This window comes from Chenopodium album, chromosome 19 (genome assembly GCF_948465745.1).
Source record: "Chenopodium album chromosome 19, dcCheAlbu1.1, whole genome shotgun sequence".
NCBI classification, from domain to species: Eukaryota; Viridiplantae; Streptophyta; class Magnoliopsida; order Caryophyllales; family Amaranthaceae; genus Chenopodium; species Chenopodium album.
The window spans coordinates 20,318,946-20,384,693 of NC_137852.1; the positions used below are offsets into that span (position 1 = coordinate 20,318,946).

The 65,748-nt window shown below is 36.6% G+C and overlaps 3 protein-coding genes, 2 long non-coding RNA genes and 1 other non-coding gene across 10 annotated transcripts; 3 read left to right on the forward strand and 3 right to left on the reverse strand.

Moving 5' to 3' along the window:
- Window positions 1-3,295: 3,295 nt before the first annotated feature.
- LOC145593518 (heat shock 70 kDa protein 4) lies at window positions 3,296-6,300 on the reverse strand. Its single transcript, XM_081649771.1, has 2 exons — window positions 5,986-6,300; window positions 3,296-5,212 (listed from the first exon to the last, which is right to left on the reverse strand). Exons 1-2 carry the CDS (start codon window positions 6,197-6,199, stop codon window positions 3,474-3,476), a joined length of 1,953 nt encoding a protein of 650 aa, XP_081505897.1. The 5' UTR covers window positions 6,200-6,300; the 3' UTR covers window positions 3,296-3,473.
- Window positions 6,301-6,578: 278 nt separating this feature from the next.
- Window positions 6,579-6,650, forward strand: TRNAP-AGG (transfer RNA proline (anticodon AGG)). The gene has a single exon. It is a non-coding gene; the product is annotated as a tRNA-Pro (tRNA).
- Window positions 6,651-9,032: 2,382 nt separating this feature from the next.
- On the forward strand, window positions 9,033-11,747 carry LOC145595470 (uncharacterized). Its single transcript, XR_014102959.1, has 4 exons — window positions 9,033-9,986; window positions 10,067-10,256; window positions 10,335-10,714; window positions 10,793-11,747. It is a non-coding gene; the product is annotated as an uncharacterized LOC145595470 (long non-coding RNA).
- Window positions 11,748-38,200: 26,453 nt separating this feature from the next.
- On the forward strand, window positions 38,201-48,515 carry LOC145593519 (uncharacterized). Of its 5 annotated transcripts, none has more exons than XM_081649772.1 (7): window positions 38,201-39,812; window positions 40,807-43,809; window positions 45,897-46,006; window positions 46,120-46,229; window positions 47,541-47,585; window positions 47,746-47,820; window positions 48,292-48,515. In XM_081649772.1, the coding sequence occupies exons 3-7, from the start codon at window positions 45,898-45,900 to the stop codon at window positions 48,409-48,411; spliced, it is 459 nt and encodes a 152-aa protein (XP_081505898.1). In that variant the 5' UTR covers window positions 38,201-39,812; window positions 40,807-43,809; window position 45,897; the 3' UTR covers window positions 48,412-48,515. The 5 variants fall into 5 exon arrangements, 3 of the variants coding, with proteins under 3 accessions (XP_081505898.1, XP_081505899.1, XP_081505900.1); XM_081649773.1 differs by having other exon boundaries at window positions 43,741-43,809; XM_081649774.1 differs by having other exon boundaries at window positions 38,201-38,611; window positions 43,741-43,809.
- A 26-nt stretch (window positions 48,516-48,541) lies between these two features.
- LOC145593521 (uncharacterized) lies at window positions 48,542-49,071 on the reverse strand. Its single transcript, XR_014102756.1, has 2 exons — window positions 48,924-49,071; window positions 48,542-48,805 (listed from the first exon to the last, which is right to left on the reverse strand). It is a non-coding gene; the product is annotated as an uncharacterized LOC145593521 (long non-coding RNA).
- A 568-nt stretch (window positions 49,072-49,639) lies between these two features.
- On the reverse strand, window positions 49,640-52,315 carry LOC145594902 (major strawberry allergen Fra a 1-3-like). The gene is made up of 2 exons (XM_081651251.1): window positions 52,037-52,315; window positions 49,640-50,304 (listed from the first exon to the last, which is right to left on the reverse strand). Exons 1-2 carry the CDS (start codon window positions 52,224-52,226, stop codon window positions 50,006-50,008), a joined length of 489 nt encoding a protein of 162 aa, XP_081507377.1. The 5' UTR covers window positions 52,227-52,315; the 3' UTR covers window positions 49,640-50,005.
- Window positions 52,316-65,748: the final 13,433 nt, after the last annotated feature.

Below are 65,748 nucleotides of genomic sequence, written 5' to 3' on the forward strand. Positions count from 1 at the left end.
TATTAGGATTTAATTTATTTAAAAAACTAAAAATTATCTTTTAAAAAAATCATCTTTAGATATAGGATTTATATATCTAAGATAATCTTTATAGTGTTTATGATAAGAAATAAAAATTATTCCTTAATTATAATTAAATTAAAATTTGTGATGCCTACCGCTATAAATTGACGCATCCTACAACACCAATAAAATTTCATATCAGTACAAAACTAAATCAAGCGAATTTTGTGTCAGTTGTGTCAATTTAAGGTCATCAATGGTTGCGTAATTCTAATCTTAATTTTTAAAATCCATGTTTAAATTTATATTTGTGATAATTGCTTACATTATGTTTTTTTGGAATATTTAATGATTTTATGTTTATGTTTTACGGAGTACTGAATTTTGTTTTTACATACATGTAGATCTAATTTAATCAAATTAAATTCGAGCAAATATGATTGGAAAATAATCAAATTACGAAGAGGTATTATATTTTTATAAATCGTTTACATTTATTAATTTTTTATAAATTTTTTTAGTTTTTATTAATTAATTTCATGATCAAAACAATTTTTATGTGATTTAGGTAGCAAAATCAAGTCATCAAATTAACTCAATTTTTATATTTAATTACAGGGTGATTGCGTTCATGCCTCAATTATAGTCAACTTTGTACATATTCGTCCAAAATTAATTGAAAGAAAAGTTTACGTCACTAGATATTTTTCAATCGTTACAAATAAGAAGCAATATCGCACGCATTGTTAGTGACAACAAAACAATGATTTAATTTTCAAAATACTATTGTTCGGATGGTTGGAGACCATGAATTAATTCCAATGCATAGATGTGATTTTTTACAATTAAAATTTTTAGATTAATTTCACAACAATTTTTCAGTTCCCGGTATATATATATATATGGATTTATTTTGTGTCATAATTTTGTGTTAGTTTTAGGTCCTCATTGGTTGCGTTATTCTTTTGACTTTGTACTCCAATTTTTAGATTTATTTCACAAAAATAATTCACATCATGGTAAATATATTGATTTATTTTAAAAGACTATTAAGATTAATTTTACAAATTTTATTTTTGCTAACATGTTTAATTTATCCAGTTTTATTATATGGAAGAGATATGACCGTGAACGAAGGAATAGAAGATAAATAGTATACATGTTTTTATTATTTTTTTATAATTCTATTTTTCAAAAACAAACAATTAAAGATTTAGGATTTAAATATGTAAAAAATAAAAAAAAATCCTTTCACATTAAAGATTTTATCCTAATATGTAACCGATAAATTATCATATAATTTTATTTTTTTTTGGGTGAAAGATATCTTATATACAATTTATTCATATTTCTAAATACAATTGTCTTATAACTAACAACCACAAATAATATACAAAACAACACTAAATAAAGTCCAATTATAAATTACATTAAAAAAAAAAATTATACTTTTGTAATAGGCAATAACACTTTAATTAAATTATTATGTGTTTTTTTTTGTCTGAAATTATTAAATAGTAAAATCAAATACAAAAAATATATTTTCTTGAGGTTTATATATGAAAAACCGTGCATCGTACGGGCTTTCATCTAGTAACCACCTAAAATGAACTCTATATTGAATAAACCATCCTTTTTTAAAAAAAATTAAAAAATACCACCTATTAATAGCAAAACTAATAAACTTCACCACCCTTCTCCAATTTCGACCAGTTTTCTGATTTAAGGTACACGTGTCACCATGTAATTGCTCAAAAAAATTTAAAAATTAAAAAAGAAATTAAAAAATTAAAATTAAAAAAATTCCATTAACCCCAGTCCCTGGCAGCTCCCCCATCTCCTGCCACCCCACTCACATCAACCACCTACCGGACCACCATCACTACCCCAACCAGCCACTATTACTGCCAACAAACCTCACCAAGCCCCAACCCTTGCTTGCGAAACCCACCTAGCCCCCACGTCGCCGCTTCCACACGAAACCCCACCCACTTCGCCGCTTCCTCACATTACCAAATTAGTAAATAAAAAAATTCCCTAGCGACAATTTGGTAAAAATACTTAATCCGGCGACAAATTGGTAAAAAAACCTAACCATACGCAACAAATTGGTAAAAACAATAAACTCTGGCGACATTTAGACCGAAAAATCTATTTTTTTTTTCCGACAAAACTCTTTAAAAATCATAATTTAATTTGATTTTGTGTTTTTAAATTTATTTTTCCTTTTAAAAATGTTGAATAACTATGTCATCTCCTTTTTATTTTGCTAAATCTTAATGCCGAATTTATTTCCTACCCCATTTTAAAAACATTTCGTTAATAGAAGATATGGAACTTAAGTGAAAATTGATACTTAACATGTTTTTTTTTTCTTGAAATTGTTATTTCCATAAAAAAAGGATTGGTAAAAAACCACAAAAGATGTACTAAGGGTCTGTTCACATTTACTTAATTTCAGTTCAGTTCAGTTCAGCTCCAATCAGTTCAGTTCCAATCAGTTCAGTTCAGTTCAACTTTTAATTTTCCTCTCACATAAAATATTCATTTCAGCTCAGTTCAGTTCAGTTCAGTTCCAATCAGTTCAGTTCAGCTCCAATCAGTTCAGTTCAGTTCAGTTCAGCTCAATTCAGTAAATATGAACAGGCCCTAAATTAAGTATTCACGAGTAATTTATTTGAAATTTTTGTATTTTTTGGGGTTAAATGTCGCGTAAGATAATTTTATTTACCAAATTGTCGCTTAGGGCTAACTTCTTTTACCAAATTGTCACCGGAGTTATTTTTTTTACCAAATTGTCGCTTAGGGTTTTTTTTATTTACCAATTTGGTCAATGGGCTAAATTAAAAGTATAAGGTTTAGTTTTCGGAATCAAGGAAATAATTTAATACTTTGGATAAAAATATTGATACTTAACCATTACGACATGACTTATTATATTCATATTGAGACAGCAAAGTGTGAGCCTCAACAGAAAAATTTCCATTGTATTCCATCTACCTGCTTATTGAGTTATTGTGTATTTGTGTAATGTGTATGTACCAAGAATGTTGATTTATGTATCACACTATGACATAAATAGCGTAAGAACATCCGTTTACTGAGGGACGCAGGGATACAATCAGTTTGTTTTAGATGTTAGCCTTAAGAGAAACATTAGCAGGTATTTACAGCTTAGATTCACTCTGTAGATCTGTGACGCGATATATGACTTCAAATCTATAGTCAAGATTAGAAGATGAATTCCCTTGTAAAAATGACAGTTATCTAGTGATTTACTTGCCCAAAAATATAAAGAAAACAACAGTGCAATGAAACCGAAGCTGCTAACTGCAGCAAATTACCATTAAACGCAAAAGGAAATTACAAAAGATTCACAAAAACATTTTAGCAGGTCTTAATTTTTCATCATCTGAAAGACATCAAAACACTAAAACAAACAGAACTCCAAACTAAACAAATCAAGATGCTTAGTCAACTTCTTCAATCTTAGGGCCAGCGCCAGTTGCACCAACTGAAGGACCATCGTCGTCCATAGCACCGCCCATATCAGGACCAGCACCTGCACCCTGGTACATCTTCGCAATGATGGGGTTGCAGATACCCTCGACCTCTTTCATCTTATCTTCAAATTCATCAGCTTCAGCCAGCTGATTACCATCCAACCATTGGATAGTCTGCTCAATTGAATCCTCAATCTTCTTCTTATCAGCCTCTGACAACTTGGATCCGATCTTCTCATCCTTCACTGTGTTCCTCATGTTGTAGACATAATTCTCCAAGGCATTCTTGGCCTCGACCTTCTTCTTGTGCTCCTCATCATCAGCTTTGTACTTCTCCGCCTCTTGAACCATCTTCTCGATTTCCTCCTTGGACAATCTACCCTTGTCATTGGTGATTGTAATCTTGTTCTTCTGTCCGGTGGTCTTGTCCTCAGCGGAAACATTCAAGATACCGTTGGCATCAATGTCGAAGCAGACATTGATCTGAGGAACACCTCTGGGTGCTGGAGGAATGCCAGAAAGCTCAAATTTACCCAACAGGTTGTTGTCCCTGGTCCTAGTTCTCTCTCCTTCATAGACCTGGATCAACACACCAGGCTGGTTGTCAGAGTACGTGGAGAATACCTGCTCCTTCTTGGTAGGGATGGTGGTGTTCCTTGGGATAAGAACAGTCATAACACCACCAGCAGTCTCAAGACCGAGAGACAGAGGAGTCACATCCAAGAGCAGAAGATCCTGGACCTTCTCATTGCCTTCACCACTCAAAATCGCGGCTTGGACAGCAGCACCATAAGCGACAGCCTCATCCGGGTTGATGCTCTTGCAGAGCTCCTTCCCATTAAAGAAATCCTGCAATAGCTGCTGCACTTTGGGAATCCTAGTAGACCCACCAACAAGAACAACATCATGGACATTGCTCTTGTCCATCTTAGCATCCCTCAGACACTTCTCAACAGGTTCCATACATTTCCTGAACAAATCCATGTTCAACTCCTCGAAACGAGCACGAGTAATGGTTGAGTAGAAATCAATTCCCTCAAAGAGAGAATCGATCTCAATGGTAGTTTGAGCAGTAGATGACAAAGTCCTCTTTGCCCTCTCACAAGCAGTTCTCAACCTCCTCAGAGCCCTCGGGTTTCCACTAATATCCTTCTTGTTCTTCCTCTTAAATTCCTGAACAAAGTGATTCACCATCCTGTTATCGAAATCCTCACCACCAAGATGGGTGTCTCCGGCAGTTGCTTTGACTTCAAAAATACCCTCCTCAATAGTAAGAAGTGACACATCAAAAGTACCACCACCAAGATCGAAAATAAGCACATTCTTCTCACCGACACTGCTAGCCTTCTTGTCAAGACCATAGGCAATAGCAGCCGCAGTCGGCTCATTGATAATACGCATAACATTCAACCCGGAAATAACACCAGCATCCTTAGTGGCCTGACGCTGAGAGTCATTGAAGTAAGCAGGGACCGTAACAACGGCATTCTTCACAGTCGAACCAAGGAAAGCCTCTGCAATTTCCTTCATCTTAACAAGAACCATCGACGAAATCTCTTCAGCAGAAAACTGCTTCTCTTCGCCCTTGTAAGAAACCACGATCATAGGCTTGTCGGCCGGGCCGGCAACTACCTTGAATGGCCAATGCTTCATGTCACTCTGTACCGAAGGATCGCTGAATCTCCTACCAATCAACCTCTTTGCATCTGCAGGCAACAATACAGCATTTACATCAGAAACTGTTTAACTTCAACTCATCATAAACAAATCACATCCAAATTCACAGTATAAATCAATGCATCATACAAGACATAATCAGATATTTCATAGGCTTCAAACAAAGTATATACTAATAATTTATTTTAGAAAAACAGAGCATAAGATTTAATTTCATCCCATATGACGATATTGCATAAATCATCTCTACATTATATTTCTGCAAAACCAGTTCAATTGAAAATTAACTCCCTTAATTATTACAGTATAATCAATACAGGTTGTAGCAATTCAGAATTACAAGAAAATAAAAAATCCCAGATCAATTATAAAAAAAAAAAAAAAAAATATTACAATGCTGTATAGTTAAAAATCCCATATCATCAAAATTACAAATAATTATCAACTACTCGTATAATTTAGATTATTGATTGTTTATGCAATGAATCAAACACGATACAATCCTACCGATAATTAACAATTAACACACATAGATCAATTTCCAATTATTTAACGGAATTTGATAAAAAAAAAACCAGCAAATTTAACTCAACCTAGTAATTTCACAATAATAACTTATTAAATAAATAAATCACATGCAATGCAAATTCAAATTCCATAAAAACCAAAACAAAGATAACAGATAAACAACAATGAAAAAAAGTACTCCAAAAATTAAATTGATCCAACAATAATTAATTGATTAATCAAATTAAGCAATGCAAACTCAGAAAAACCAAACAACAAGAAGAAAAAAACGTACCAAAGACGGTGTTGGTGGGATTCATGGCAACTTGATTCTTAGCAGCATCACCAATCAAACGCTCAGAATCAGTGAAAGCGACATAAGATGGCGTGGTTCTGTTACCCTGATCATTAGCAATGATCTCAACACGGTCGTGTTGCCATACTCCGACGCACGAGTAGGTCGTGCCGAGATCAATTCCGATTGCAGGACCTTCTCCTTTACCCGCCATTAAAATCAAATTCTAAGAGCTCGAAAATTAACACAGAGAAAATTAAGAATTGAGATTTGAGAGTGTTTGAATTGAGAGTTTTTCGAAAGTTTTTGAACAGACAATTGATTGATGGAGGCAGGAGGAGAGTGAATATATAGGAAGGGTTTTTTTTTTTTTAAGTTTTCTAGAATTTTCGTTGGAGTGAAGGTTGTAGAAATAAGTAGAACGTTCTCGTTAAATAAAAAAAAAAAAAAAAAAGAAAAAGTAGAATGTTTTTTCTGGATTCTTCGGTAACTCGTCGACATTATTTTATTCTTTTTTCTTCAAATTTAAAAAAAAAGAGATTATTGATTAAAAATTAGTTTAAACATTTAAAATTTGAAAAAGATGATATGAAGGGCATTTGGTCTAGTGGTATGATTCTCGCTTAGGGTGCGAGAGGTCCCGAGTTCAATTCTCGGAATGCCCCGCTGAAGTCATTTTTTTTTTTATTAATTTGAGGTCCTGGTTTCAATTCGTAATGCCCTTGTTTAAATAATGCGAAGGCAGAGCTGGTTACTTGGGTTAAAAATTCTGTTGACAGAGGGCTGGGCCATAACAAGTTTTTGTGGACTGGGTTAAAATATTGATCGTTTTTTTTTTCTTTTTTTTTTAGAGGAAATTCTATATGGTGGCCCTCACGTTACACACTTACACATTTTCTATTTGTTGACAAGTCAAAAAAGCTATAATTTCTAGTGGCACCAAAGATTTGCAAAACTCTATGTAGTGTCCTTATTTCATTAATTTGGGCTTAACCATCAAATCGACTAACCTTTTAACTCAATATAGTTAATTTACTAACTTCCCCTTTATTTGAATTTTTTTCTTTTCCCCTTTCTTCTTCTTCTCTTTCCCCCCTCCATAACTTCAGGCCACCCTCTCCTACCCCTAATACTTTTCCGACCACCTTCCCTCCTGCCCCACATCCTTTTTCGGCTGCCTCCAACTCCCCTCCCAGCCACACCACCAACAACTAATTCACACGACCCCTAGGAACCCACGACACCCTAACCAACCCACAACACCCTACTCGTTACGCCGCTCCTTCCTTTCGATTTCCGGATACCCCAAACCTTTCGATTTTCGGACACCCCCATGAAACCCCGACCAAACCACCCACGCAAGCCTCTTCTTTGAAAGCAGAAACCCTGATTAACAAAACCCTCACCCTAAAATCTCACCGTCGTCGGATTTGGGGTAGCTTTGGGTTGGTTTTAGGCATAATAAATGGCTAAGGAAGGGTGGCAAGAGAAGGTGTTTAGGGGTTGCAGTTGCAAATAGATTGATGCGGGGAGCAGGGAGTTCAGGTGCTTGATTGGTGGTAGCGTGAGGTGAGCTATGGTGAGCTGGGTTACTGCTTGTGCAATGGGTAGTAGCGCTGGTTGCAAAATTTTCTGGCAAGGAGGATGTGCGGTTTGTGTGGTAAAGGATTAAAAAATGGGATGGTGGTTGCGGCGATGATGGTGGCAGCTGGGTAGTGGACAGCTGGTGGTGAGTAAATAAGGGATTGGGTTAATTATTAAAGGGTAGGTTAGTAATAATTAAGGTTAAAAAAATGAGCCCAATAGCAAAAATGGCTAACCATTTAATTAAAAAAGGTCACTAAATAGAATTACACTAATCTTTGGTGCCACTAGAAATTATGGCTTTTTTTTTTCTTTCCACCAAATAGAAAATGTAGAACTTGAGGGCCACAATGTAGAGTTTCCCTTTTTGTTTTGAAAGATATTAATTAATTGGAAAGCTTAGAAATCTATCAATCTATCTATCTATAACTATACTAAAATAGAGGGCACTCAAGCAGAAGCTCCACGTGTCACCTTGATATTAAAAAATTTCCCGCTCTTTTATAAAACAATTATTCACTAAATTGTTAAGAGTTAAGACATTCTATTTCCCGTAAGTATTATGCATAATATAGTTTTTATATGCTATAATAGTATTAATTGATCTTATAAATTTTTTGCCGAAAAATATTTATTTTATAACTTATCATCAATCATCAATAAACCTATACTAAAGGCGAATCTCAAATGACACATGTCATTTTATGATAAAATATTTTCCCGCCTAATTTTAATTTCCAAAATTCTCTTTTACTTTTTATTTTGGTGCACAAGTTTCTCTTTTAATATAATTGATACTAATCATTAATAGTATATAATATTTTCATGGATGAATCTAATAATATCTTTTTATTTAACCTATAAGTCAAGATATGTACATGATATATGTTTATGCTAATTTTCGTTAGGCGGGATTGACTATCAAAATCTAGACTACGGATCAACTAAATAAAATCAAGAACAAAGCTAGAACAAAAATAAGTAAATGACACAAGGGATTGGTGACGCGGAAAACCCGATGAAGGTAAAAATCGCGGGTAGAATGAGGATCTACCAAACTTTCACTATGCAAAAATATCAAAGAGAACGGTTTACAATGTATGTTTAGAGTATGAATGTAGCTTGGTTGCGATGTCCTTCGTCTGAAGGTGCCCCCTCCTTATATAGATGATTCCTATGTTTAATCTTTAGCCGTTGCAAGATGATAGGTTTGACTTCTTGATTTCCGGGATTTAGTTGCACCAAGATCTTTTCTGTTTTGCCACAAACGGTCATGCGCAGATGAGCTATAGACTTAGTCTTCTGTTCTTATCTTCTCCTGGAAAATAGGGGGCAGTTGATGATTCCTTCGTCCTTTGAGGTCGGTTCGTCTTCGTCAAATCCCAGCCTCCGTCAAAGCTTGTCTTCGTCGCTGACTTTAGTTGACCGTCGTTGGCTATAACTTACAGATTTTTACCCATAACAATTTGCCCCTAATTGCTAAATATGGATAGCTATATACATTTTTGGAAAATACATAAAAATAAAAAAGTGAACATGGATAAAAAATTCAAAAAATTCAAATATTAATTACTTGGGGGCGTTCTCGTCTTTTCGTCTGGGAGGCACGTACTTCTGGAGAAGTTACTCCACTTCCTCCACTCTCTTTCTAACAGTCACTTCTCCTCTTTAATTACTGCTACGCACTTCCCGCTTCCCAAAATTACCACACAATTCTCGCACTCTCTCTTCTTTTTCTTTCTTGTGCTGAAAAACTCCGGCGATCTCAAGGCGGTGTGCGATGGTGATCTTGAGCTCTCGATTTTTCCTTTACTTAGTTAATTTGGGCGAAATGTCAAGCAAAACACCTAAAATTAGAACTAGGTTTTCTCCTCGCGTTGTTGAAAAAAGGAGAACAATTGTTTCACAGAGGGAAACTATGTCCAGGTCGACATCGTTGATGGCGCCAGATATGATGGCTGGCTTTGCCAAGATGGCGGGTTTTCTTGACACTACTTTTGCTCATATTCCGGGACCGGGGAAGACGGTGGAGGACTGTCCTGAGGGTTTCATTGTATTTTTTAGATACCCTTTCTTGGAAATCGAGATTAAATTTCCATTTTCGCCCCTAGTTCGCTCTTTCTTTGAAGTATTGGATCTGAGTCCTGGGCAACTGATGCCTTTTGGTTGGAGGATTTTATCGGTGATAGAGGAAGTCACCAAGAATTGGGACGACCCTTTTACTTTGGCGGATTTGGCGGCGGGTTACGAGATTAAGATGGCGGAAAATGGGTTCGTTAGCTTGTGTAAGAAAGGGAATCGGTTGGTATTGAATACTAATGTAAATGATAGGGGTTGGAGGAATTGGTTTGCTTTCGTAAAAAGGGTATCCCTGGGTGTCGAAGGAGAGTGGTTGACAGAGGGATGGCCGACGAAGAGTAAGTGTTTTTCTTTTAGTGTTGGCTTCTTAGGGTTAAATTCAGCTAAATTGTTTGATCTTGGTTTTATTTATGTATAGTTGGACTTGGGTTTTCTTGAGGCGTCGGATGCGTCGTCGTCAAAGGTGAAACAATTTCTCGCGGTCAGCCCTTTATTGAGGACATTCTCAAGGAAGAAGCAAACGGTTGGCAAATCATCGGGGCAGAGACAGGGGACGTCGACGAGTACATCTCAACGGGTCGAAGATTTCGAAGAAACAATGTCAACTCGTAAGCTTGGCGTTGTCTTTTGTCGTTGTTCTTTCATTTATACGTTTGCTTATTGTGTTTGCATTTTGTCAAATTCAGCAGCGTAGGGGGTTCGTCGTGGACGAAGCTTGTCTCAGCAGGAGCAGGATTTGTGGATGAGGAGAAAGCGAGGTCTGGCACCTCGGAAGCAACAGTAATTAGGGGCGATTAACAGGACAGAGCATCTTCATGCTCTGTCGCCCCAGAAAACCGTCGACGAGTCTGACCCTGTTACACTATCGTCGTCCCCTCCGCGTAAGCAGCAGAAGATTGACGATGAACCAACACTTCCTAACGTCATAGCACGCTTCCCTGCAGATTTTCTGAGTCTTCAAAAGGACAATCGCCATTCTCTTTTTCCTGGTTTGAATCAACTGTTATTTCCGGGCTGGAACTTTGTACTGGACATTGCTTCTGAGGCTACTACAGCTCACCTTTATGTAAGTGTTTGTTTGGTTTTAATTTTTTGCTTGTTGTACTATGTTTCTGGGTTTATAAAGTAAGGTGTGTTTGGTCAGTGTCTGCAAAATTCTCTGGTGTTGAGGGAGAGGGTGATTGGCCTGGCAAAGGAGATAAAGAGGTTAGATAGTGCTACCAAAAACAGTGAGGCCCAGCGCAAGACTGCAGTGAATGTCTTCCAGATGACTAAAAAGGAGTTGGACGAGACGAAGAAGAGGGTAGATGATCTGGAGGGTCAGTTGAAGGCTTAATCGAAGAAGATGGAGGAAGATGCTCAAAAGCTGTAAGATCAACTGAAGGAGCAAGCTATGCATTTAGAGGACAAAGCTACAGTCATAATTATTAAGGAAGAGGCTTTGAAAAAGGTGTAGGAGGAGTTGGCGTCAGTCCACAAGGAATTGGAAGACGCCTTGGACGATTATGCTGAGTTGGATATCGAGGTAAGGGCTAAGCTTGGGAAGGCTTCAGAATTGCGTCCCTAAGATGAGATCAACCATTTTCTAGCCAACGGCAGAACTCTCGACGAGCTGGGGGAGGATGCTGCGGTGGCTTCGACTACAGATTCGGGGCCTACTCCGTCGATCGTTGTTCCTTCTCTGTCGCCATTGTCAAGACACAACTTCCTGTCGTCAGGGATCAGCTTGCAGAAGGTGCTGAGGTACTGTCTTTGTCAGATGAGGGTGTAGATGACAATTCTTGTGCTGACGAGATCGTCAAGGACGTCGTCGACGGGCTGAACGTCGACAAAGCTGGCGTAGTTGACGAAGCTGGTACCGATGTTTGAAGGCCATCGTCTGTGATGGTTTAGACTTTTGCTTATGTATTTTTATCAACTTTGCTTTATTTTGTCTTTCGTTTCTGTACTTTGTTCGACTTGAGGGCAAGTGGTTCTTTGACTATCTTTTGTATTTTTGATGTTGCTTTTTATGCTAAAGTACTTTTGCTTTTTGTTACTGCTTGGTATCGTCACTGTGTATTCTGTGAATTCAAAGTAAAACATAACTCAAAGTTTAGTTCAAAAATACGACTAAGTAAAAATTTTAGAAAAAAGATGACATGTCAGGAATTTCTCGAAACAATTTTAGAAAGACTCGGGAATAGCAATTTTTATTGATTCTTGAAATATAATTAGACAAAAGAAACTCTTATGTACGAAAATATTTTTTATAGCTATACAGTACGTTCGTCAAAGACTTTGTATTTAGGCATTTTGTTGCGTTGTTTGCCAATGCCCCTTTGAGTCCAAACGTCGACGCTGAACACCGAAGTCTAGTTCGTTGTTCAGGTATCAGGTGGTTGGCGTCAAACGTTAAGGTCAGGTTTTGCCCTGGGCTTCGTCATGCGATTCGTTTGAACGGCAGCTTTCCTCACCCTTTTTAAGGATGTCAGTGTAGCTGACGTCTGTTGTTTCTTTCATCATCTACTTCTGTATACTTGGATTGACCGAATCTTTCTTCTTGTTTGTGGTTGTGTGCTCCGTCGATTAATGTTCTACAACATGGTTAAAGTACGTTGGTCGTTGATGTTTAAGTTAGAACACTTAATGAAGTAAATAAATTAAACGAAGGAAATCAATTCACAGTTGCTAAGATATTACCTTTTCGTCGACGAATACTTTTGACGTTTTATTAGAAGTAATACTTTCTAAGATGAGTTGCGTTCCAACTTCTTGGAACGGGGTTACCTTGCTGGTCAGTGAATCGGCAGGCTTCATTACCGATGACTTGGGTGATCTCGTATGGGCCTTCCCATGGAGGAGGGAGCTTTCTATCGGCGGGGTTTTTTGTATTCTGGAATGCTTTCCTTAGTACCCAGTCGCCTAGTTGGTACATCTTGGCCTTGACATTTTTGTTGAAACTTCTTGCGATGATCTATTGTTGCGCTGCCATCCTTATTAGTGTTGTTTCCCTCAGTTCTTCAGTTGCGTCGAGGCTATCTTCCATTTCTTCCTGGTTTCTTTCTTCCTTTTTTTTTCTTCTCTCGATTTAATCATCTCACTGATATATTATCATTTCCTTCATTGAATTCCTTCTATAAATTTCTGAAAAATCATCAATCTTCTCCCTCTTTCTCAACACCCATTACTTGAATCTCCTTCAACATCTAATTTTCTCGTGTTGGTGTACCCTCCTTATACTTCACCACTCCACACCATATCCTTCATCACATCTTCCCTACTCCACTCACAAATAATTCACAACACTTATCACCCTTGTTCTTACCGCATCTCCCACCATTACAACAACAATTCAACACACCAACAACTATGCAGCACCAAACCACTCAACCTAGCCAATTTCCACCTTCGACTCTACTTCATCCGCAGCCCCCTCTCCAACCGTAACAACAGCCCACAAAAATGAGCTAATTGCAGCAACTAAGCGCCGGGAAGAGTGAATCGCAGCCGCTAAGCGCTGGCAAGATGAATTGAAGGAATTGTGTCTTCGACAAGTGCAATTACTAGATATATCAAGGATCACTATTATGGAGATAATAAGTTCATTCTATTGGGGCGTCATCCTCTGTTGCTAGACTATGAGAGATGATCTTTGGGCTAGTCAAATAGTCCAATGCCCTTTAGAATGGATCCTATAAGGTCACACACAAGGGTAATGGGTTAAGCAAGTTAGAGGCCCGTTAATGGGCCTCATGAGCATTTAATTAGTCATAAGTATGATTGGGCTAAGTGTAGTTTGAGTGGGATTAGGAATTGGGCTTTGACTTGGACTATTATTTAGAGATATGATCTATAAATAATAGTCATGCCTAGGGTTGATAAATTAAGTCACAATTAACATACAGTGAATTGTGAATCTAAGCAACCAACATCCAAAGCCCTCACCCCTCTCAAACTCACGGCCCTCTCTCTCCCTTCTCACCCATGGCCGGCCACCCTAGTGGTCCTCGTGGTGTTGCGCGGTGGTTCTTGGCTAGTTCGTTGTTCGTTCATCTCCGTAGAAGGTTGATTGAAGGGTTCTTTCGCGACTAACTAGCATTAGTGGAGGTCTTAATCTGTGCCCGTGGACCAAGTAGAGGAATCACACTTGAGGTTCTTTATCTCCCTTGTTCTTGCTCGATCACCGGTGGAATCACGCTTCAAAGGTATAATTCTTACTTCTTTATGTGTTATGCATGAGATCCTTGGTTTGGTGTTATATGAATATGATTCATGTTAATTCCGCAATTAGTACCTATAATCTCCTACAGTGGTATCAGTTAGCCTCTTGCAATTACATATATTGTGTAATAATTCTTTGATAATCCACAATTTTAATTCGATTAGGAGGGAGAATAATTTAATTATGGGTCAATTGTTATTTTAAATGCGATTTAACAATATAGAATCATTAAAGGTGTTTAATTTGCTCCATATTAGCCTTGAATTGATCCGAATTTTGCCCTAATAGCTTCGAAAATTTCGAACCCCAAGAACCCTAATTTTCGAAAATTTCGAAAATTTAAACCCTAATTTGTGAAATTTTGTGTTTAATTTTTGATTTATTTCGATGGTAATATGTTTAAAGAATTTAATCTATTTGATTACATGTTAAAATTATAAATTTTCATGATCAAATTATTTAATTTAAGTGTTAAATTAAATTGGGGATTAATTTCATCAAGAACCCTAATTTCAAAATTGAATATGATTTAGTTTTGGAATTACTTTGACCACATAAAGTTTAATTTAATTTTACAAAATCTGTTTTGTTTTATTTAATTAAAATCATAAATTCAAAAAAAAAGGGGGATTAAGGTGCGGTAGCCGCGGCTGGGTGGCGCAGCCACGGAGACTGCCGCACCGGTGGTGGTCCAGGAGGGAGGGGTGGGCTGGGCTCGGATCGGACAGGGGCAGCGCAGCAGTGCACCACCCCGTTGCGTGTGCTGCTGCTGTCCTTACGTCGCTGCAGGGGCAGCGTACACCGCATGGTGTACGGCCACCGTGGCCGGCTTCGGCTGGCCACACCACGGTGGCTGGCGACAGTTTTTCAAAAAAAAAAAAAATTATTTTATTTTATTTTGGATAAAATCTGTTTTTCAAATTTTAAAAGGATAAGTTTTAATTTTGAAAAGATAATTAACAAGATTAAAGTTGTTAATTTTGTTAAGTTTGGATAATTGTGGAGCAAAATATTCTATTTGGATAATGATTGATTAAATAATGTGATTATCCCATAATTATTTATGGATAATAATTGATTTAAAATATGTGATTGGTTAGTAATTAGGATAGAATTTCCTAAATTAATTAGGATAATCATGGAAAATAAATATGATTTATCTTCCATAATTAAAATAAGATTTGATTCTATCTCATACCTAAATTAAAATATATGATATTTTATGATTGGTCATGAATAATATATGATATTATCTAATTACAGTAATTAATTAAAATATGAGATATTTAGGAGCCATGTTTCCTTTATTGTGAACATTCGATGTTGTAGTTTAGGAAAGCATGATGAGTGATTTATTATATGGCACTTTATAATATATGATATTATTTATTGTTATATATAAACTAGTATGGCCCATAGATTCTAAATACGATCTGCGCATCGTGATGTATTTTTGTAATCTAAATACGGTCTGCGTGCCGTTAAGTATTTTTGTAATTTATTTTATTTTATTTAAGTTGTTTTGATACGTCCATTTTATATACTACCTCCGCTTCTTATTACTCGCAACAAAGTACAAGTTTGCGGAGGCCGAGGCAAAAGATTGAAAGCTTGATTATGGAAATATAAGGGTATATGTTTAACTATTAATCCAACCCAAAAAAAGGGAAAACAAATTCAACCTTAATTAAATTAAATACCCCACCACCACCCACACCACCAAGCAGCAACCCAAGCCACCCGCCACCACCCCAGCATCACCGAAACCACCCACCACCACCCCAGCATCACCGAAACCACCACCACCACTACTCAGCATCACCGAAACCACCCACCACCACCACCCAGCACTGAAATCGACGAACCTAACACCACAAGCACCACCGACGCACCCCAGTACCACCACGCCACGAACTGAGCAAAACCCAGCCGCCACAACCCACCATACCATCCTTGAAAACCCACACAACCACGAAAACCGTAGAATCCACCACCACCACCACCAACCAAGCGAAACCACACACCAACACGAAAATCCTAAAACCCAACACCACCGATCCACAAACCATGAAAATTAAATACCCCACCACCACCACCACCAATCCACAAACCACGATTATCCTAAAACCCACCACCACCACCAACCCAACGAAACCACTCAACCTTGAACCCACCACCAACCCACGAACCCATGACGCCACCGTAACCACGAACTAACTTACCACAAACCCAAAAACCCTTCTCTATCATCGATTACAACATTAATTGGTCAAATTTAAACATCAAAACTCTAGATCTAGAGTTTTGATGCTTAAATTTGACAAAAAAACCTTCGAATTTGGGTTTCATAGCCAAATGAGGAAACAAAAGGCAAAGGAAGAGAGAGAAAACAAACGCGGCGATGTAGGTGGTGGTTTCCATTGAAGATGTTGGTGGTGGTGGTCGGTGGTAGTGGCGGTGGTGATGGTGGTGGTTTCCATTGAAGGTGGTGATTATGAAGGAAGAGAGAGAAAACTTATGAAAGAAGATGTTGGATGTAGATGGAGGGGAATGAATTAGGAAGGATATGGTGATAAGGTGAAATTAATTAACCTTAGAGATAAAGGTAATAAGAACAAATTTATAATCTAATTAGGATGTTTATAAAAAAAAAAGTAAGGGTAAAATTGTCATTTTATGGTCAAAAACTTACTAAAAAAGGAAAGAAAGTAAGTTGTTGTGAGTAATGTGAACCTTCCAAAAAAGGAATTTGTTGCGAGTAATAAGAAGCGGAGGTAGTATATATTTACCCCCGTTCCTTGGTCGTAATTAGTAGTGTTTTTGGCTCTTTCGAGCCACTTTTATTACTAATTGGTGTTTTCTAGTGTTTTCGTAGTCTTTGTTGAGTTTTGTAGGAAATTGCCTCTTTGGAGCTATTTCCCGGGTTTTAATGGAGCAACTACGACAATGAGAGAGAGCACGACCATCGTTGAAGCCCAAGGCCGGCTAGAGCCATCAAGCCGGTGATTAAGGGCCCGGTATTTGGAATACCGAAGTTTGGACCGAGTATTCAAGACCCGAAGAGGAAATCCGGATTGGGCCGAGGAGTCGAGCCCAATCGAAGTTCCGAAACCTCAAGAGGAGGCCGGGCCCGATCGGGCAAGCATAGACCCGATCGGGCAAGGCAACAGCAAGGTGGCTGGTGCGTGCAAGGCGCGCCCGATCGTGCGAGGCTTAGCACGATCGGGCGGAGTGTGCTGCGAGGGAACGCGAGCAAAAGGTTAGCCCGATCGGGCGCGTGTTTCTGGGGAGCTGAGTTTGACGAAGCACTTAGCTTCTAATTAGGAGTTGTTAGATTTTTGTTTAAGTACGTTTTTAGGATAATTATTTTGGGGACTCTTTCCCTTTTACTTTCTCTCTCTACTTAATATTTTCTCTCTCTAGACTTTTCTCTCTACTTTCCCTTGTTCTTGACTACTTTGTAATTCCACCGTCTTGGTACGATTTCTATTTTAATTAATTTCAGTAATTTCTTCCTTTCAATTCCTTATGACTTATTTTATTACTTTGCATGCTTTAGATTTAATTATGTCCGAGTAGTTTAATTCTAGGGTTTATGGGGATCCATAATTAATATGAAGGGATAATTTGTTATTATTGATTATTGATATTGCATGATAATTTCTTATTGAATTGTTTTAATTCTTTGCAATTAGATTATGAATCGAGCAGATGTAATTTGATTGTGAATGTTTAGCAATATCGAATTGATGAATCGAGCAGATGTTAATTTAATATTAAAGGCTATTTTCAATAGGAACTTAGATGTAGTAAATTGCGAGAGCCTGTTAGATCTATGTTGGTTAATAAATTGCGAGAGCCTGTTAATCATGTTATCTGTGCAATGTTGATTAATTGATTGCTATGTTTTATCCCGGAATATTAATTATTGGTGAACCTGTGACCCTAGGCCTTCTTATTATTGATTTTCTCCCTAAACTTAATCTCCGTAGTATATTTTCATATTAAAAACAACAAATTGGTTACCTTAATAATTTAGATTATAATTAATTAATTAATTAGGAATAAAAAGACTTGTTTCCCTGTGGATTCGACCCTACTTCCCTATCTATTTTAGTTAGAGGACTTAGGTAATTACTTTTGATTAGGTGATACGACTTTAGCCTATCAAGTAGATAGAATAGAATAGTGTTACAGGTTGCAGTTGATCCAAAAGCCAATGAAGTGAAGGCCCAAAGGAGCAAGATGGATGAGATCCATGAAGGTTCAAGTGGGACCATTTTTGCTTTATTAGTTTTCTTAGGATTAAGGGGCCATACTATGTCATGTTTTATTTATGCATTAGTAGATTATGCATGTTTAGGTTTATTTATGTTGCTTGATGATGCGCTAGAGTTCACTAAATAATCACAACATAATAAATCTAGATCCCAATAATATTGATGCAGCTTTTCCAATTAAAAACTCGACGAAACCTTCGATCGTTTATGATAGGTCGGCCCTTAGCAGAGTGTCATAATATATCTTGGGGAAGTGGGGGTAGGACCTATTCTACACTTTTAATTGGTTATATTCAACAAGGTTACCTAAAGCGTTTAGAACCTTAAAGCTAAGGGTAATAATTAAACATGTGATGGTTAATTATTCAACCAAGAATTACAAGAGTTGTAATCAGTAAAGAGTTTACTCACCTTGAAAATGTAATGATTGATGGCAGGGCCTCAGTCCGGTTAATTATTGCACAAATAAAGGATCTTGGAATCATTTTATTCAATGGGGATCATTTAAAATTGAATAAAATGCTTTAAAGATACTAATAAATTTTGAAATTGCTTATGGTACTTTAAATTTATTGAACATAATTATTGAATTTTTCCTCGTTTTGTTTTTGTTTGTAGATGAATAACTTATATGACAACACAGATTTACCAATGAAACTCAATTTAAGGCTAAATCTCAGAAACTACAGGGAATGGGAGGACGAATTGAGAAATGTTCTCACAAGCCACAAGCTTGAAGCTCGTCTGTATGTACCCATTGGGAACAAGTGTGCTCTAGGTAAAGATCCTGAAAGGCATGCGAAATTAGTTTCGGATGCACATAGGGTCAGGAACCTAATACTGGAATCTATTCCAAACTGTTGGTATAATAGATTCAATCGGTATGAGGTGACCTACTTGTATCAATGTCTTCGTGCTATCTGTAGAGGTGGCATGGGGGCATTGGGTAGTGGAGGTGTCAACGATCCTAATGTAAGAGAGATCGTTAACTCGATCCCTCAGATTTACTATTCATGGGCTGACAGTTTAAGGTATGAGACTTACAAGATACATGGTAAGATAATGGCAAAGAAACTCTTACCTCGTCAGTCAGTGAGGAACCATGTCAATGAATTGATTGATTTAATCAATCAAATGGATATCCTTGGGAAACCGATCGATGATGACTCCGCGCGTGACATTATCTTGTTCTCGCTCCATGATGGTTTTGATATAGTAAGACTTTCTCATAATGATGAGGGATCATCAGCAAATTTGATCAACATCTTACTTAACCATGCTGAAGAGTTCCTGATAAGGAGAGAATACCAATGCTTCTTTTGTGGTGGATGGCAAGTCCATACACCAGGGTGTCCCCATTACACACCGGTGAAAACAGAAGGTAAGGAGTTACTTGATGTTTTTGTTGTAGAGATTAATCTTACTTCATCTTCCACTTGGGTATTCGATACCGGTTGTGGTGCTCATATCGTTAATGACGTGCAGGGCTTGAAAGGAAGTAGGAAGCTAGATCCAGGGGAAATAACACTTCGAGTAGGAAATGGAGCAAAAGTTGCTGCACTTGCTATTGGGAGTTACCATTTGAGACTTCCTTCTGGACTTATTTTAGTACTTAATAACTGTTATTATGTACCTAGCATATTATTTCAGTACCAGTTTTAGATACTGAAGGTTTTTCATTTGAAATAAAAGACAAGCGTTGCTTTATTTCGAAAGAAAATATGTTATATGCTAATGTTAAGTTAATCAATGGCTTATATGTCTTAGAATATGCAACTCATGTCTACAACATAGATCATAAAAAACAGAAAACAGATGGTTCAAACCCAACTTACCTATGGCATTGTAGGCTTGGTCATATTAACCAAAAGCGCGTCCAGAAATTAAATAAGGATGGACTTCTCTCTTCTTTTGATTATGAATCATTTGAAAATTGTGAGTCATGCTTGCTTGGAAAAATGACTAAGTCACCCTTTACGGGTATAGGTGAAAGAGCTAGTGACCTTTTGGGACTCATACATACAGATGTGTGTCGACCAATGAGTTCAAAAGCTAGGGGTGGGTTTAACTACTTCATTACTTTCACTGATGATTTAAGTAGATTTGGTTACATTTACTTAATGAAGAACAAGTCGGAAGCCTTTGAAAAGTTCAAAGAATTCCAGAATGAAGTACAAAACCAACTTGAGAAAACATATAAGGCATTGCGATCTGATCGTAGTGGCGAATATTTGACCCAAGAGTTTGATGAACATCTGATTAATTGTGGAATACTTTCACAATTAACCCCTCCAGGGACACCAATGGTGTGTCAGAAAGGAGAAATAGGACTCTACTAGATATGGTTCGGTCCATGATGAGCTTTACTGATCTTCACATATCATTTTGAGGATATGCATTAGAGGCAGCTGCTAGAGTACTAAACAGAAGCCCGTCCAAAGCAGTTGAGAAGACACCATATGAGTTATGGAATGGAAAAGTTCCAAATTTGTCTTATCACAAGATTTGGGGATGTGAAGCCTATGTAAAACGTTTGCAAGGCGATAAACTACACCCTAAATCAGACAAATGTTTCTTCGTGGGTTATCCTAAAGAAACAAGAGGGTATTACTTCTACAATCGCGAAGATAACAAAGTGTTTGTTGCTCGCGATGGTGTCTTTCTAGAAAAGGAATTCCTCTCTAGAAAGCCAAGTGGGAGTAAATTGGTTCTCGAAGAAATTCGAGACGAGCAACAAATGGATATGGATAACACCACGTCAGAGGCGAGGGCGCATGAGACGATTAATCATGCGTCGGAGCAAGCTAATTCCACTAGCGAGACTCCTATCATCCCACTTGAATCTAATTCATGCGAAAATCTTCAAAGAGTTGGAGAGAAAATTTCTACTGTTGCTCCTACCCCACGTAGGTCTGCCAGAATCAGAAACAAACAGTTTGTTGAGGTTCTGTTAACTGAGGATTCTGAAATCTTCCTATTGAAAAATGAGGAACCCACAACCTACAAGCATGCTTTGGTGAGCCCCAACTCAGATAAATGGCTTGAGGCCATGAAATCCAAAATGAAATCGATGTCTGAAAATAAAGTGTGGACCCTAGTAGACTTGCCTAATGGGGTAAAACCCATTGGTTGCAAATGGGTCTACAAGATTAAAACAGACAAGGATGGAAATGCCTACATCCATAAAGCAAGACTGATTGCAAAAGGGTACAGACAGATTCATGGTATTGACTATGATGAAACCTTTTTCCCCAGTAGCAATGCTTAAGTCCATTCGGATTCTTCTAGCGATTGCTGCATTTTTCGATTACGAAATTTGGCAGATGGATGTCAAAACCTCCTTCTTGAATGGGTTCTTGACGGAGGAAGTGTACATGACACAACCTGAGGGTTTTGAAGATCCAGAAAATCCTAGAAAGGTATGCAAGCTTGAGAAATCCATTTATGGATTAAAGCAGGCATCCAGGAGTTGGAATCTTCGTTTTGATGAAGCAATCAAAAGGTTTGATTTTATCAAAAGTGAAGAGGAACCTTGTGTATACAAGAAGTCTAGTGGGAGCAGCGTAGTTTTCTTAGTCTTGTATGTAGATGACATACTACTCATGGGAAATGACATACCAATGCTTGAGTCAGTCAAGGAATGGTTAAAGGGTTGTTTTTCCATGAAAGACTTGGGTGACGCCGAGTACATTTTGGGAATCAAGATCGATAGAGACAGGTCTCGAAGGATGATTGGACTAAGTCAAGAGACTTATATTGATAAGGTTCTTGACAGGTTTGAGATGACAAACTCCAAGAGAGGTTTTCTCCCCATGTCCCATGGCATTACGCTCAGTAAATCTCAATGCCCGGTTATGCCAGATGAGATGAGACGTATGGCTATCATTCCTTATGCTTCTGCAATAGGATCGATTATGTATGCCATGATTTGTACAAGGCCAGATGTTGCATATGCTCTAAGCATGTGCAGCAGGTTTCAAGCAAATCCAGGTGAAGCACACTGGACAGCTGCCAAGAACATCCTTAAGTACTTGAGAAGAACAAAAGGAATATTTTTAGTGTATGGTGGTGAAGATGAGTTGGTAATCAAAGGTTATACGGATGCGAGTTTCCAAACAGACAGGGATGACATCAGATCTCAATCTGGATACATTTTCTGTCTGAATGGAGGAGTAGTGAGCTGGAAGAGTTCAAAGCAAAGCACTGTCGCAGACTCTACAACAGAATCAGAGTATTTGGCTGCTGTTGAAGCAGCTAAGGAAGCAGTTTGGATAAAGAAGTTCCTAACTGAGCTGGAGATCGTACCAAGTGCTCAAAAGGGAATCGAGGTGTACTGTGACAATAATGGAGCCATTGCTCAGTCAAAGGAAGCTAGGTCACACTTAAAATCCAAACATATAGAGAGGAAATTTCACCTCATTCGAGAGATCGTTGATAGAGGAGATGTTAAGATGAGCAAAATTCATACAGATAAGAACATTGCTGATCCGCTTACTAAACCCCTTCCATTGCCTAAGCATGAGAAGCGTACTAGTGCAACTGGATTGAAGCAATGATGTAATTAAAAGTTGTTATTTATTTTTGAGAAAAATAAATTACATATGTAATACATTCATTTGCAGAATTAAAAATTATCATTTCTCTTATTTAATTGTGGTTTCAATATTAAATAAAATGTCCAAAATAATTATGAATTGATGGGCTCACTAGGTTGATGACCTTTTGAATGAAACCCCACAGGTGAACAAAATTCATACATTATTTAAGTTCCTAGTTTGAAGTCATTAAACTGGACATAAATGATTTCGATTTGGACTAGCATGTTAAGATTGATTGGATAGCGCAGTTTCATGGGCTATAGGAGCGTAGTGATGCTCGGTCAATCACATGGATATGCATAAATGATGCACGATCGAACTATAGACCTACTTTGAAGTTCAAGTATAGAGCTTCCGGATATATTAGTGGATTCCTTTGACATGAGTGGAACATTGATCTCATTCAATGGATGATATAACTGTGGTACATTCAAACGTCTGCCCGTAACTAGAGATTATAAAGGGTGTTTCCTGGTTATTTCAGAAGTTGAGTGGGAGCTTTGGTTGCCACAAGATTGGATAGAGTCTTCCTATTTAATTAGGAATGTGTCTTATTTTGGCCTCTTGAAGAAGGAGAATTCAAAAAATGCATGGCCGTGCTCAAGTGTGTTACATAATAACCATTTGTTTTGTAATTCTAACTCAGATTTCAGGAAATGATTTGTAGATTAATAATGATTACATAAGAAAATGGGTTAAGGAAATGATCAAATCGACACAAAATGACTTAAGGAATTTGAATATTGCGCACTTGTCTCAGACAAGTGGGAGATTGAAGGAATTGTGTCTTCGATAAGTGCAATTACTAGATATATCAAGGATCACTATTATGGAGATAATAAGTTCATTCTATTGGGGCGTCATCCTCTGTTGCTAGACTATGAGAGATGATCTTTGGGCTAGTCAAATAGTCCAAAGCCCTTTAGAATGGATCCTATAATTAAGGTCACACACAAGGGTAATGGGTTAAGCAAGTTAGAGGCCCACTAATGGGCCTCATGAGCATTTAATTAGTCATAAGTATGATTGGGCTAAGTGTAGTTTGAGTGGGATTAGGAATTGGGCTTTGACTTGGACTATTATTTAAAGATATGATCTATAAATAATAGTCATGCCTAGGTGTAGACACCTAAAAATGTCTCCCCAAAACCAAACCCGATGATGAACAACCTTTCACCGCAATTATTGGTCGGGTTGAGTATTTAATCTTGGAGTGCTTAAATCCATATTTTCATTTCATAAACCAACCCCACTTCTAGCCCATTTCACCAAACCATAACTTATTTTCCTCATTTCGTGCCTTTAAACCCAAAATAATTCATTTCGTGTCCATTAAAATCATTCATTTCGTGTCCTTTTTATAAAAACGTTTAGACCAGTTTATTTTAGTCCATAATCTGGGTTTAATTGTTATATGGTTGGATGGGGCTTGAAAAGAGCTTTCCAACGATATATTATAAGCCCAAATCCGAGTTATAACGAATAAGTTACGGCCAAAATACTAAACTGAGTCTAAATCGAACCTAAGCCCATCTTACCTACGACCCAATGATCATGTGGAGGGTCCAAAGGATTTAATCCTACTCCTAATCCAATTAGGATTAATTGGAAGCTTCTATAAGCTTCTAAAAGATCTTAATTATCCTTTTTGAAAAGATAAGATTAAAGAGTTTGAAATTGAATAAAACTCCTCTAGTAATTCGATTCGAATTGAAAGACGTTCAAAGATTGACAGATAATATTTTCGTTCCTCACTGTTTTTATCTGATTCTTAAATGGTTGGATATCTCTTGAAATTATCTTTCCAATGATATATTATAATATTAATTCCGAGCTATAACGAAAAAGATATAAAAGAAATACGAAGCTCTATCCAAAACTGACACCGTCCCACTATTTCGGCCATATCTTTTATTCTAAAAAATATTTTAGTCTGATTCTAATTGGGTTAGAAAGTAGACTTCAAGAGCTTTCCAACGACATCTTATTCATCTTATTCCGATTTCTGGATCAAAAGATATGATAAAAACAAAAACCGCAAAAACTGCTGTCTATCGCAAGAGTTTTATCCGATTCGAATTCTTATCTTTTCTTGATTCGACCCCCTCTTTTTTCCCTATAAATAGAGGTTATATCTCCCCTTTTTCAATCATCAACAAGCTTGATCACCAAATCATTCTCTCTTCCTCTCTTCTACACCAAAAATCATTCTCTCTCCCTACACCAAAAATATTCTCTCCTCTTGCTCTTGCCTAAATTCTAGCCACCCTATTCTCTCATTTTATATCCCTTAAGCACTCTAAGGAGTCCATATAATACCCGAAGTTCTATACTTAAATCAAGGCGTGAAAGGTATAATTAACTGAGGGTTTGGACCAAATCAACTCAACCTTTTATTTAATTTAATTTCCATTTGGTTTATTTTTATTGAAGTTACTAACAATTTATTCATGATGTAGCAATTTAAAGGAACGCGCGGAATGTGATTAATTAATTTAATTACTTATTTTATTTTCTTATTGCTAGTATCATGACTAGGATTATTATTTGATTGGACTAACGTTATTATTGTTATATTGCTTCCAACATTAATGTTTGTTCTATTATATATATTGATCACCATATTGCATGTTAAAGGGAATATGTAATTGAATATCACGCCTAATAAGATAATTTGGACAACCGGTTTAGGTTCCTTTAATCTTGTTATTTAATCAAGTGATCACGATAGTTTAGAATAATGTGTTGCATTAATATTCAACCAATTTAGCATAATAATAGTTTGGAGCAAATTGAATATTTTGTTTGTATGCCTTTGAGATCACAGGAATACTTTTCATAATAAGAATCGAGTAGAGGCCAATACGGGCGAATGTGACTCCATGACTCACTTCGTACCATCATCCCCGATCCTCCTTTCGTGGTTCCGAGCCATAAGGAGTTAGTAATCTCATGGATTATGAATGGGGTGTAACCTTCACGGGTCAATCGTTGTTGCCTTTCGTTGTCCCTTTTCGTGGTTGCCTTAAATGATCCGTGAACGGTTTATAAGTTCCTTAAAAACTTGTTGGCGGCTCCCCACTTTCCTTGTCCCTAATCGTTGTGTCAATTCCCACTTCCTATGAGTGCCAAGCATATTCACCACTATGCTTTAACGTAGGCGCACTTCAAACGACGCCTACACTAGGGTTGATAAATTAAGTCACAATTAACATACAGTCAATTGTGAATCTAAGCAACCAACATCCAAAGCCCTCACCCCTCTCAAACTCACGGCCCTCTCTCTCCCCTCTCACCCACGGTCAGCCACCCTAGTGGTCCTCGTGGTGTTGCGCGGTGGTTCTTGGCTAGTTTGTTGTTCGTTCATCTCCGTAGAAGGTCGATTGAAGGGTTCTTTCGCGACTAACTAGCATTAGTGGAGGTCTTAATCTGTGCCCATGGACCAAGTAGAGGAATCACACTTGAGGTTCTTTATCTCCCTTGTTCTTGCTCGATCACCGGTGGAATCACGCTTCAAAGGTATAATTCTTACTTCTTTATGTGTTATGCATGAGATCCTTGGTTTGGTGCTATATGAATATGATTCATGTTAATTCCGCAATTAGTACCTATAATCTCCTACATTAATCACATCCGTCACAACTTTTAATTTCAGCCCCAATTCAGTTTGAATTCAAAGCCCCTGTTCGATTTGATTCCATGAACCCTAATTCCCAAATCTACTTATTTACCCCAATTATAGTGAAATTTGGTAGAATTTGGTGAAGGAAAAGTGAATTGAAGTTAGGTGAGCGTGTTTATAGAAAAAAATCGGGGAAAAATCAGTCAAAAAGGCCAAAATAAGCTTTAGGTGGGCCCACGGACAGAAAATCCACCGGATTTTTGAAATGGGTGGTAATATGAGCATTTATTTAATTTAAGAGGTCCGAAATGGCTGGGGAGAGGAAAGGTTCCTTTTTTTTAGGTTACTGGTAATTTAAAATAAAAAATTAAACGGGTGGTTAGTTCGAAATTGGTTACATTTTTGAGTGGTAATTTAAAATTTTTCCTATATAATACTACGTATTAATAATAAATTACGTACGTATGTGTAGATATTGAGGATATATTTAGGGAAATAATCTAATCTAATCTAATATATCTAAATAAAGTAGGTATTTTTCGGGAGCATCAGGCGCGCCACATAAGAAAAGATATTATTTTGACCAATGAAATTTTAGATTAATAATTTATTTTAGAATTAAAAAATTCACTCGCCACCTAAGAAAAAGTGACGAATAAGATTTAAGAATTTTGCCACCTAGGTAAAATTAACGAATAGTGAACAATTAAAATTTAAATTATTTAAAAAACTAATAATTATCCTTTTTACATATATGGATGTAAATCTTTGATCGTAAATATCTTTAATCTCTTGCTAGCAAATATTATAAAAATTAGATATTAATAATTTACTCATCGAAACGAATAAAACTAAATCTCATATCACTATGTTTTTCCTTATATATAGAGAGAAATTTAGAAGATTTTCCCTAATTTTTTTTAATAGTTACAAGATTCTGGATGAGACTAACATTTTGAAACAGAACGAGAATATTAAAAAGCGCATTTGCAAAGGACTTATTTTAACCAACAAATAATATGATTGGTCATTTATTTTTTATTAAAAAATTAAATTGTCATCTAAGCAAAATTAAAGAATAAGGTTTGGGGTTTTTAATTCAAGCACCACGTAAAATAATTAAACCTACGAAAGATAACTTTAGAGTTGAATTTTTTTAAAAATCTAATCTAATCTAATATATATATAAAGGGGAGTTTTTTCCCGAGATTTTAGAGCGCCACGTAGTATCTAATTTTCTTAGCGCGCCATGTAGGATCATAAATCTTATTAGTAGCCAATTAAATAAGAGATTATTAATTTCTTTTAGAATTAAATAATTCAAATGCCACATAAGCAAAATTGGCGAATGAGATTTTTAAGTTTAAATTAATTAAATATTATCTTTTAATATTAGGGATTTTATCTTAATATATAACAAATTTTATCTCATAAATACAAATAAATAAATAAATAAATCAATAAATCAAAAAACCGTGCATCGCACGAGCTTCATCTAGTATATATATAAAGGGGAGTTTTTTCCCGAGTTTTTAGAGAGCCACATAGGATCTAATTTTCTGAGTGCGTCACGTAGGATTATAAATCTTAGTAGTAGCCAATTAAATAAGAGATTATTATAATTAAATAATTCAATTGCCATGTAAGCAAAATTGACGAATGAGATTTTTAAATTTAAATTAATTAATATAAAATATTATCTTTAAATATTAGGAATTTTATCTAAATAAATAACCAATTTTAACACATAAATCTAAAACTATTAAAAGTGAGAAGTTGGCAAGTTGGAAACTCCTTAGTAATAGTGTGGTGACTCTTTTGCCCCTCAAAATATTCAATTACGGTTTTACCCCTTCCCCTCTTTTTCACCTTTTGCTTTGCCCCATTATTCACTTTTCCTCTCAGCCATATGTTTCTCTGACCTTCATTATTCACCTTTCAGTTTTCCTCCTCCTCTCTCTTCACGTTCACAAGTTTTAACCATTTGGGGAAATCCAAAGCTAGGGTTTCGACACCTTCAGCAACGATGGCGGTGAGTTCGAAACCACCGATCATCGTTAGCGCCTTCTTCCTCTGCTTCTTCGCTCTCTCTCTTTCCTCGCAGTGTGAAGTAGTTTCCTCCTGTTTCTCTATTTTCTCTCTGAAATAGGCGGAAGGAGGAAGATGGAGCAAGGTTTGCTCGATTCGAGTTTGAGGTGAATAAACTCAGGTATTATTAGATGTTCAACCTGTTTTTTGTATTTAATTTCTAGATTTTTTTTTTCTGTTGTTGATGTTTGTGTTTTGTGAAATTGATGGAATTTCACTTTGATTTATTGAGAAACAAGATCAGTTGAAGTTATGCAAATTTTTTTGTGACATTCGAACAGATTTGTAGGAAGTATTATTGGCGTTTTTTTTTTGGTTTGCAGCAAGATGACGAGACTTCTTTAATGGAAGCAAGAGGGTTTTATTTGTGCAAATCAAATTGGTTAGTGAAGTTTTCTTAATCTAGGGTTTTAAAAGGGAATTATGGGTTTTTATTTTGGATTTATTTTGCCGTTTATAGAGTCAGCCCCTAATTTTTGTCAATTTTTTTTTTCAGGTATCAAGTTTCAGGAATTATGGCTCGAGTATAAGTCGGTAATCTGGATCTTCAAGTCACTGGACGCAAGCTTGAGTTAATGGTGTCCTTGGCAGGTCCTGATTTTTGAAAAATTGTCTTCTAGGATTTTTTTAATAGTTTTTGAATGAATTTTGATCAAAGTCAGGGTTTATTTGGATGTGATTCTAGAATTGAGATTTTAAGTTCTGGTTGCTACTGAATTAAACATATGTTTTTTTTTTTGGAATTGTTGGGATCTGAGTCATCTAGATATTGTTTTGTGTACTAAAACGTGTTTTGACTTTGGTTGTGTGTTGATTTCTTGCTGAATTAGTGTAGATTTTATGCGTTTTCTATGAATTATTGATTATGATTTGGGTGGGAATTTTGGAGAATGTAGAATGGGACTTTTGATTTTAGTCTTTCATTCTTTTCATCGTTTTATTTTTCAGGACGATGCGCGTCGGAAACAGTTTGAGGCTACAGAAAATGACTGGTAGATATTCATCTTTTTTGAATTGTACTACAATTTTCTGTGTGCTATTGGTGTGCTTATGTTGCTTATTCTTCAAGAACTGAAAATTGATGTCACATGCTAAGAGTTCAGACTCCCCACATAAAACGTTCTAACTTTTATGTGTGTTGATTACTCTATTTCTATTTGAGTATATTTTGTGCGATTGCACCTATAGCTTAAGTGCTTATTTTATTTAAAAACTTCTATAAATCAGAATTTTCATATAACTAACGAGGAACATTTTGTTATTTCTACCAAGCATATAATCTAGGGTTGTGAAATTTTGGTGCCATATTTGTTTTACCTTACTCCAAACCCCCAAGAAACTGAAATGAGACGACACTTCAGCTACTCTTGATTGCTTTTTTCAGAATCTCAAATCTTGCTTCAAGAACCCAACAATGGCGGCCATGTTTGGCTGCTGAAGTTGCTGACCTTCTAATGATTCTGAACAAAACCCAGATGAAGAAACTGCTTCTACTGCTGCTGTTGCTGCTGAAGAGAAGAAAGATCGAAGAAAGGCAGACAGAATTGCGGGGAGAAGCTTGTTCGTTGGTCTCGTTCTTTGCGTTCTAAGTTTAAACCTGATGTTCTTCAACGCACTAAAAAGGTCTCTTTCTTTTCTTTTTATAATTTTTTTAGGGTTAATTTGTTGTATTTTTTAATTGATATATTATATTTGCATTGGTAATGTTCAGTTTTTGAATTAGGGTTGAAGGTTTATAGTAGGGATAGCAATTTGTGGGTTTGATTGGATAATGATATTAACGCAAAGAGTGTCCTGTTTCTCAATCTTCATTGAGTTTATGGTGATTTTGATTATGGGTGTATGAGGGGTCGCAAAGGGCAATTGTCTCTCTTTAGTTTCAATTGTCGAAAAGCAACTGCATACGCAAAATTGCCTCTTATTTTGTATATGACAGGGCAATAATGATAGGTCTTATGTTGCATATATACAGAAGGAAAGCAGCTAATAAGAACACAACAATACAAAGTAGTATTAGAGATTTTGAGGTGCTTGAAATGGGAGAGGTTAGTGGCAGCACGTCAATGCAGGGAGTTTATTGTAAATAAGAAATTATTTTGTGTATAACTCTTTTCTGAATATCAAGTTCTTAACACGAGATCCATTGTGTTTTTTCAGAAGGATTTTTCTCTCTGTGACTCAAAACTCATAAAGGTATTGTGTTCATTACTACTGGTGTTTTCTTTGACGAACAAAACTAAGTATCAATTCGTGAAAGTTGCTTAGGTATTTCCATATAATGTGATGCTTTGATAGGTTTGATTTTGTGGGATCTTTTTCTGGGATGGCCACGATTTTCTGGTTACTATGGATAATACACAGCATTATTGAGCAAGATCAGAATCCAGATTTGGTTCTACTTCTCTCTTCCCAGTTCTTCTAATTTTTTATATGGATGAAGATTTATTCCTTGCGGGTGTGAATTGTGGTTGATTCATATGTCTTCAAATATATGGCCTAATGCTAAATTTATTAGCTAACATAATCTAAAACATGGGATTGGTTTTCTGTTTTACCAGAGTATGTTTTAGTATGATGTTGTGGTCAATTATATGTTTATTGATGAAAGAATTAGTTAAAAAGGCTGTTTTTTTAGATGAAAAAAAATTATTTTAGTTGATTATTTTAGTTAAAAACTCATTCACTGAAACAAGAGGTCAGAACTCAGAAGTGAATTATGCTTAAACTTTCTGCATTGAGGTCCCTTTTCTTCAAAAATCCCTCTATCAGATTGTCAATTACTTATTTCCTGTCTTGACATTGTTTCTAGATTCTACAACTCGAGAAAAGGTTGCAGGACCAATTCGCTGTTCGGCGTGCTTTAGAAAATGCATTAGGTTCTGGAGTGTCCTTCTACGAGAAAAATAAACCTTCTACAGTCCCAAAGGTATGTACTATGAAGCATATGATAATCACTTATCAAAAGAAAACTCTCTTTTAAGTTTGGTGCTTCTGTGTGATTAGAACCTCTCTTGGATTGTACTATTAGTTTGTTGTTTTTTCTAGTTTTTCTTCACTCTATGCCTATTGCTTGGTTTCAGCTTGCAACAAATTTGATAAAGGAAATTGCAGTGCTAGAGTTGGAAGTTGGGTATCTGGAGCAGTATCTTCTGTCACTATACACCAAACGTTATCAATTTCTCCAACTATAAAGAATCAGAATTATCCTCTACATCTACAACTGTCAAGGATCAAAGACTCAAGTCTCCTCCAGTTATTCCACATCGGCTTTTTTTAGATGAAGATGCAGCTGAAACTGCAACAAAGGTTGAACAATAAACATTTTAACCACGTCGACTATTATTAGTTTACTAGGGTAATTAGTTTGTTAAACAAGGGTGATGTAGCCCTTTGTTGTTCGGTTTTGTAGAATTGTATTTATAACCATTTGTGGTAATATGTTCTATTTTTACCTACTCATCTTAAGACCAATGTTCTAAATGAAAATGTACATTAAAAAAAAAAATCAATAGTCAATAACTTTTCCTAATTTTTTTGGTAAGGGAATAATAAATTTACTTAATTTTCAAAGAGTTATATTTTCATTAATGTAATCAATTAGTAAGAAGTATAATGCTTTGCAATGAGTTTAATATTTTTAGCATAAGTAATAAGGTGTTTGCAATTAGTTAAGTTTTTAAAGTTTTAAACAATTAGTATTGGATGCTTTAAAAATCTGATTTAAACTCCTTGTCACATACTCCATGTCTATATTCATATTGTAATCTTCATTTAAATGTTACAGCTTGTCACATACTCCACACCTGTCAAACGATCATAGAGAAAGACAATATCACTCACAGCCACATTAACCCAACCTCTTAATCGTGATTTCACTAATGTCAGATGCAATAATGATTTAACAGATATATAATGCACTAATGTCAGGGATTACTCGAGTTACTAGGTAAGGGGTTATTTAAGGAGTTTGGTCAGGGGTTACTTGAGTACTTCGGTCAGGGTTACTTTAAGAGTTCGGTTAGGGGTTATTCGGTCAGCGGTTAATTGAGGGTTCATTAAGGGGTTACTTGAAGAATTACTCAGTTCGGGGTTAGTCGGTCAGGGGTTAAAAGATAGAGGAGGAGAGGAAGGGGAGAAGGAGAGAAAGGGAAAGAAAGGTAGAGAAACAAAGGCCAAATTAGAGAGAATCATCGAGAGAGAGAAAGAGAGAGAGAGAGGGGGGGGGGGGAACTAGGAAAGTGAAGGGTTTGAAGAGAGAGACAAAGAGGGACTAAGAGATAGGGCAGGCCGAAAGATAGAGATACCAGTTCAAAAGAGATAATGGGTAGGCTAGAAAAAGGACGGGAGAAAAAATGTTAGAAAAAATGGGAGAGATAGAAATATGGGTTATGAAGGAAAGAGGATGAGATAGAAAGAGGCTAAAAAAAGATATAAGGACAGGAGAAATGCAAGGGGGTTGCAAGAGAAATAAAGAGAGTGATTAATAGGGAATATGACTGAGTGAAAAGGGTAGAGAAAGAGTTTATGATATAATAATAAAGAACAAAGGAGGAGGCTCGAGGGAGAGGAAGAGAGGGAGTAAGTGCGACCTATAATTTTCGATTATTGTTTTATCTTTTTTCACTTGTTTGAACTAGATTTTGTCACAACATATATAATCAAACAACAACTTTTAGGTATAGCAAGTCACACCGTGTGGCAAGGGTTACCCGAGTTATTTTGTTAGGGGTTATCCGAGTTATACAGTCAGAGGTTACTCAAGTTACTCGATCAAGGATTACTTTGGGGGTTCAGATAGGGGTTGTTCGAGAGGTTCACTCAGTTAAGGTTACCTGAGGGATTACTCGATCAGTGGTTACTCGAATTACTCAGTCAAGGGTTACTCGAGGAGTTAATCGGTCATGGGTTACTTGAGTTACTTGGTCAGGGGTTACTCGAGTTACTAGGTAAGGGGCTATTTAAAGAGTTCGATCAGGGGTTACTTGAGTAATTCGGCCAGGGTTACCTAAAGATTTCGGTCAGGGTACTCGATCAGCGGTTACTTGAGGGATCATTCAGGGTTTACTTGAAGAAGTACTCAGTCCGGGATTAGTCGGTCAGTGTAATCCCCCGTATTTTTAAATATATTATTAATGAAATTATATTTTATTCATAATATTTATTTGTATTTTTTTCGGATTTAATTTCAAAAGTTTCAAATTATTTTTGGGTTTGATGAACGATTTTATTACAAAAAACTTTTTATGAACCTTTCTTCAATAATTTATGTCCAACAAACAAACCAAACCCACTTTACTTTCTTAATTGGCCCATTAATTTTATGAGGCCCAATCTTAAAACTAACCCTACACCACTCTCTCTCCTATAAATACCCCATATATCCCCAAAATTTCCCCACACAAAAGGTTAGTCTTATTTTCTTCTCTTTTGTTTTATTTATTTGTGTAATTATAAATATTGATTATGGGTTTTGATTTTATTGTTTGAAATTAATTTAATTAGTATCAAATTGTATTTTGATGATTAAACTTTATAATTTCAGATTTTATATGTTATAATTTTTCAGATTTTGTAAATTTAATAACCTAGGGTTTTTAATTATCGAAAATCATGATTTTAGGGTTTTTATGAACAATTGATTTAGGGCTTTTATAGTAATGATATTTTGAAATTTTGGTGATTATAACTACTAATTAGTTTAACTTAATTCCAGATTATTTTGAACACGTAAATTCGTGTTTTAATGTTTAGATTTCGGTTCGTTAATATTAATCCCGTTTTAATCCCGATCAGGTTCTGAACTCATCCGATTTTGACAAAAAAAGTAGTGTTTTCCATGTGGAAACAATGTTTTAAGAAAGTGCTCACTACCTTTGGTAGTGAGCTCCACCCTCTCGTGGCCAAATTCTGCCTCTAAATATGATTTTCGGGCAGTTTTTCATTTTTAATGAAGTTTTTTTATGCTTAAAATTTTATCCTTGAGTTTGATTAATAAAATTAATTATGTTTAAAGTTAATTAAGCATATAAATATGTTTTTTTTTTATTTTAATAAGTTTTTCATCATATTATTTTGTTGGAAATTACTTAGGTTAGTAATATTAATTGTTGGTTGTTTTCTAGGAATTGATTATTCCCTAGGAGAATTTTAAGTGATTAAAAGTGGCTCAAAGGATTGTTGTGCGAGGTACGTACATGTCTACTTCGTTATAAGTAGTATCATGTTAGGTACCAAAAGGAAAGAACTTAGTTTCATGATTAGGGAACACTTGGATGAAAATTGTTTGGTTACACATTGATTTAATTCATGTGCTTATATGTTTATGAGACATGTTTTGGTGAATTGATTATGTTTGTATGGAATTATCGATGCAAACATGTTGAATTATATTGGATTAATTGTTTGTATGGAATGTCGATACAAGCATATTTTTATTGGATTGGTTTATTAACCACGTTTGGATTATTAAAGGGTTGGAATTGAATTGGTTTAAGTGGAATGAATTTATTAATTATTCCACAAGGTTATTATTTATTTATTACTCAATCATGACTTATAAGTATGTTGAGTAAAGGTGGATTAAGCCGAAATAGCTAGGTGAGTTGACTATGTTCAACAATTTTGGATAATTTGGAAGTTTAATGGAATTAAAGGTCAATTTGTGATGTGATCACCATTGTCCTAAATAAGATTAAAAGTGAATTGATGTATGATTTTTATGTATGGTCTACTTGAATGAGTCGGATATTAACTAAAATTGTAATCACGTAAAGTGAAACATGGATGAGCAATAAAACTCTGGAAAGCGTGCACTTCTAGAGTATTGACAATTATGGGTTGGGGTACACGGTGGTAGCCCGTGGCTTTTCGAGGCTTGTTTGATCAACATGTCCTCTTATCTTTTGGTATTTACATTTTATTTTATAATGAAAGTTAGATGGGATCCTATACTAACTTTGTGAGAATGGAGTCGCGCCCATTCTTGCATCGCGCTAAACTTTATTTTAAATGGTCATTTGGGACCAAAATGATTTGGTGGATTTGACAACCTCGTCTATTGCTTACTCCAAATTAAATTAATTAATTAAATATAAAGAGTCAAGTGTTTGGAATTAGTTAGTAAGTATGTTGAGTCAGTTGAATTGTTTAAGTGTGGAGTCTTGATTAATGAATTCGAGTTGTATGTTTATTTACTTTAATTAGTTGAGCATGCTGGTTTTGGTACGTTGTAGCTTGTATGTACTCAGCTTTGCTGATTGCGTGCTTTTGTGTGTGTTTTCTTTTGGTCATGGCCTTCGCCTTTCAATGACCCTGTCATGATCCAATTATTACACTTGTATTATTGGGGAGCAGTATTGCACAGGTTAGCTTGATGATGTGAAGTTCGGAGATTTGACATACGCATTGTCAAGGGATTGGTGTGATTGAGAGTATTCGTTCTTTGTGTTGAACTTATTTATGTTTTACTAATTTAATTATGTTTTGGGATTTTGAATATTGGTTTGGTTTTAAATAAGGGCCTTATATGGTTCCAATTTGTAAGCTTTGGCTTATTCGCTTTCTAAACTATGTTATTTTAAAGACTTAAGTTTGATTTCCGCTGCGATACTTTGATAAAGCCTTAACGTTTTAACACGTGGCGGTAGCACGTCAATGGTTCTCCACTATTTTATTTAAAGCAAGTGGTTTGGAAAAGGGAGAATTATTGGGGTGTTATAGTCAGGGGTTACTTAAGATAGAGGAGGGAAGAAGGGGAGAAGGAGAAAAAGGGAAAAGTAGATAGAAAAACAAGGGCCAAAATAGAGATAATCATCGAGAAAGAGAAAGGGAACTAGGAAAGCGAAGGGTTTGAAGAGAGAGACAAAGAGGGGCTAAGAGATAGGGCAAGCTATCACGCTGAAAGATAGAGATACCAGTTCAAAGGAGATAGGGGGGTAGAAGAAGGGATAAAGGTCGAGAGAAAAAAAAGTTAGATTAAATAGGAGAGATAGAAATATGGGTTATGAAGGAAAGAGGATAAGATAGAGAAAGGAAGAGAAAGAGAAAAATTGGAGCATCGACCATGCGAAAAACATAATTTAACCCAAATCTAAATGCACAGTGAACAGATCCGGCTAAAACAATTCATAAATTGCAAATATAAATCATCTTTAATTAATTTGGTACGACAAAAAAAAAAAACCAATCCATTCACATAAAATAGAATGACCCATAATTAAAATTCACGTTATAGTTTCTTACTACATAAACTACAACGACATTACTAATCCATATATAACAATAACATTATATTTGTAGATACAACAAATACTATATTAAAATACAACAAATTAATTAGCTGATTTGCTTCATCTTCTGATAATTGAACAGCGTTTGCTCCGAATACTCTCTCTTTTGGTAGCTTTTTTCGCGGTGCCGGTAGTTTTCCACCATTGATGCTTTGACGGGAAGACACGGAGGACTATTTGAAGGAGTTTCAGCCTAGGCCAAGGTGTTTTGGGCAAGCCAAAGGTTTTTAACCGAAGGTAATTCAGCCCAGGCTGATGGTGTTCCGGGTGAGCCGAAGGTGTTTCAGCAGGAACCAAAGATGGTTCATCCGAACCAAAGCTCACCCAAGCACGTACCATGTTTGAGAGCCAAAGCTCATCCCTTTACAAGCTTTGCCGAGGTTCAAGCTCCTTACCATTGCCGAGGTTCAAATTCCTGACCATTGCCGACTGTAACTCGAGCCGAAGGTGGTTCATCCGAGCTGAACCTCGTTCGAGTCGAAGGTGGTTCATCCGAGCTGAACCTCGTTCGAGACGAAGGTGGTTCATCCGAGCCGAAGGTGATTCATCCGAGTTGAAGGTGATTCATTCGAGCCGAAAATGGTTCATCCGAACTGAGGCTCATCCAAGCCAAAGAATGTTCCCTGACCAAAGCTCACTTGAGCCGGAGATGGTTTTGATGCGGTGTTTTTCAAAACGTCGAGAAATTTTAGCCGATTTGACCGATACAAACTAAATTTCGCTCGCATTGAACCGATATTATCTCACGGCTGGCTAATTTACAGCGAAGTACTTGCTTAAGAACATGCAAATACATCAACATATTTAAATTTAAAATAAAGCAAGACTAAGCCCAAATCAACTTACAATTCAAGAGTATACAATCATCTTTCCTTAATTTGATACAACAATGCAACAACATCACTATTTACATAATTAACATACACATTATAAATTATTGCTACATTATAAATTGACAAGAATACACAATAATTATACTACACGTTATAAATTATTGCTACATAAACAACTACAACTTTATTAATCTATATATAATGATAACATTGTATTTATAAAAAGCAACAAACACTATGTCAAAATACAACAAATTAATTATATATTAACGTTAAGCGCCAAACTAAACTTTTCCGATTCACCATATGAAGCGCGCGCATCGCGCGCGTGGGTGCTCGATAACTAGTTTTTTAAAAAAAAACAAAACAAAAAAACCGTGCATTGCACGGGCTTCATCTAGTTAACATATAATACTACCTCCGTTACATATTATTTGCAACGATTTGACATAAAGTAGAGAGGAAAAATGTTTAATCGTTGCAAATAATATGTAACGGAGGTAGTATTAGGATTTTTATCCAAATATCGGTTATTATTTGTGTCTTTGTGACTATATAATATCTTTTGGTTAGTTTCTTAATTCTATCTAAGGTTAAATTTGTACTCGTATTATATCCATGAATGAAAAATTGAAAACCAAGCATTTGTGTGTTCATTGAATTTTAGCAATAGATCAGACAATCAAAGTATTGGACCAAGCAAGAGATTGACAATGGAAGACGAAAAAGATGAATTGAGCTCACTTCCAGACGCCATCCTCATCGAAATTCTCTCACTCCTTCCGATAAAATCCGCCGCCACCACCTCCGTCTTATCCCACCGTTGGCGCCACCTCTGGACCGGAGTCACCCGCGTTGTGATTGATGCTCGATTAGAATCCACCGCCATAATTCACCACATTCTACATAAGCTTACATCTCGGAAACTCCACAACTTTGTTCTCAATTTCAACAATTTCTCCGATAATCCCAACCCCAGATTATCAGTGTCTTGGTTTCGAGAAGTTCACAGCCGAAATGTGGAAAATATCACATTCACTGTACCACGAGGTAGTAAATGTTTCTACTTTATACCCTCATTTCTGTTCAATTCTCAATCTCTGGTAACTTTGAATTTACATGGTTTGTTTCAGTGGCCCAAATTTGAGGATTTGCGTTTTCATCTTCCTAATTTGAAAAAATTTGTCATAGATTACCTTGATGATATCCCTCTTTGGTTAGAGATTCTAATTAAGTTTTCCTCACTTTTGGAATACTTGGATTTAGTCTTCCATTTAGATTCATATTCGGATTTGTCTACTTCTGTTGTGAAAATAATCGCTCCCAATTTGAAGTCATTGTCCATAAGTATGGAGTTTTATACACCAAGTTTGATGCTGCGCACTAGAGTATCAATTGATGCACCCAAATTGGCAAACCTTCGAATTGATGATTGCATTTCAATCTATTGCTTTCTCCAGAATCCCACTAAATTAGTCAAAACTTGTATTGACTTGAAGAATAATGGAGATTGGTCGTATTGTGAAGAGGACGAGGACGAGGACGAGGACATGGTGGATGAGGAGAATCTTGGCTTGTTACAAAAAGAATATACTCACCAGATGACCAAGTTTGTTGGAGGATTGTCTAGTGTTAGCAATTTGAAGCTGAAGCAAGAGTTTCATACCAATATCTTCAGACATTGTAGTTCTGCAAATCTGCCAATCTTTTCCGATTTAACCCGCCTTGAAATAGAGTGCCCTATGGATTTGCTGTTTTCTTTACATTGTTTTCCCAACTTAGAGCATCTTGTCGTGTGTCTATGGCCACAAACTTTACCAACACTTGATTTTTCAATCGAGCAAAGCGAGTGGTTGCCACCGGATTCTATTCCAGATTGTTTAGCAAGTAAGCTCAAGACTATACAATTAAGTGGAGTACAGGGGACCGGCGATTCCCTGAGGGTACTAGCGTATATTCTGAGTCACGCAAATGTTTTGGAAAAGCTTTGCATAGATTTTAGAAGGCCTAATTTCATATATGAACATAAAGAAGCGTATGTAGTGTGGAAGGAATGTCAGTTCTGTAGGTCACTGTTTAAACTTCCAAGGAGGTCCTCAACTTGTGAGGTTGTGGTTTCTGGCTGTTATGTCACAGCATAAGGTAATGCCTTACAAGACAGATACTTTACCTGTCGAATGTATGTGGGCAAATAGACCTAATATGTGCAACTTGTTTCCCAAATGCAAGCATTCAAGCTTAAGAGTTGCAGGTACTTATTACTAAGTTCCTATTAATTGTTGTTTTATGCATTGCATATAGTTTGGTTTAGGCTTAACAATGTTTCTAGAGATGATAAATATGTAATTATGTATGTATTTTAGCCTTGCAATGTACTGGTCTTTGCCTCTTTTTGCTATTAAGTTTATATGTTTTCAAGTTATTTTACTTCTCTTTATGGTTATGGCAATCTTTCATAGTTTCATTTATTGAAGTTGTCTGTAGTATGAACTCTGGAGGTTGTCTTAAGAAAATAATCCAAAAGCTCACTAGTAATTAATCGGTAGAGATTATTAAAAAAGCCTTGCATATTGCATCGATATCGTGTCTTTTGCTTACGAAAATTATTGATATACATAATTTTCTTACAATGAAGCTAATAGAGTTTGTGTTCCTATTCATTCTTAACGTTGCTCTTTGTTATATGTTTTGGTCTGAAGTATGAGGTTTTTTTTAATAAAAAAAAAAAAATTGGAAAAAAAAAGAGCATGTTGAGTGCAAACTCTTTTCGAGAAAGCACATGATGGTTTTCCTACAATGTACTAATTCTTTTGAGCGTAAGAATTAAGAGTAGGAATGATGTTGAATGTGGATCTTGATTGTTCAATATGAGATATTTTAGTTGAATAAATTCTTACTCGTACTCTAATAAATAGAAGAGAAGTAGTAATAATGAAGAACTTTGAATATTTAGTGAATATGATCCTTAAACGGTTATAATTTTATTATAATAATTTAAGAAATTGCTTGATTTTCAACTTTGTATATGTTTGTACTCGGTATTTAATTAGAAATGTGTGTAATTTTTTTGTATGTTTGTACATAATTGCTGCTTTGGAATATTGATGTTGAGGGGTTTTTGTATGTATGATCAATAACGGGTAAATAATTAATCAATCAAGGTTAATCACTAGCTATCATTGTATTATTATTTGTTTGATTCTCTTTTGAAATGTTGACCTATGAGTCATTTTTTGCACATGTAGTTAGCACATCCAGTTCAAAAAATATACAAAGTATACAGTTAGTAAACCAAGCACCTCAATCCCATTGTTCCATTACGTACGTATTTAATGATGGACAAACAAGTCTTCAGGTAAGTGGTTAGCTGGTTACTAATTTAAACAACTCAAGGTCTCTGTTTTCGAATCTAGAACTGCTTATTAAAGTGAAGAAGTATTAAAATAAATAGTATGGTGTAATATTTATTTTAATATTTCATCTTTTTTTTTTTTTTTTTTTTTTTTTTTTTTTTTTTTTTTCTGTAACTGAAAAATATTGGGGGAGTAGATGAACTCCTTGTAGCATCAAAGAACTTAGGAAACCATGTAGACCCATGTCTAACCGATGATGGGAGGGAGGCCTTTTATCTTTTTCTTTCTTACTTCTATAAGTAGGTGGGATAGCTTCTCCTTGCCTTTCAGAGAACAGCTAGGAATTAAAAAGAGGTAGGTTCCTTTTTATTACATTGTATTACTCTAGAGTTTATGGAAGAATGTGGAAGCTTTCAAGTATAAGAATTAAGGTGTTGTTTGGTTGATGTGGAAATTTAATTCCCATAGGAATTTATACTTCATGGGAAGTTAATTCCTTAATGAATTTCTTACATGTGTTTGGTTGGCAATAAGGGAAATTGAAATTCCCATGAATTTTGGTTTACCTAGGGGGGGCTAGGTAATTTACTTCCCATGTTTTGTGGGAAGTTGAAATTCCAAGAATTTCCACTTCCCCCATTTTTGCTTTTTTATGTCACCCTAATAACTACTCATTTTCACAATTCTCATGAATTTCCAATTCCCCCACTTTACAATGTCAACCAAACAAGGTCTAAGATTATCTTTGTTGGTGGGGAATATATAGAGTTCAATCATGTAGAAATATCAATTTTATGTTATAATGTCTTTTAATACAAACTAAAATGACTGAATGTTATGCTAAAGATGTTCTTCCTCCATCAGTCCATCCTTTTGTGTTTGCCCCATTCCCAGTTTTCTGTAAAGTTGTATTGGGCAGGTAGATATTTTATTCCTTCACTATGTGAGGTAAAGAAATGTAGTAGAGAGGAATGTTAGGGTCCTTGTTAATAATAATGAAGTGGGGCAATCTTTTGGTGACAAACTAGAAAAGAAAATAGGGTAATCTTTGGGGGACACAGAGAGTATAGCTTAGACTCAAGGAAGGCTTATTGAGTTTAGTAGAGTTGTTCAATCATAAACGATGGTAAACCATCACTTGCATAAAGAATGGCTATTGTCAAGTCTTTTTTATTTTTGTTTGATACACACTTATACATTTGAATTTTAGTTACCTGCACTTTATTTCTAGAGTATTATTGGAGAAATATGCATGATGTTATTTGGAATTTGAAGGTATATCATACATGTTTTACCGTTTTACCATACTGTTATTTTAATATGTCATCACTTACAGGCTATGTAAATAGCTCATTAGTTCTAAATCAGCAAAAAGAGACCTTAAGTTGCTCGGTTTAGTGACCTCTGGAACTGTAAATCTGTAATGTCAATCAGTTTTAGCTCATACGCCTTTGGAACTGAGGTGGATTTAGTGGAGTTGGCAGTTGGTGGTGAAGTAACAGACTGATTTGAGCCAGTTAGTCGTGAAGGTCCTGTGTGACTCGTTAACTAGAATATCCTAGTTTTGTATTATCCAGTTGACTAGTCAACTTGATTTGAAGCTCCTGGTTCACTTGAATGATTGAGATTGAATTTTCTTAAGAATTTCAAGTATTGGTTGATTAAAAACTTCTTAAGAATGAGCATCTTATATCTTGACTACAATAGATCCTCCCTTAGAAAGTTAGAATCAGGAAGGTGGATGTTTAAGCTTGAGAAGAACCTATGCAGGTGCTACCATTCCTACCAGCATCAGTTTAGTCTTTGCTAAAGCTTTCAACTTTGGATCTAGAACATGCTTGCATCAGTATGGTACAGTGCCTATTTTCATCTAGAAGTTGAAAGATTTCGAAACTTGTACCTTTGTGAAAATTAGCTTCCTTGGGTGTCTATATATTTGATCAAAATTCAAAAGTTGTGTAGTGGGTTCGTGGATGATCAAACTTCCTTAAAAATTGGATTAGAGAAATTTAGCGTTGATGTACAAATGGGGAATAAAATAGAATTAGGTGGATAGTGAAATTGCAATTGATAGGTTTTTGAGAAGCTGATTTTCTTCCTTAAATTTTTATGTAAAACTCTGATTTCTGATCTGATTTTTTCGCTTTTAATTGGTTATTACTTCCCTAGCATAATCATTTATGAACATTGAAATATTATTGAACATACAAGTATACAACTACCATCATCAAATAAACCAAAGAAAGCTATGTTCTTCAATTGGGATTAGAGTAAGATTGAAATATTATTTTAGAGTGTAGAGCTTAGTGGACTTTGCCACGAAAAAAAAATAATAAATAAAAAAAAAGCAACAAATATTTCTTGCAATTTGAGGTTTGTTTAAATAATAATAATAATAATAATAATAATAATAACAATAGTAATATATATATATATATATATATATACATATACATATATAAAGTTAGCAAGTTGTGACCAATTGGTATAAAAGTTAGCTACAGGCGACATATTAGTATAAAAGTTAACAAATTGCGACAAATTGGTATAAAAATTAACAAGTTGTGACATTTCACCCTTTTTTTTCCTGCCAAAGGAGTTTTTTTTTTAATTATTAATTTTATTTGTTGTTAATTCTCATTTTATGCCAAATAATTCTCTCCTACATGCTCATGCACCTAAGACAACGACAAAAAAAAAAAGGAAAAATGGAAATAAATAATCCCACCTTTGCGTGGTCTGACAATAACAAGTCCACCTTTTGATTATTACGAGGTAATCCCACTTTGGTATGTCATTTTCTTTTAACAGACCTTTTGAAACCAGGTACCAGGTGTTGAAGCTGATGATGTTATAGGAACTCTTGCTTTAAGGAGTGTTGAGTCTGGTTACAAGGTCAGTTCTGAGAAATAGATTGGAAATCTGAATTTTATCTAGCTGAAGTACGTGGCTAATAGCCTAATACTGTTTACTTAGTATGTTAATAATTGATTGAAGTTTTATTTAAAAACCAGTCTGTCACTAATCTGTCTAGATTGATCATGGATGAGGTTTTTTGCTTCTAGTCTTTATTTAATCGTGCTGTGTATTATGCTGGGTAATGGTTTGTGTAGTAAAGAGTTATTTCAACTGAAATTCAAGTAATTGTCTCCTGTGGAGCATTGCAGGCTTTGCAGCAATATTAATGAAGCCCTCTGTGTAAGTTTATGGTTTTAACTACGATAAAAAGTTAACAAGTCACTCAGAATGCGTTATTTGGCTCCAATTACACCAGAATCACGAAAAGTGATTAAAATTTAAAAATGTAGAATTTTTCCCTCAAAAGTTTGCTGCCTTATTTGCTTCCACATATACCACTATTCATTGGGTTGCAAAAGGAACTAAATACCACCATAGGGAATAGGGATTCCAATTTTCACTTTCTTCTTTTCAAAACCAGCACATTTCTGGGCTCACCAGGTTGCATGAAGATATGAATAAGAACCAAAGAAAAAGAACCAGGGGGTTAGAAAAATAAGATAATACTATCATCTTACCTCATCTTAACACTAGCTGCACGGCTGCACCAACCTCCATGGCTAAGTTATATGATTATTCTCAGCAGAGAACTTATATGCGTGACTGCCTATACATATTGCAACATGACAGCCTCTTCATTCATTTGCAAGTCTCTAATTTTTGTTTGTTTGTTTTTGTTAGCATAATTTTTTTTTAGATTGAAATTTACTCCATTTCTGATTTATAGTACTAATTACTTTAGTGATAGGTCCGAGTTGTCTCACCAGATAAAGATTTCTTCCAGCTTCTGTCACCTTCCCTGCGTCTTTTACGAATTGCTTCACGTGTACTTTTTTCTTGACTTCAAAAACACTTTATTTCTTTCCTCTAATATCCCCGCAATAAGAGCTGATCATGCATGTCATGTCATGGGATTCTTAATTGACATTGTATTCCAGCGGCTAATAGTTTTCTCATGTCATAAAAATTGGTCAAGATTTGTTATTGTGAATACCTTCATTGGCTTCGTCGTTCTGTTTTGGTCAACATTGTCCCTGCTTCAAGATTTTTCTGTGTTGAGTGACCAGAGCACTTGCAAATAGTTTATATTACTTTTGGAGGGGTTGAAAGACATGGTGATCTGTATCGGCTTGCTGGACTATCACACACACCATTAACACAGAACACAGAGGGAAAGATCGAATCTTTGATTGAAAATATTGAAATACAGGGATTTGTACAAGCTTGCAACTTTAGGATGCCACTCTCTATTAGTGACTTTAGGATGCCACTCTCTATTTGTGACTTTAGGTCACCACTCTAAAAATAGTGACTTAAGGCCACAACTCTCTTAAGGATTTACTCCAAAATTCTGCCTGTCTTTTCCTTTCCCCTCTTCCCCTATTTATAATAAAACTAAAGAACTAACCTAAAGATACTAGACTACCCACAGTGCCCCTCCTTAGGTTAGTTTATTACATGTTCTTTCTTAAAAAAAGGTTAAAAGATATTATGGCAATTGATAATCCACGTTGTCATGTGTCTTGGTAGAATTGGAATGAGAAATTCCCTGCTAGTTTCTTAGTCTGAAAAAAGGCTTTTTTTTTTTTAATTTTTAATTTTTTATTTTTTATAGCCTTTTATTGCCTTTTTTATTGGCTGCTGATACCTGTTCAAAATGAAGGTAAAAAGGAAATTTCCATTTCTGGTATATGGTGTTACGCAAAATTCCATTTGATGACCTCTTTTTTGGATGTTCCATTTTTTATTCCCAAGGTTCATGAAATATTTTAGGCATCTCCATAAATATAAATTTAACACTTCTGTTACTTTTCTTACATGGAGATTTTTGACCAAACCAGAGGGGCCTTATGACATTTTCATTTTAAATATACTGTAAATTATATCTATTCAACTGTCTTTTCTTTGGCCCTTTCAGGTTTTTATGCTGTTATTCACATAATTTGGTGTTCTGGTTTGTGTAGAATGGTCTCATATGGCCTGGAGGATTTTGCCAAAAGATATGGAACTCTAAGTCCTTCTCAGTTTGTTGATGTTGTTGCACTTGTTGGCGATAAAAGTGATAACATACCAGGTTGGTTTGGAATGTTCTAGACTCTCATCAAATCTTTTTGAAAGACTAAATTTCAGTTTGTTTTGGTGGTTGGTATAACGTGATTCTGAAATTTTGAGTCACTCCTGACACAGGTGTAACAGGAATAGGGGAAGTAAATGCTGTTCAGTTGATAACAGAATTTGGATCTTTGGAAGAATTATTGTCTAATATTGATAAAGTGCGAGAAGGCCATATAAAAGAGGTATGAGTTTGTTTGACTGAAAATCTAGGGGCTAGTTACTGATATATGTTTGACTGTGTTCATAGACTAGGTTAAAGAATATTATTTGCAGAAGATAATTGAACTGTCTTTGGCAACCCACATGTGGACATTGTATTTGCTGATTTCTCTTCCTGGAAAAGATACAGGAGACAATTCTTATTTTAATCTTGGATATGAGCAAACTTCATCATGCAGCTACTGATTTAATGATTTCTTCAGGGAGGGACATGTGGGATTATGAAATGTATTGAGATAATTTTAGGTGGAGTAGAATAATAGACTATTGGAAACATTAACTCTAGATACAGAGTATAGAAAATTAAAACGGCTGCTGGCAAGATAATGGTTGTTTAGAGTATCATTCACTCACCTTCGTTTCAATATGTTCTTAACATTTACTTTTTGCGCGATAATTAAGGCAAAGGAGAGAAAGAGTATGAAATGGTGGGTCGGGCTAAGAAAAAAGGTGAGAGGAATTTAAAAGTGAGAAAGTTGATGATCGAGGAACTATTGGGGACTTCTCTAACCAAGTATAGGATTTGAGAAGATTTCAGGAGATAAAACTGCAAAACTTCTGCCAATGGTGTGAATTGCACATAATTTTGCATATCTTTCATCTTTGCTTCATGTGATGAGGATATTTTAGGTGGATAAACTTTCTCAGCTGCTTATGTCAGTTGCTTATTTGATTTCTAAGCAGCCGCCCTATATAGTCATTAGACTCAAATGCAGTCTTTGTTGGTGCTGTTCCCAAATTGTGATTTAATTTTTTAGGGTGGATAAACCTTTTTTTTTTTTTTTTTTTGAATAGAAGAGTCGAGGCTTAATTATGCTTTTGTTTCCCTGGTACTTGGGGACACAAGGAGAACCTTCCTAGTGTTAAGTGTCCTGAAATATTGTGAAGGGTTGGAACTTTAAAGAATAAAAGGAAATCGGACAAAACAATTTTCTAGTCATATTTCAAAATTCCTTTTGGTTTCTCTCGTGGAATTCAGTAGCAGGAATTAGATTTGGGTTCTGGTATGTTCAGCAGTACCTATCTAATAATTATTATCTATGAGGACAATTAATTGAGTGCTGGAGTGTGCTCAATAGATTAGTGATGTACGTGAGCCTTTTGCCTTAGGGCACTGGAGTCCTGGTGTAAATAAGGATGTCTCTTTTCTGATATTGGAGGTGCTTGTGTCATGATCTCATGAAGGGCTTTTTTTCCTTGATAATGATACACTGTTCTTTGTTTTTATTTTTGCATGTTTAAGTATTCACTTCATTCCTGTTTTGACCGTGCAGGCTCTGATATCAAGCACTGATCTAGCTCTCATGAGCAAAGAATTGGTAATTTATTCATCAAAGCTTTTTTGTATTGAATCGCTTTATGTGTGGGGATAACCTTTCTTACTTCACTGATGACAATTCTTTTCTATTTAGTTGAGAGAAATAGTGAGAAAGAATATTGTGGTGGCTTTTCTTCAATTGACATATGATTGTCTTGCAGGCAATATTGCGTTCTGATCTTCCTCATTACCTTGTTCCATTTGCTACATCTGATCTGATATTTCATGAGCCAGAGGTTTGTATAATATCATCATTGAAGTTTCTGTTTTGCTCACTATAACTGTCTTTGGCAAAGTAAGCTCAGTCAAGTGAAATGATGGTTACCATGCCTTAAATGATCACTCGAAAGTGTTAGATCATGCAAGGGGAAATTACCTTTGTAAATACGTCTAACCCAGAGTAATACTCAAATGTGTGTTTTGGAGGATGTGATTCTTGTGAATTAGCATAGTATTGAAGTCTTGAAGTTATTGACAGACTGAGTTTTAAGTCTAAAATGTAGCTTGGTGTTAATTATCGGACTATCTCCACTCTTTTGATTTTTTAATAGAATTCTTTACTCTACCCATCATGGTTCTCGATGAGACGTTTCCAGTTGCTACTAGCAACTAATATGTAAAGAGGCTCACCTGTGTACATGTAGGAAAACAATATAGCTGTTTAATCCATGCTGTTGAATGTCCTAATATATATTGTATAATTATAGGATGATGGTGAAAAATTTACAACGCTGTTGAATGCAATCAGTGCTTATGCTGAAGGCTTTTCAGCCGATCCTATCATCAGAAGGGCACTCTACTTGTGGCAGAAGCTGGAGAAACAGTAACAGAAAAACCAAATAGGCAAAGGCGGTTTATTTCAACCTACTGCAAGTTCAGAAGTTGCAGATACATATCATAGAACCTTTTGGCTATGAATCAGGAGCAAAGGCAGCCTTTGAGCACAAATTTAGTTGAAACAAGCCCATGTTTAAATGTTGAAGCCAACTGTAGGAAATGCTAAAATACTACTGCTTCTGAGTACGAAATCTGCTACGCCTCAGTTTCAGCACTAGTAGTCTTACTCTCAGTTTCAGCACTAGCAGTCTCACTCTCAGTTTCTCCATTTATAAGCTCCAGTTCAACATTGAAGCCAAATGCATTTCCAGGCACGAAAGATTGTTTAAGCTCATCTTCAGTCTGAGTTGTGTTGATCTTGTCATCCTTCACAGTAAGCTTCTCCTGTGTGAAATAAAAGCGCATATATAAGTAAAAGCTATCAAATAAAAAAATAAAAATAAATTTTTTTAAAAAAAGCCTCAAATACTGTAAGTTGCAATAATCAGTTTCAGCTACTTGCCTCCTCCACATAACCTGCCACAGCTGAGGTGACAATTTCCCGAATAACAAAATTTGTAACACGGTTTCTACCAATTATATCCAGAAGTAAGTTCTTGGGAACCTGCACCATTCTGGATATCAGTAACTAATAGATTAACCATTGAGGGATTTTAACAGAATTGTGAAAGGGAATCACATTTTGTAATGTATGAACCTTAGAATCTTAGAACCAAGTTTAGAAAATTGTGTAGAAAAATGTTTCACACACAATGACGGCATTTAGTTTAGAACTAGTGTGTGCCCAGTTTATTTGGGTATGAGACTAATTATTTAGACCCAGTGAATATGAGTTGAATCTGGATCCACCTTCAAATATCCGAGTTTGGTTTGGTCTTGTCAAATCCAACCCATTGTTATGCAATAATTGTTTTGTACAGGCAGATGTATCATGCGCATGATACACCCGGAAAAACATTATTTTATTAATAAAAGAACATTATATATAAATAAAAGAATATTACCTATAAATAAAAGAATGAAACACATAAATAAAAAAAAAACCATAGTTAAAATAAGTGAGGGGACAAGTGTCCCCTCTTGTACCTCTCCCTCCTCCCCCGGTCTAAATAGGTTCATTCTTAAATAATGACGCGACCAAATACAAAGTATTAAGAATCAAATTTCAACCCCTTATCACTCTAATTTCAGGACTATTAATTACACAATCTATATCACTTTGTGAACCAAATGATGTTCTTTTGAAACAACAACTATATATATGATAGTGTTTAATCAAGGAGAAACCATGAAAGACCAAACTCAATAACAATATAGTAATTATTACCAAACATTTTATTCTTTTCAACAACCATGCATCATCTCCCACGGCAGCACCCCCTCCCAGTACAACATTACACACATTACATTACAACATTTTGGTAGTCATATTACTCATTCGTAAATTTGAACTGTACCCCCTTTATCCAAAATTAATAATCGTGTTGATTATTGTAATTTGAACTAACACGACCACAATCAAATTCAAACAAAGGGGTAATACAGTGTAGTCAACATTATTCATTCGGACCCGAATAAAGTGGCTCAAGCATAGAGTTGAGGATTAGCAATGAGATGCTCTTCCACAGTCTTGAAAATCTTCTTAATGTGTTCTTTTCCCATAGCAATTTCCTCATCAGTCATCGCTTGATTATCTCCCTTGGTGTGGTAGTGTGCTACCATCTTGTAGTTAGTTCCGGTGCCTGAAGGCTCGTATTTGTGCTCGTAAACTGCACATTCCAAAGTATCACGAAGTACATCTCCTTCAATGCTAGTGTATTTGATGAAGAAGTTGGTTGTATCAATCTCGTCCACTCTATCCTTTACATACTTGAATGGAGCCCCTGCAACATTGATTAATAGTTTAGTTCTTGATTAAGGCTATGTTCGGTTTGCTTGATCTGATATGATGATTTTTATTCTAATCTAATTTTCGAGTTTGACTAAATTTTGATTTTATTGTAAGGTCCTGTTTGATTCACCTTAATTTTGCTGAACTGAAATTATTTTTACTGAACTGAACTTATTTTTACTGAACTGAACTTAATTTACTGAGCAGAAATTATTTTTACTGAACTGAAATTATTCTTACTGATTTTTAATTATAATTCTTCTTTAAGAAAACTGAATTTTACTGAACTGAAATTAATTTTACTGAACTGAAATTATTTTTACTTAATATTAATTTTTTAAGGTGAAGAGAACAGGCCTAAATCAATCATAAAAGTATGTATATAATTATCTAATGAGAATATGAGATGCAAGTAAATTTGTATTAATGTGTACTTTTAAATATAAAATTATATGATTTTTTAATTACGAAATTAAAGTTATTTTGCAACAAGTAAACAAAAATAAAATTTCTAATCATTTTTAAATTAAGCAAATATCTGCTTAAATTAAGCATCATAACTATATACTAAAAGACACACCAGCAATGACACGTGTCATCTTCTGGTGTGTCCTTAGTATTTTTTTTTTTAATTTAGAAAATTTTATTTAAAGAAGTTATTTAAATGAAAAGTTTTTTTTTTGTCAACTAAATGAACAAACAATAATATATTTACCTTTCTTATGTTATTACCCAATTAAGTACGGATTAAGAAGGAAATAAATAATTTTTTTACAGAAGTGTAATTATGGTGGAATATAATTTATTCTACAAAGATATTAACTTTTTATTTTATATGCCATAAATGCATAAATTAATTTATGAAAAGAAAATATGGAGTAATTAAAATAACCGTGCATGGCACGGGACCTAATCTAGTATATGCTAAAAGAGTGAGAGAAGTTTGAGAAATCAAAGTAAATCAAATCAATAAATTTTTCTAAAAAGGAAGTTATCTTTAACTGATACACCAAGCAGCATACTTTGATTACTTTCTCCCAAGTTCTTTCTCCTAGTCCAAAACTCAAAAGGCTAGTATGCTACTCCGTATGAATTATCTATTAAAGGAAAATGATGTAAACAACCCTCAGTTCTTCTTATAAAGAGCAAACGGTGAAATAATGTAAATGAAATACAACATTGAATTGTACTGTTACATTTATTATACTTATTGGTAACACTAAGGGCTACCTATATTTATCGTTACCCCTAATAAAGATTGTTATATATACATACGTACAAGTTACAACATAAAATGAAAAGGCCTACAAAAAAAATGGACTTAAAACCCAAATCTAGGGGTTCGTTTGGCATTACTGTAGTTTTCCGTTTTTTGGTTTTTTGTTTTTTAAAAGTATATTATATGTGTCGCATAATGAATTAAAAATTAAAAAATTATTTAGACTTATAAAAATCATGATATTTTTGAAAACAGACAACAAAAAAGTGAAAACACCTTTTTCTTGTTTCCTGTTTTTGGTTTTTAGTTTTTTTAAAAAAAAACATGAAACTGAAAACAAAAAAAGATGCCAAACAAGTTCTAGACTAAAAATTTATATTATTTATTCTATGTCTAAAAGATTTTATGTGAGAACGAAGACTCCTACTCAAAATTACAAGTAGAAAATTTATAAAAGCAGAGTATTAGCTAAGGTTTATAACTTTATATGGATTATGAAACTAACCTTCGGGGAAGCTAATCTTTTTGATGCATCCAACAGTAGTAGAGTCACCCTTAACATACTCAATACTTTTAATAAACTCAGGTACAACCTTAGGCAACAAGTTATGGTTGTCAATGGCGAAAGCATTGAACAACCGAGCCGGTGCAACCGGGCTCGTGAGCTCGGCCATTGTGTATGTGAAGACACCCATAACTTCTTAAAATTGAAAGGAAAATATGAATTGAAGGAGGAGATTGTGTTTAAGATAAATTATTAGCTAGTGAAGATGATGAAAGAATGATCAATTGATTTGCTATTTATAGTAGTAAGAAGAGATAATGTATTTAGTAGGAACACATGTTTTTACCCTTAGACTTTTGAGGTAGTAGTACTAGTAGCATGCACTTGCTGAAATTAGTGACCTTAGACTAGAAATTCTAGATGGTCTTTTGTATTATTTTGAATTTTCAGTGACCTTATATAAAGTATTCATATTTGTTTTTTTAATTTTTTAATTCATTTGTTAATGACGGTTAGGAACTATTTATTGACTCAATGAAAATTAGTCATTAGTCGTTTTAGCAATCAATGGTTTTCATAGAAAATCAAACTTTCAACCTATTATTATTCTATATGTGACTTTATTTTTTCTATACGAAATGCATGAAAATATGAATTCATTTAGCTTGACTCTCGAACTATTGTTGTGTACTTGTATTGCATAAGTTTCAAAATCGGGGAGCATTTCAAACAGGGAGTTTTAGGAAGGGGAAAGACGATGAAGAGGAAGATCAGGGGTGGCCAAGTCAGATATCAGATCCGATCCAAAATACTAGACTTATCATTTGAATATACTACTATATAAAGAATTTATATAATTTAAGACTTTTTTTGTTTTCCAACTTCTAACCACATCACTCCAAAACCCCAATCCTTTTGGGCTGTTTGGTTGGGGGTATTCATCAAAGGGAATGGAAATAAACTGCCCTGATTCCTTTTATTGTTGTTTGTTAGACCTTTTTTCCCATTTCCTTTACCTCTCTCTATTCCCCCAAATCCTTCCAACTTGATTCCCTGGCCACCCCCCTAGGTTTTCCCATTCCCTTTCCTTAGCCACCATTACACTACCATAACCACACCAGCAACCACCTTCCTACCCTACCCCACCACATAGCCGGTGCACCGCTCCTACTCCTCCCCCTCCCCTCGCGACCTCCTGAAAAGCCCTCCCCTCCCCCGAAAAATATCCCCCACCTCCGCAAAACCAAAGATGGCGACGGCGAAGGTGACTTCAATCCCCCAAAACGACAGAAAAAGTGAATCCAACGCAATTTGAATTGTCAATCTCGCTGGAAAATCCATTAGAAAATGAAAAAAGCACGCCGGAAAATCGAAGAAAATCGTTAGAAAAACGGTTTGAAGTGATCGATTTCTAGGGTTTTGCAAAAATGATGAAATTGATGGGCGACGAGGGGTGGGGGAGGGGCGGCGATCCGACTAGGTGGTGGGCAAGTGGTGGCTCGGTGGGGGGGTGATGGCTAGAGAAGGTGGAAAGCAAGGTGTTTAGGGTAAAAATACCCCAGGTACGTGGCCCAATCTCATAGTGACACGTGGCCCAATAAGAAGGCGACACGTGGCCCTATGAGAGTGTGACACGTGTCCACCTGAGAGGGTGACACATGTCAGCTATCTTTAAATACACAATACAACATCAGAAAGAGAAAAAGGCCCTGATTACATCAGGCCCAAATCCCGAGAAACCCTTGAAAGCCGTAAAACGACGCCCCCCCCCCATGACACGTGGCGACCCCTGATTGCGCAGCCAATCACGTCACGACATTCTAGGGTACAAACCCTAGAGGGGCACATGTTCCCACCCCTATAAATACCCCAATCATTTATGATGGGAGGGGTGGATTATGACATAACATAAATATAGAGCATTAAAAAGCTCCAACTTCTCTCTACTTTCTCTCTCTAGCTTTTCCGATTTCCGATCACTAACTTGATCGTCGGAGGCGAATATTCCGATCACCGGAATATTCGTTGTTTTGCAGGTGTCCGAGTCTCATTTTCAGTAGAGCGTGACCAGTATCCGAGGAGATCACAAAAAACCCCGAAACATTTGGCGCCGTCTGTGGGGATACTCGTCCGTCATGGCAATGGATGGTCAGACACCTAATACTGGTCCTCGTCCAGGCGAGGACGGATATGTAGAAGACATACGTACTACCATACATTCAAGTAATCCTTTGACTGCCTCATTTGAAGAGGCCGAACAACCTCCTGTTACCCCAGCTACCCTAATGGCCGAGCTGACTAAGCTCCGCAAAGAGTTGGCCGCTAACCAGCAAAAGGGGGGAGGAGGTACTTCCAAGAAAGCAAACAACAAGACCAATGTAACTGATGCTGGTAACACCCCATTCCGTCGTCCGCACGGAAGGTCTCCCCGAGTCCCACGGACCAACTTCTCTAGCCTGTTGACGAAAACACAGTCGGCTGGGGGAAGGGGCAGACAGCCGAAAAGAGTGGAGACTGAGCCGTCACAGCGTTTCAAGGACGCAAGGGATTACATTTGGCACAAGCAAAGGGAGAGGGCCGCATACTCTGACACGGCCTCTACCCCAACCATGCCGGATGAAGTCTCCAACCAATCTTTCTCTCAATACACCAACACGGCCGTTTCCAGCAGAAGTTAAGCCGCTCACACTATTACTCCCATTCCAGTTCAGCCATCACAATATCAGCCTCCTCAAGTACTCAATGGGTTGATACAGCCAACTCCCCAGGTCTTTGGGCAATATGGGCCGTATGGCCAGGTGTTCGGCCAGGCTCCCTACCTGGCTGGAACGTCCGCTCAGCCTCAGCCCATTGATTGGCAGATGCGTTTGTTGAATTTGGGAGACAAGCCGCCTCCGTTTTCGCAAGACATACTAGCGTCCCCTCAACCAGCAAAAGTGAAGAGTGTACTAGTGGGTGCCTATGATGGTACGGGCAACCCAGAGGAGCATATTACCTCGTACAGGAATTTGATCTACACGCAACATGGTGCAGATGCTTCCCCGCCACTCTTAAGGGGGTGGCCCAAGATTGGTTTAATAGCCTTCCAGCCGGATGCATAAATTGTTTTACCACCCTCAGTTTGTTGTTTGTGGGAAACTTCTCATACAACATCCCACCAAGAAAGACAAGTCTCAACTTGGCAACAATTGTCCAAGGAAAGAATGAAGGACTACGCTCGTACGTCCAAAGGTTTAACCAAGAAAAAGCCCAAATTCATAATCTTCCGGATGAAATGGCTTACTCAGAATTTCTCCGGGGATTAAGGCATAATGGTTTTAAGTTTGATTTGGTAAGGAAAAAGATTCGGTCATACGCAGGTGTATTGCGGGAAGCCGAAGCCTATATTGAGGCCGCGGACTTTTGTTCGCTCACCAAATCAGAACAGCCGGCCAAGGGGGCTGAGAAGAAGCAATCTTCTCAGCAAGACTCGGCCGGCCGAAAGAGAGAAGGAAACAAAAGAAAAGAAATCTGGGTGGCTGAGACAAGCAACCCAAGTCAAAGAAAAGCAAGAAGTACATGCAGCTAGTAAAGGATAAGGCCGAGGGCCTAGAACATTTCTCTCTCAAACAAGTTCCTCGTTCAGAAAATCATCAAGCGGACGCGCTCTCCAAATTGGCTTCCTCGGCATCGTGTGATACTCCAAGATCAGTGTTTTGGGAAGTAAAGGAGAAAAGGAGTATTGATGCCGAGCCCGTTCAGATGATAAATAGAAGTTCAACCTGGATGGACGGAATTATTTCCTATCTGAGGGATGGAATACTTCCGGACGATCCAAAAGAGAGTTGGCTAATGAAGAGGAGGGCGGCCTGGTTCGAGATGAAGGATGGGGAGCTATTCAAAAAAGCCTTTGTGAAGCCTTACCTTAAGTGTATAACCCCTGAAAGAGGGCATGATGTGTTGGACGACCTTCATCAGGGACATTGTGGCTCACATATTGGAGGACGAGCCTTAGCTGAAAAAGCGACACATTTGGGTTATTACTGGCCGAGCTTGAATACGGACGCCATGCAAATGGTGAAAAAATGTGACAAGTGCCAGAGGTTTTCAACCCTTATTCATCGTCCAGCAAATAGTCTATCAGCCATCAGTAGTCCGCTTCCTTTTGCTAAATGAGGCATGGACATTTTGGGGCCGTATACTCCTGCATCTGGCCAGAGACGATATGTACTAGTGGCAGTAGACTACTTTACTAAATGGGTTGAGGCTGAGGCCGTCCGGGGCATCAAATGGACGGATGTGTCAGCCTTCATTTGGAAGAGCATAATCACTCGGTATGGGGTACCTCAGTCAATGGTGTTCGACAATGGACCTCAGTTTGAGACGCACCAACTCAAGGAATGGTTGGGAGACCAAGGCATAACTCATTGTTTTGCCTCAGTCGGCCGACCACAAGCCAATGGTCAAGTTGAGGCCTATAACAAGTTGATTTCAAATGGGATCAAGCGCAAGCTTGAAAAGGCAGGCGGCCTATGGGCAGACGAGTTGGTTAATGTGCTATGGTCCATACGGACGACAGCAAAGAGTTCAAAAGGAAACTCCATTCTTTTTGGTCTATGGAGCTGAGGCTGTGCTCCCAATTGAAATGTACGAGCCCACTTTGCGGGTAATGCTCTATGATGAATCGGCCAATTGGGAGGCCATGAAGACTGCTCTAGACTTTCTTCCAGAAGCTAGGGGCAATGCGGCGCTTAGACATGAAATTTATCGCTTAAGGATGACAAGGGCATATAACCGCCGAGTGTCTAAGCGGCCGCTCAAAATGGGGGATCTAGTGTTGAGAAAAATGGAAGCTGTTGGTCGTGCCAATGAGGACGGCAAGTTGACCCCAAACTGGGAGGGACCGTACCGAATCAGGGAAGAAATCCGAGACGGCACATATCGCCTTGAGGCAATTGATGGCCGTCAGATCCCACGGACATGGAACACTGACAATCTGAAGAAATATCATGTTTAAGTTTTTATTTCTTTAAGTACTTAGCCAAAAAGCTGTGTATACAACTAGGTCTACTGACCGAGCCTTGTAATTAAAGCCATACGGCCACAACAATGTACTTTTGACAAAATTAATGAAAAGTCAGGCATTGTTGAACTATTTGCTGTTTTACTTATATTTATTTGCATATTATGATTTGTGATTAAAGGCCGAATGAAATGATTTACTAAGTTGCTTCCAATATAGAAACACGACTTATCAACCTTACTGAGTGGCCGAAGTAAAAAGGAAGCAAGATTGCTCCCAATATAGCAATTCGGCCACACACAAAAAAAAAAAAAAAAAAAAAAAAAAAAAAACTGATTTAATTCAGAGAACAATGCGTCCGCCCCATTCAAGGCGGACGGTTGAGGCAAGGTATTCTGAACTTGTGTAGAAAACAAGTGTCCTTTACAAATAGGGCAAGGGCATACCTAGGCGTTTAGCCCGGCCGAGCCAGGAATCTCTAAGTTGAGATAATACTTGGGATTTCTAGGGTACGTCCGAGAGATAGATTCAACGGACTACTCGTACAAAGATAGCCGAACGGCCGATTAAATTGATTCGGTGCTTCACCTAGTCCAAGGGTAATCATTATGATTTGATTAACTTGCTAGTCGTCATACCCTTTAAGGCATAAAAACTACCAAGTTAATCAAACCACTTAGAGAATGGACTAGGCGAACACCGAATAAAGGGGCATACCCCTAGGAACGTACGAAAAGGCATAATATTGAGACGTATGAAAAACATTCAAAAAGCACAAAATTGCAAAAATTGCTAAGTATGAAACAGAGTTGAAGAACCGCTCAAAAGGCGGAAAAAATTTTCATTGATCTGACCGCACAAAGGCGGCCGAAATGTTTACAATACCGCTCTAACAGGTGGCTTCAAAATAAAACAAAAAAAAAAGAGAAAAGTTACAACAAAAGCTAAGTAAAGCTGAAAAAAAGAAGGAAAGCTTGAAAGCTGAGTAGACGGTTGCTGGAGGACTTGAGCTCTACTTAGCCGTATTATCTTTGGCAGGCTCCTCCGCACTTTTGGCGTCCGCGACCGGGGCAGCCTTGTTGTCCGCCTCCTCCTCCTCACCTTCTTCTTCCTCGTCCTCTCCGGACTCGGGAGAAGTAACTACCAGCTCGGGAGGAGGCTGGCCGGCCTTCTTTGCCTCTTCTCTGAGGCAGACGTAGTTCAGCCGCTTCTTGAAGCGTTCCTCATAATAGGCGGCATCACCATCATCCACCATCAGCTCAAAGGCATCGAAGAAGTATGCCTTAAGTCTGTCTTCAGCATTTTGCTCTATGCGGACGATTTCCTCCGCGCTGGGTGGCCGAGGAGCATTCAGCTGCTCAGCATAGTCCGAAACGGACTTCTTCAAGGTCTCAACCTCGACCTTTAGCGCGTCCGCTTCGTCCAAAGCAGACTTAAGGTTGGCTTGGGCCAACTTCAGCTCACTCTTCAAGGCCTCAGACGCCTCGAAGCCCAACCTCCACTTTTCCTTCTCTAGGACGGCCTCGTCCCTTTCGACCCTCATGGCCTCCCTGGCCACGGTCTCTTGTTCGAGAGCCTTGCCCAGTTTGACCTGGTCCTCTGTTTGCCGCGCCGCTTTGTCGGACAGCGCGGATATTTGGGTCTCGAAGTGCACCCTTTGGACGGCGGCCGTCCCAGTTACAGCGTCCTCGGCTTTTCTGATTTCCAGCCAAGCTTGCTTCCACCGCTCGTTCTCTTTATCCTTCCAGTCAAGGAAGGCGTTCAGGCGGAGGAAGAGCTGCGGACAAAAGAGGGAAACTTAGTCAAATATAGAAAAATTTGCTAAGTGTTGGAAAGAAAAAGCATAATGCAAATGAAACGTACCTCAGCACTACAATTGAGCATGGGGCCGAGGAAGCCCTCATTGATTCCCCGCAGCTTGTCACGCTGCGCTTGGGGAACCGCGCGAACCATGGCCTCGCGCATGGCCTTCCTGTCCGCACCAGTCAGTGACTGGCCGGGCATCCTCAGTTGCATCTCCTCTGAGATATCTGCGGACGACCGTGCAAAAAGAATTAGCTAAAATTTATAAGTACCAGTAAACCAAAATGTACAAGAATAAAGAAAAAAGGCTAACCAGTGGAGAATCTTGGAGGAGAGAGATTGATGGGAGGAGGCGGCAAAGAGGCCTCCCCCTCGTTTCCTGAGCGACCAGCATCAGCATCACTGGCCGACTGACTGGCATTTAGCCAGTCAGATTTTTTGACTATCTCGATTCCCGGAATCGAGAGGGAGTCGGTCATTTTTTCAGGGGTTGACTTATCCCCACCGTCCAAAGGGACGGACGCATCGTGGACCTGATCAGCAACAGGTTCCACGGGCTTGGAGACCCCGCTTTGTGTCAGCCGGGGCTGTTCTCCTTGAGACTGCGTCGTAGCAGTCTGCGACTTCGCCTTGGCCGCGGATTTTGAAGGCGTCTTGGTTGCAACCGTCTTCCTCCTTTTGAATGCGTTCGCATCAGGAGTGGACGAGGCCGGCTGCTTCCTCCTTGCCTTCGGAGTAGAAGAAGACTGTAAAAACACAAGCAAAGTTAGAAAAATTTTACAAGGCAGAGAATGTGTTAGCGTCCGTGTGAATTGGAGAAGGAGCTCCCTTCCAGCATGCCTGAACGGACGAAATGCGTCCGTGCAAACTCGGGAAGCAGGCTCCTCCCAATACAGCAGAACGGACAATGAGGAAAGAAAAACTCAAAAAAAAAGTGTTTACCTTCTTGAGTTGCTCGTACATCTTGAAACGAGCCTTGTATCGGGCAAGGTCTGTAGGGGTTTATAGGTACTACGCAGCGGAAATAACATGAATCATATTCATACAGTACCTAATCCAAGGATCTAATGCATAACACATAAAGCACAAATAATCGTACCTTTGAAGCGTGATTCCACGTGCGATCGAGCAAGAACAAAGGGAGATAAAGAACCCCAAGCGTGATTCCTCTACTTGGTCCACGGGCACAGATTAAGACCTCCACTAATGCTAGTTAGTTGCAATTGAACACTTCAATTGACCTTCTATGGAGAAGAGCGAGCAACGAACCACCATGAACCACCACGAACACCACACGCGCCACCTAGGGTGGCCGGCTGTACGGACGAGGGGAGGAGAGAGATAGCCACGAGTTAGAGAGAGGATTAGGGTTTTGGGATTGGTTGCCTTGATGTCAAAATTCACAGTGTGTGAATCATAACTACCTCCTACAAACCCTAGGCATGGTTCTTATTTATAGATCTCATCTCTAAATAAGAGCCCATGTCAAAAGCCCAAAACCTAATTCCAATCTAACTATGCTAGCCCAATCCAATTCATGATTAGTTAATTGCTCATGAGGCCCATTAATGGGCCTCTTACTTGCTTAACCCAATACCCTTGTGTGTGACCAATATAGGATCCATTCTAAAGGGCTTTGGGCTATTTGACTAGCCCAAAGATCATCTCTCATAGTCTAGCAACAAAGGATGACGCCCCAATAGAATGAACTTATTATCTCCATAATAGTGATCCTTGATATATCTAGTAATTGCACTTATCGAAGACACAATTCCTTCAATCTCCCACTTGTCTGAGACAAGTGTGCAAAATTCAAATTCCTTAAGTCATTTTGTGTCGATTTGATAATATGATTGCATCTTATGCTAATCCATATTAATCTACAAATCGTTTCTTGAAATCTGAGTTAGAATTACAAAACAAATGGTTACCATGTAACACATTTGAGCACGGCCATGCATTTTCTGAATTCTCCCTCTTCAAGAGGCCAAAACATGACACATTCCTAATTTAATAGGTAGACTCTATCCAATCTTGTGGCAACCAAAGCTCCCACTCAACTTCTGAAATAACCAGGAAACACCCTTTATAATCTCCAGTTACGGGTAGACGTTTGAATGTACCACAGTTATATCATCCATTGAATGAAATCAATGTTCCACTCATGTCAAAGGAATCCACTAATATATCCGGAAATTCTATACTTGAACTTCAAAGTAGGTCTATAGTTCGATCATGCATCATTCATGCATATCCATGTGATTGACCGAGCATCACTACGCTCCTATAGCCCATGAAACTGCGATATCCAATCAATCTTAACATGCTAGTCCATTATTAGAAATCATTTATGTCCAGTTTAATGATTCCGAACTAGGAACTTAAATAATATGTGGATTTTGTTCACCTGTGGGGTTTCATACACCAGGTCTCTATCTGATAGATAACCTGATGAGCCCATCAATCCATAATTATTTTGGACATTTTATTTAATCTTGAAACCACGATCAAATAAGATTGAAACTTTGTTTCAATTGATAAACATAATTCTGCAAGCTAATGTATTTACTTTTGTAATATACTTTCTCAAAACATACACAACTAAAATTACATAACTTGCTTCAATCCAAGAACCTTAGCATGACTTTCATACCTTGGTCATGGAAGGGGTTTTGTAAGTAGAGTTCATGAGACATTCTCATAAACATGAACTTTGCAATTTCTAAATCTTATAATCATTTTCATCTCCATACACTAATAATTTTCCTTCGCCCTTTCGCAAGGAACTTTGGAATTTCTAATTTGTATTCCAACATCACATTGGATTTCGATTGAAATCTATCTTCACTTGTTCTTTAAAACACGTGAATCAAATAGACGAGTATAGTCCATGGCATGCATGATGCATCCTTTGCAAATTGCATAAGTATCATCACTCAAAATCTAAATTTCATCAACCTTTCTCAAGGTATTGAATCGTTAATCAACGTGCCATGTCACATGGGATTGAAACTCTTTTCAATATAATGTTGAACCTTATAAGAATCTTATCAATATAAGTTTCTTAATCAAAACTCAAACATCCTTCGAGACCTATCTATATAGATCTTGAATCCCAAATGTACTCATCTACTTCTTCAAGATTTTCATACAAAATGCATTAACCATTACTTGACTATTCAAGCAATAAATAATCGTTCTTTGTACTAGACCAAGAAGACTTCATAGCTCCCACTAAACATCTTGTACACACAAGACCTTTTCTTCATTTTACAAGAACATCAAACGATTTGATTAACTCGCAAAATTAAGAACATTAACTCCCTGATGCTAACTACAATCCATTATGGATCTTTTAGGCATCCCTAGGATTATTGGATCTCCAAACTTTTGATTGTATCATATACAAATCTTCTTTCATGAACAATTTCAAGAAAGTGTTTTGAAACCCATCTACCAAATCTTATAAGGTAGAAATCACTAAGTATCTTTAATAGATCTTTGCAACATGTAAAGGTTTCATCGTAATCATAGTCATACTATGAATTAGTTGAATCCTTTAACAAGTCTTTGCTTTAGTTGGAAAACATTTTTCTTTCTTGTCTGCTTTGCTTAGAATTGGTTTCACCCAATTTAGACAAATTATTCAAGTGTCATACGCTTGCTTACAGACTTAGAATCTATATTAGATTTCATGGTTTTTAAACCACTTGGAGTCATAACTTGTCAAATCATCTTTATTACTTACATAATCATCATGTTCCAAAATAAATATTTTAGAACTCTTAGTCATTATGAAATCATATTTCTTTGGCTAAGTTTTACATATGCTAGTCATCATTGTGGGTTTGATGCAACAATTGAAACTCATACAACAACTTTGTTTAGTTTTCAATGAGAAACGACAATAGAGGATGTGCACTTGGAATGTACTACCTTCGACACACGGTTATTAATCCCATTACACATAATGAGACCACGCGTTGTCATTTGTAACATGAGGTGAATCATGCTCATATTGTTGCTGTTATTCGATAACTTCTCAAATTTCTTCGAGATTTTCGAAATCACTTTTCTTGAACTCTTTCAAGGCTCTCGAACCTTTCGAAATTCTTATACTCCCACTTGCCTTTTGAGGAGGCATATTTAGCATAGGGTGAACCAACCAAGGTTTTGAACCATGTTTGTTTGTTGCTTTTCTCGAACTCTTTTGAGATTTACACTACTCCCACTTGACCTTTTGGAACAATTTCCATAAGGGCACCTACTTGAGCAACAAACATTTTGTGCTAAGTATGGTTGTATAGTAGTACCCCGTGCTCTATGTAGGAATCGAACGTGCATCAAACGGTTTAGTACATGTTTTATTCCTTGCTTTGTAGAAAGACTTAATAAGAACTTTTCTTATCCATATCATATATGAAGCCTTTGCTACATTTGATTTGACGTATGTAGTTTGTTTAGTTTTGTAGCTTTTCTTAAAAGTATATCCCTTGAACAATGGTTGGAAGATAGGTAATTTACATCCATTATCAAAATATATCTCATATAGATTGATAGCTTCCTCCATAAACACTTCACAAGGTTTGCTTTTGGAATTTGTTGTAAAACGTTTTCACAACTCTTGGATGTTTATCAATGTCTTGGCTTAAATTCTCATTATTACGATCATATCGCAATATTTCGAATGTGTTGCCAAGTACATGTCTTGACTTAAATTTTCACAATTACAATCATATTGTAATGTAATCATTTTCTTGTCAAGTTGATACTGAATTTCATACTGAACATTTTGAACTTTTCAAAATTTTCACTCTTATGCTTCAACCAAGCACAAGTAGTGATCGTATCACAAATGAAGTTTCTTTGTCCATTTCTAGTCTTTGAACCTTCGGTTTTCTTACATCGATATGTATTCGACCTCGAGTTCGCATCATCATTTCTCTAAATGGTGACTTAGTCATAATTTCAAATTAGAATGATAATTACATATATCAATGGATTCATAATCCAATGATATTGAAAGTCCATCCCTTTGGATCTTCCGTATGCAACTTTCATTTTCATTCGAATTAATTGACATATTAGAGACAACTTATATATATATAGAAATGGTTTAACTATTTCTATCATATAGAACTTTAAACCTATTTAGCAATTCAAAACACATTATGACTCAAAGAAGCATAGAATAACATTTATTCCACGTTTTTGAATCTTCGATGCTTAGTCATTACTAACATTGAATGGTGTTTTGATAATGGCAAGAATGAATAACATTTATTTAATTCTAGCCAATTATTAGTGGTGAAATACTAGTTCTACTTGTAAAGTTGCAACTTTTGCTTCCAAACTTGTAGATTCTACTTGTGAAGTAGCAACATTTGCTTCTAAACTTGTAGATTTATTCCTCCTTTAGCTAATTTCTTCCTTTAGTTCGACCAAATTGTGCAATGAGTGATCTAAACAAGACATCATATGTCCAAGAAGTAGCAATATGCTAAATCAATTTCTATAATATAATTCTTAAATTGGAACATTTCCATTCTTTTACCTTCCAACTATATGAGGTAGTTTCTAATCAATTGGAATTCATCCATTTAATTTGAAACATTTGTTGTTCATAACAACTTTTAGCATGTAAGTAGTTCTAGGTTTGAGAAGTAGCAACTTGTTTGCATTTCTTGGCCTATAACTTCTTATTGCAATCCTCATATATTCCTAAACCTTTCCCGTTTGAGCCACCTAGAACATTTCTCTTAGGTTCAAATTGATACCTTGCTCAACTACTTTAAGCACTTTTCATGATTTTGCTAAGTTTATTCTATCATTATTTATATTTGAGTTTAATCAAGTATTAAACTCTATATAAAGTAGATGAAGAATATTGTTATTTAATCAACTTTTGATCATAGAGATTTCCAATCATTTTCTTATATTCAATCATATTGAAGATAAGAGATTTTATTGGACTTGTACACTTGTCTTTTGAGGGATTGTACCTCTCATCTCATTATATCCCTTGAAACATTTTTCAAAATGAAGATGTGTTGGTATTTTACTCAAACATTTTGAATAAAACCAACCTTAGACATGTGACATGAATTTCTAAAACTTGCCTTTTAGAACAATCTTAGCAAAATTGGAATATAGGTTTGTGGATTATCTTTTAAACCTTTTTGAGAACGTTTCTCAACTTTATTTTCAATCGAGGAGATTATATATAATAATAAAATTAGAACGACATGTTACTTACAAGTAAACGCAAAATTCAATTATGTTTATTAAAATTTAAAGTACCATAAGCGAATTAAATTGGTAACTTTAAAACACTCTATTCAATTTAAGTGATCCCAACTTGAATTAAGTGATTCCAAGATCCTTTATTCGTGCAATAATTAACCAGAGTGAGGCTCTGCAATCAACCATTACATTTTCAAGGTGAGTAAACTCTTTACTGATTACAACTCTTGTAATTCTTGGTTGAATAATTAACCATCGCATGTTTAATTATTACTCTTAGCTTCAAGGTTCTAAACGCTTTAGGTAACCTTGTTGAATATAACCAATTAAAAGTGTAGATATGCGGTCCTACCCCCACTTCCCCAAGATATATTATGATGCTCTGCTGAGGGCTGACCCATCACAAACGATCAAGGTTTTCGTCGGGTTTTTAATTGGAAAAGCTGCATCAATATTACTGGGATCTAGATTTATTATGTTGTGACTAAATAGTGAACTCTAGCGCATCATCACAAAACATCAATAAAATCTAACATGCATAAAATACTGAATGCATAAATAAGACATAGCATGGCCCCTAATCCTAAGAAAACTAATAAAGTAAATGCTCCCACTTGAATCATCATGGATCGCATCCACCTTGCTCCTTTGGGCCTTCACTTCA

What these genes read in the sequence shown, in the direction of transcription:
- LOC145593519 (XM_081649772.1), top strand. Translation starts at nt 45,898, where the DNA reads ATGGTCTCATATGGCCTGGAGGATTTTGCCAAAAGATATGGAACTCTA. An exon ending in CTCTCATGAGCAAAGAATTG is followed by an intron (nt 47,586 to 47,745) that starts GTAATTTATTCA and finishes ATTGTCTTGCAG; the next exon opens with GCAATATTGCGTTCTGATCT. An exon ending in TGATATTTCATGAGCCAGAG is followed by an intron (nt 47,821 to 48,291) that starts GTTTGTATAATA and finishes GTATAATTATAG; the next exon opens with GATGATGGTGAAAAATTTAC.
- LOC145594902 (XM_081651251.1), bottom strand. Translation starts at nt 52,226, where the DNA reads ATGGGTGTCTTCACATACACAATGGCCGAGCTCACGAGCCCGGTTGCA. An exon ending in AAAGATTAGCTTCCCCGAAG is followed by an intron (nt 50,305 to 52,036) that starts GTTAGTTTCATA and finishes TCAATGTTGCAG; the next exon opens with GGGCTCCATTCAAGTATGTA.
- LOC145593518 (XM_081649771.1), bottom strand. Translation starts at nt 6,199, where the DNA reads ATGGCGGGTAAAGGAGAAGGTCCTGCAATCGGAATTGATCTCGGCACG. An exon ending in TCCCACCAACACCGTCTTTG is followed by an intron (nt 5,213 to 5,985) that starts GTACGTTTTTTT and finishes TGTTGCCTGCAG; the next exon opens with ATGCAAAGAGGTTGATTGGT.